Below are 72,089 nucleotides of genomic sequence, written 5' to 3' on the forward strand. Positions count from 1 at the left end.
CAACCTACCTTGATTCAAGTATCAATGACTGATTCCACTGCTCGAAAACCGTGACATATAGGTCATACGAAGACAACTTTATTGTTGCTTCAAGGTCCCCTTCTAGAGGTGGCAATGTAAAAAGAAGGATGTACATTATATATACTAACGGAGTAAATCTATTTTTACACAATCAGTGTAATTTAACCTATTATACCACCTAGTAAATATTTTTATCAGGTCTATTATTAATGTTTATAATAGAGACTTACCTTTAGCTACCTTATAAGTATGTTGATTGTATAATATATTTTGCGTTGTCAGTGCATAGCATTTAAACTTTGAACTTAAAACTAATATAATCATTTATGCATTGTATTTGATGGACAAGCAGGTTTTGGAGACCCATTGAAGTTCTGCTGTGGATGGTACAACAATGGTTATGAAGTTGCATGTGGGGGGACAGCTGTAGCGAATGGCACAGATTACGGGAAGGCATGTAGTGATCCCACAAAGTACATTAGCTGGGATGGGGCACACTACACAGATGCTGCAAATGTCTGGTTAGCCAAGGCCATTCTTAATGGCTCTTTCTCAGATCCTCCAGTTCCCATTGAACAATCTTGCAGTCACTTATCCACCAGTGTTTGACAACATGTGCTTCGGACGTGTCCTGGAATTTCCAAGATTATTACTGTGATATATATATGTAGCTGCATATATTATATTTGTTTACCACTGAGAAACCATTAAGAACTTTTCAATCTTATATAATGTATGGTCGCTTTAATATATCATCTGCCACTCCATTGTCTCATTTGTCATACGGTTGTGAAAAGACAACTATTACGCCTCCATCTCAAACGAGTACACCCCTAATTGCTACTTGTTTAACCAACCCAACCACACCCTATGTTGGGATAATTTGGCATGGTGAGTAGACCATAAAGCTAAAAATGACCAACGTTGGTGCTCCATAAGATTCAGACAACATTTTCAAGTCTTCTCCATAGTGGTGATGCATGTATGCTTGAAGGGAGAGGCACACCCTTGTGATTGAGTGAGGAGATGTGCAAGAATTATTAGGACTTGCACGTGATTTTTTATTTTCTGAGCATAATTTGAATGGAGGTCCTGAGAGCTGAGAAACAGCAGTTTTTTTTATCAACTAAGAGTGTTAAACTCCTCTTCTTCCGTCCCTGTCCAAACAAAATGGAAAACCATCATCATTTTTGCTCACTTACGGTGCAGGCCAGCACCTCGACTAATATTACAGGGTACCTGCTGCCTACCACCAGCACAAGTACCAGGTAACTTTGTCCTTCAAGGCTTGGACAGCTTAGTCATTTCTAGCAAGATTATGAAAGAAATTTGTAAACAAAAGCTGATTTACTAAGTGACAAGAAGTCCACAGCTTTCTGCTTCAACTGATAAAACTGGGATGCATGATTCTATAAGGTTAATTTCAGTAACAAGTTCATCGTCATTCGTTCAAGGTTAAGGAGAAAGGACATGTTCCCTTTCCTCCAGAACAACACATCAGTATACACTCAAGACTTTAAGCTATTCATAATTTAAGAGAATCGGTTCCAGGTAAAGAAAAAAGGAAATTTTGAACTTCATGTAAACTCCCTGTCTGCACAATATATATGCTAAACTACTCTACCTCAACCAATTTTCGAATCTATACACATCCTAAACCTTTCAGCTCTTTTAACCACTTGGAAGTTGAAGGGCTACTGGAGCATGCTTCACATATGAAAGGTGAGACTTGTGAGCCTTATGCAATCAAACTCATTTTCTTGTTTTGGTTTCTATTGTAGGTGAGACTTGTGAGCCACCGCCACCACCACCACCAAGAGCTGCTGCAGCAGACTCCACATGAGTGAGAAGATATTCATAGATCTTCTTTCTTATCCTATCGATGGTCTCAGAAGCGATTTGGGGACTTTCATCATCCTTGTTAGAGGAAATCTCATCTAACCAGTCGTTCACACTCTTCAGCTGGGATAACATGCCTGCTATTTGACCATTATCTGATAAAGCCGAGGCATCCACGTCAGCATCCAAGAACCTTTCTACAAATCCTAAGAACCAGTCTTGGGACGCTACTCGTAACATCTCGGCTAAGTCAACAGCTTCTTCAAGACCATCTCCTCTGACCCAATCCGCTGGAGGGGGAGATTTTGGCTTCTGATTAGCAGCTAACCCATCAGTTAAGCGCCGTTGAGATCCTGATGATTGAATCTTAGAACTCACTATCGGGCGGGGTTTGGATTGAGTTTTTGCAGGTGCATTTTTGGTTGAGTTGTCAAGGACTAGCATAGGTTGATTTATAGCAATAGTCTTTGGGCTTGGCAAGGGAGCTGAAGGGGCAATTGGACTTGAAGTTGCCTTTTTGCTATACACTGAGAACGATGACAGATTGGTAGCCAACGCAGCGTTGACCCATAGAGTTGCTTGTTTCCGTTTTTCGGATACAGCCTTAAGTGCTTCTTCAGATGGGTTTTCTTCATGATCTGATTCGGAACCAGTAGCTGCTATGGTCTTGGATAAAGCATCACCAACAAGGTGAACATTCTTCAAACTTGCATGCAGCGCCAAGAATTGCTCAACAGCAGGCTGTGCATTATCTTCCTTTGCCGAGGAGCTCAACTCAGAATATGTGCTGAACAATTGAAATTAAACAATCAGCAATTGTTAGTTTGCATAATAAAAGAATAACTTCAGTTGATGCTCTGATGAATTAACAAACTGTACAGATACCACTGTTCGAAAGTTTAAAATAAACCCTAAACAGAACCATGCTCCGGCGATTATGAAAGATGAAAATCCAAGTTTATTTTTTACTAGCCAGCAACAGAAACTCCAATATTGCACATACTAGCAAGATAATTCATGGGTATGGGATGGAAAAGTTATTTACATAGAGGATGGCAAAGTAATCCTTTTAACCAAACAATTTGATTAAACTTGCTAATCACTCTACCATGAACAGTTAGAAACATAACTAGAATATTCTCCAGAAGTGGCCGGCTACCACAACTATCAAAAAAAAAAAAAAAGGAAGAAGCAGAGCAACCAGAACCATTCCTTCCTCCAACATGATTCCCCACATCCAGCTGAAAACCATCCCTTCCTGGCACTACTGTTGGAAAACCAACATTATTGGCTGGAAGGGTCCATTGGTTGCTAGTAGGGAGTATTCATTTCTTTTCGTTGAAGAGTAATATCTTAAAAAGGTATGGTCTGTAATTTATAGGTGGAAAATTGGGGCCAGGTGGATTGCATTCTTCCCTCCCTTCTTTTACCTCTTTTCGGTAATTCTGGTCGGAAATGATATCTTCTCAACATGGTTATCACAAAAAGACCAAGATGATTCAGTCATCCGTCAAGAAACCCACAACAATATTAAGTAATAGTGAATTCCTTATAATTTTGGAAATCAGACATCTACTCTAATGATAAAAAGCATTCAAGGGAATGAAAAAAAAATCATATTCATCCCATATTGTCTTCCTTAAAAATCTATTTATGTCAGATTTCAAGCACACAGATTGAGAAAATGCAATTGCTAGCATGAAACAAGAATTTATAGATAACAACTCCAGTTTTTACTAAAATGTAAGTTAGAAATTGAAGCCACAAAGATCAAACCAGAAAACATTACTGAAAATTGCATGCAAAAGATCTTTTGGGTGGTCGCTTTTCTCATTCAACAAGAAAACTTTGTTATCCGTACAAGTTAGTAAATAATTTGGCTTCATCATATGAGAGTGTAAAGTGCTTAAAAGCTATTTTAGCTTTAAAGCACTTAAAATAAGTCAATCCAAACAGGTCAGTGAGACACATCTCAACGGGCTGTCACATGATGGAAGATAACATGCTAACTAAAAGGAAAACAATTCGCCCCTTCTGCATGCAAGTTATTGATCAGAAATCAAGTCCTTGTTTCAACAAGGTATCCATACATATCCAGCCTCCTGTCCCCACCCCTGGGCCATTTCACCAGAGGTGAGGAGTGAAAGGAGATTCTCCATTTTGGAAATTGCCACCAAATTCAAGAAAATTCAACTCCTAAGCATCAGAGTACACCAATGAGGTACATATCCAACTATTTGAAGTAAGGGAAAATGAAATTCTATTTGAACCGACTCTGAAATATATAGGCAAGGTCAGAAAAGTTTTATCTCACAGGAATTCATCTTTGACACTTTTGAAGGAAGAATTAACTGATCAATATGATCAAACCATGTCTCACAGATGAGCCATTAGAAAACTTTACTGCTTTCATCAAAATTTACCACATCCAGGGGCATCATGAAACAGTATGGATATTGATGTCATGTTAAGGCGATTTTTCTGCTATTTTCTTGATCGGGAAATTTTGTTTCCTTATTCTTAAGCAGAAGAACTGAAGAGCGAAGGAAACATTGGAACATTGACTTTTCTTTTTCGGTAGATAACAGTAAAACTGAGACCAAAACAGAAGTAAGAAAGAATCAGTTCTTAGGCAGAATTTATTTCGCCTAACCTAATCAATCCTCCTAAAATTTTCAATAGGTACATGGAGTGTCTTATCTGCAAATGTATTCTGGCTCATCCAGTTGCATGCCAATTGTTCTGCTAGAGTCAATATCCTAAACTGGAGGACCAAAATCATGCATATGAACAGAAGCTATGACCTATTCCAAAGGAGTAAGGTTGCCGAATAAATGAAAATGAGCTAATTAGGAATTTGCAATTGTAGTCGTCTAACCATAAACAGACACCCAACAGTCCCTTTTGGCAACTAGCCCCGCACCTATATGGTATGTGACAAAATTGTTCATTTTTTGTATTCTAAGAAAGAAATGGAGAATGAGAATTTGACAGTGAACAACTCTTATGGTTTTGCCCAAAAGAGGGCATCAGGTAACCAAAGCTGCTATCTAAACAATTTTGATGTCCAGCTTACCACCCACAAACACTACCCAAAACAAGCAACTAAAAACAACATCATCCTAATAAGATGATCAATATTTTAAAGCACATAGTCCCACTCAACTCAACTCCTGGAGCAAATGCCAAATCAGAATTCCATATCCATATCATATGATATGACAGTGTCAGGTTCAAGATTCTTTCAGTTACTCGTTGTATAGCTATTCAGAAAGTATGATGTACAAAATTGCAAACTTATTAAACATCATGGAAGTAACCTCCGGTCACTTTTTTTCCGTTCAGTTGCCCCAGAGAGATTTGCCCCTTTCTATAACCTCTCGTGGGTCATTCAAGACAATGTTGAGTTGATGAGAAAAGAAATGTTGAATATAGTGGTACTTTTCACCCATGCTAAGCTCATCCAAAGAGAGATTAAAAGAGTTTGAAGTGACCCGCCAAACAATTACATACGCAATAAATTGTTGGCAACTGATTACACCGAATATAGCCACATGTGCAGACATATATGATATAACCTGAGCTTTCCACAGTTGGCTCGAACATAACAAAAAGTAGGAGTACTAGTATACAGCCTAACTCTTTTGATTAGTTTTGGGTGCACCCACGAGGTCCCTTCTTGAGTACATTGCCTTTTAAAGAGAACCATTTTTAGGTTTTATACAACTTCTTTACGGGGTTTTCTCCACAACATCAACAAATATTACCTTATTAATACACACACATGCAGCCTAACTCAAGTGTGTCAACTTGAAGCAAAAACATTTCAGCACTTAAAATTCACCTTTTACTATGCAACTCAAAAAGAATAAGTACCTTAAATTCCTACTTGCCAGAAAAAAAAAGGAAAAAAGAAGCCAGACTACCTTAGACACCTGAGTAAGCTTTCAGTCGCCGAAGCAACCTGCATAGCCTCAATGGCTGCTATCTGTGCGGCATCTCTGTGCTTCATGACTTCCTATAACACAAAATGGTAATTTCAGGCATCAAACAAATAGCCCAACCTCCGATAATAACTTTAAAAAATTGAGAGTGGTAACAGTTTGAAAATGCACTTCAATGATCCAATAAGAAAAGATTTCATAAACAAATACATGGGCTGAATATGCCTACTTAAAATTAAAAAAAAAAAAACTTTAAACTACAGGACCATCAGGTGAGTAGAAAAAATGGTAAAATAGAAAATGCTTTTCAGAAACTAAAGAGTAAAGATACTAGGCGAACTCAACTCAGAGACCATAGCATATAAAAACTTGAAAAAAACTGTATTAACATGGTTAGAACTTAAGTTGCTCGGCAGGTGGCCCACACGGGTACGAATCTAGAGGTCGGATCCTTCTTGATCTACTTCCTCCGTCTCATTTCATGTGGCACCCTTTCCTTTTCAATTTGTCTCAAAAAGAATGTCACCTTACTATAATTAGAAAAATTTAGCTGTAAAATTCCCTTTTACCCTTAATGAAATGATTTATAGCCACACAAATATCTAAGGATTGTTTTCGACCACAAATTTCAAAAGTCATCCTTTTTTCTTAAACAACATACCAAGTCAAGGGGGTCACATAAAATGGGACAAAGGGAGTAAATTTTAAGATTTGGGGGTCCAGATCTAGGTAGGGTTTCTAAATACACGGTATTTCGAGGAGAAAATATTGATCAAGAGGAGAATTCCGTAAGGAGATAAAAGGAAAAGGACTGGCATAGAAATTTTTATAAACAAGATTGACATAGAATTTTTTTATTTTATTTTTGAGAAACTTGAAAAATAAGAAAAAAAAATTCAATTTTTATATACAAGTTATTCTATTTTCTTCAATTTCACCTTAGCTTTTTTTTTTATATATTACAGAAATCATTATATCTATCCCGAATTTCTCCGTCAATATTGATTGGTTACTCTGACCAAAATCAGTTGACCAAATCCGGTACGGAACCCACAACCATGTCGTGTAGACATCGGTGTAGCGCCGAAAGTGAATAGTCCGAGCAACTTAGGTCAGAACCGTCTTTAATGCAACAGGAACCTCTGGTTGAGAAATGGTTGTAGATGTAATATACACGAATAACGCTTAAGGAGCGAATGGAGAAACCATCAAGCTGTAACGAATGCAAGCACTTCAGAATGGCATACCTTTCCAATCTTTGTGAGAGAAGATGGGAGGGAAGACCAGGCAACATTTCCATCTGCTAAAATTCTATTACTGACAGCAACTTTGACCAAGTCTTGCAAGCCATTATTAACCTCCCCAGGTAGCTTTTTTCCTTTGGATGTTTTCTGCTTACTTGATTTATCAGCGTCAACAGGCTCTCCATTTGTGGAAGTCTTTTTTAAGGATGTATGAGCCTTATTTTCCTCTTTGGATGATTTTGCAAGTACTCCCCGGTTATCTTCTTTACTTGTCAATTTTTCACTAGTTGACTTTCTTGGAACCTAACCATCAAACCATTCAGATAAAAGAGTATCAAAATCTATTACATGCAACAAGAGTCAAATGGTTAAATGACAATTTAAAGGTAGCGTGCTCCTTGCAGAAAACTACCCTGCAAGAATATTGACCAAATTTCACTTCAACAACAACAACATACCCAGTGTATTCCCAAACATACACTGAAGCATAAAAGGAATAGAGGATATACATTTTAATCAGTTTAAACCAATACCCAAATCATCAAAAACTTCATATGACAAAGTAGGGGGAAAACAGAATACTTACAGAAGTGCTCCTCGGTTCAGGCTTCAAATCGTGCTTGTTGACCCTCAATCTGGGACTCTCTCTACTCTTCAAATCCATATTCCCTTCCCAACTCTTCCTCAAGGCCTTAGGCTCCAACTCAAGCCCTTGAAGATAATTCTTCAATGGATTCCCTCCCAGCACTCTCTTCGGTGTTGGACTCGCCCCACGAGCAGAACTTGACTTCTCCAATCCAGGTTTACCTGTTGCTTTCTCCAATCGTTCCAATCCCTTAACCTTTGCTTGTTGCTTAACCCCATTTGAAAACTTCTCAAAAGAAGTTGGTAATGAATAACAACTTGTAGGAGATGTAGGTATTGATCTTGAGCTAGAAGACTTTACTCTCATAAGAGAATCCTTCTTCTCTACAACATTTAATGCTAATTTCGACAAGTGAGACTTGGACCAAGTCAAAGTAGGCTTCTTCTTTTCCACTTTTTCCTCTTTGGTACCACTATTCGATCTAGAAACTGCAGATTTATTGTCCTTCAGCCCCACATGATTATTCGCTTTCGATGGAGACTTAGTTTTATCTCGCGATTTTGAACCAGGAGACACATTACCATTGTTATTAAGGAATCCTAAAGAATGAGTTGCTACTATATCTTCAGGAGTTCCAACACAAGGATGTCGTCCAGGGACCGGCCTAACCCCCCTAAGTATAGGCACAGGTGAGGCAGCTTCAAGCCTCTCAACATGAATAAACTGACCCAGTTGAATCTTATCACTAAGAATAAGATCATCATGTTCATCAGGCAAAGATACATAAGTGGCATGAGAAGAATCTGATACCTTTAAGTAGAACCCTTGGTTAGGAAAAAGCTCCCCACCTGCTAATGCTGGCACAATGCTAACCACTTGCAACAAAGATGACCTGTGCTCACCAGCAACTTTCACATCTGTGTTCATATGCTGAAGTAGCTTCAATAGAACACCAGGTACCAAAGTAGCCATTACCCAAATCTTCAATTAGCATTACCAGAACAAAGATACCAAATTCAACAACTTTCAAGATTTCACAAATAAAAAAAGGAATCTTTCTCCCAATTTCCAAATCAAGAATGAAAAATTACAGCTAGCAACTTTCAAACCAACACGGGAGAAGTTGGTTCTCCAAGAAAGGCTCAATCATACAAGTATAACAGAAACAAAAATTCCCACAAAACCACTCAAACAGATCAAAAAAAAAAAAAAAAAATCTTTATTACCAAAACTAGTTAATTAATCCAAGAAAAGCTTCCCAACTTTAAGTGATTCAAGAACTTGGTGCTACTACTAATGGTTAAGAGAAAGAGAAAGCAAGAAAACCCAAAAATGAATCAAGAAGAGGAAGGAGAAAAATGGGGGTTTGGCATTTATACATTTATGAGCAAAATGTAAGTAAAGAAAAAAAAACAAATTGAAAAATGATATATGGTGTATTCTTGTATAGAAAGAGTACAATACAAGTGAGGAAAAGGGTGAAGGGTTAAGGCATTTATTGCTCAGTACAAAGTATAGTCATATCATATGAGTAAAAAGGCAACTTTTTGAAGGGCATTTTCTTGATTAGTTAAGTGTGAAAGCGAATGGAGAAAACTTGAGAAGTGTCCAAATTCAAAGTGGGCTTCTGAATTCTGAACTCGAGGTACTCAACATGGGGTCTTTTCTTTTACTCTCTGTTTATTTTTACTTATTCATTTTATTAAAAATAAATATTTAAAAAGTAATATAATAAAATTATCTTATTATATATTTTATGTTAATATATGTCAATAATGAATAAATAAACATGGCGAAGGAATATGAGATAATAATATAAGGGGGAAACAGAACAAAATTGATGCCAGAGCTGAAGAAATCATATCATTCATCACATGATTGATTCATTCCAACTATTGAAATTGGTCTTGCTGACACCAAAATTCATAAAATAATAATAGTAGATAAAAAGAGTACAAAATTAGAAGCATTTTCTAAGTTTATATCCAATGATAATGCTTTATTTTTTTACTTCTAAAGAATAATGTTTTCTGTTGGGATAGGTTTGTTTTTACAGGGAATATGAAACAGCCCAAAAATTTGGAGCTAATGGGAATCTAACAAGAATAACTTTTTAAATAGTTTATTTCATTAAATTTTACTGCTTTTTCTTGATTAAGGGTGTGTTTGGTATCATTATGTTATTTCCTCATATATTTTCTGATATTTAATAGATAAAAAAATATTTATATACTATTTAGATTAATAATATGAAAGATATGATATATAATAACTGATAATGGTGTTAAGTCTGTTAACGGTGGCGATGAAGGCTATGGGGACGGCATGTGGAGGTGGGGAGAAAGCAATTAGTGAGGAATGTAACTAGTGAAATTAATTTTTATATTTTTATCGGTCAAACATAAAAATATTTAAGAATGTTTTCATTCATATCAAACACAATAACTAATTAAGGAGCCTCAATAGTTTTAAATGATTAATATCTATAACTAAATTTTATAAATAGGATTAATATGCTATTCATTCAAAGATTTTTGTTACATGGATATAATGAAATCAATTCTTATTCTGTATTTTCTCTCATCGATTTGAAACATGTATAAATCATGAATTCTTCAGAACGGATCGACAGATCAAACGTGCGGTGGATTGTTGAAGAAGTGCCTCAATGTGCCCACCGTTGTGTCAATTAGTTTCATCGATCAGTTATCGTGATCGTCCATCATTATCAATCACCGACACTATCTACTATATACCCACAATCCTTGATTGTTCACTATTACTAATTATCATAATCAGTTATCATAACCAGTAACTAATCACATTTAGATTATCATTATCGATCACAATTACTACGATAACCATAAATCATTAATGAAAATCATTAGCACACTAGTCATCACCATAGTACATTCCCACTTATATACTGCTAGCAAACATCGCCATTACCATGAATTATCTATTAAAATTATCAACCATCTTAACCAACTATCTCTAACCCACCACCACCGTTAAAATACAGTACTTATAAAATAGTCAAAATAATAGGCAGTAGATATCACTTTCATTGAAGAAAATAATTACAAGCAGATGTTTCATGCAATATTTTTTCTTATATATAAATATAAAATACTATATAATAGGGTAGGTCATATTGGGTGATTGTATGGCAAATGGGTGCATGTGCTAAGGTTATGGCATTGTCGGTTTATAGAACTGTTTTCAGTAGTTGGAGATTCCTTCCATGCACTCACTCCCCCTAATTAGTTGGCTTCTCAACTGGACCCTATCTCTTCTATATATATTTTTTTCCCTTGAATTATTATCTTTCTCTAATTAATCTATTCTTTTTTTTATTTCTCATATTGAAATTCTGATTAATTCAAATCGCGTACTGCAGTATTTATTCCGGGGATGATGTTGGCAACAAGATTTTCTCCATACTCAAAGTTCAAGCTCAGACCTCTGATTAAGGATGGAACAGTCTAACTATTACTGCACCCCAACCAATGTTGGTAATTAATTTATTCTTCTTACGTGCCAGTAGAATTAAAAACTTTCAAAAATAGCATACTCTCCTAGTATTAAATTGATGTTTCATTGTCTTTAAATGTTCACGGTAAAATATAGATATATTTAAGATTTTCTGGAAACTAATATGGAGTATTTGGTAAGTAAATTGAAAATTACAAGAAGTCACTCGTATTAAATTAAAATTACTAGTTAATATTTTTAAAATTTTGGGTTGCGTATACAGCCTGCAAATTGTGGGGGAGAGGAAAATGGAAACGGAAAGATATTTTAAGACTCTTTAGTAGTAGGACTTAATTTTGGTTCCCACGTGGTGCTAGGTAGAAAAAGGAGTTTTAAGTTTTGTGTGGGACAGTGTGATACAATTTTATACCGTCCTACCAAGAATAATATACTCAATGTATTCGCATAAAGTAAAATATGAATGTATGTAGTTTACATCACTATCTCAAAAGAAAACAGGTAGAGAGGTTAGTTGCTTCTCCTGTTCGAGATAAAAATACTCTAGAAAGAATGTAATATAAGAGTAAGCAACAATAAATAGTAACAAAATGACAAATAGTAATTGAAACAAGACTACTCTAAAATAATACTCCAATCAATCTACCCGAAGCAACAAATAACACTAAAAATCCAAGAACAACAAACTACAAACATAGCACTATGACTACTATTGTCAAAGATTTCAAATTTTATATTCTAAAAAATATTATCTTTGCTTGACATAGGAAGTTATTTTCCTTCGTACAAAACACACCCTTAAAAAGGGGCCTCCATCTATCTCTTGGTTGGGCTACATAAATGAAATGTTAAAGTTAGTATATTTTGTACTTCTTGACTGGCATAGGCATCATGCCTCTACAAATCTACGTACCCTAATTCTTTAGCCATGCATTAGTTAGCTATTTTTCAATAAGTCAACATGAAAAAAAATGAATTGTACTGCTACTATTTAATTTCCTGCCTGTGGCCATGGAGAGAATGTAAAGAAACCAAAATTAGTTAGTCTTGAAACATTAGTTGTCTTGAAAGAAACTAAAATGAAACTAATGACACTTGATAGTAACTTACTCACGATTTTATTATGTCTAAGCATGACATTAGTCTCCAATAATTTTTCATCCACTTTATCGACGGACTAACGGTTAAACCATGCTATTAAAATGTCTTGTAGATACATATAGCATTTAATACATGTGGCTAGTAAAGAAATGGGCCAAGGACCACACCATTGAAGGGTTTGGAGTAAACCATGCCTCTGTTCACACTAGGATATGCAAACAAGTTTTAACTACTTTTTCAAACCAAAAATCACCTAATAATGAATTTAAGTGTATATATAATAATATACACTACATTCTTTATTTCTAGCTAAAGTAGCTAATTTTCTAGGAGGAGCTTGAAATACAAAGATATGGATGATTGGTGAGCTCTAAGGGTGTATTTGGTATAGGGGATAATATTAGTCATAGTTTAGTGACATTTTATAATATTTGGATAAATTGAAGTTCATTAACTTTTATATAGTAAAAAATAATTTCACGATTTCAATATATAAAACAAAATTTAAGGTACCCGTAAAATTGATCTAGCTGATTGATCAATTAATCTCTTAGATTTAAGATTTCAGGTTCGAAATCTCTTACATGTTTTCTCCGTGAACATGTACTACCCTATATGCAACACTTACCTAGTGCATAAACATCTAAAAAATAGTGGAATTACCTTGTCAACCAAAAAAGAAAATATAAAATTGATAAAGAAAGACGTTTGCAATCTGACTTAATTACATGAATTAATAATGATCACATGCACTTTTTTGACTTTTTTCAATATTGCCGCCTGCTTAATTAAAGGTTGGAAATTAGAATGTCATATAGGTTGACGTGTGGCGGAAGTTCTAATTAATAGAAGTCTTTTACTCCTTGTATACTATGGGACCATATGTTATGTTATGTATTTAAAACTTACTCTATATTAAATTTTTTATACAAAATGATGTAAAAAGTAGACATTTACTACTTAAGTGTTTATGATAAGCACATTGCATGCTATGGATGGATCCTAAAGCTGACAATATTTTATCAGTCCTCAATTCTACACCAAACTAAAAAATCTATGCTTTGAAAAATTAAATGATAGCATTGACTTGACACTTTTGTTAAAAATTAGTATTTATCTGTGATTTATAATCTCTTTAATTACTCTTTGAAAATTTTGGATTTAACAACTACATACCTTATGTAATTATTTAATAGTAAGGGTATTGAAGAAAAATAATAAATTTTTATTAATTTGTTAAAATGGACAAGTAAGAAATTAATAGTATTTAATTTAAGGAATAAGTGAAATAAAATGGAGGAAGTAATCAAGATATAGTTGTAATAAAAGTAGAAAATTTCTATATTACTCTCTTTTACGTCAAATATAGTAGTCGATGAATGTTGGATTTGATCTTTAATTTATTCCTAGATAAATCAAACTTAAACTCCAACATGCATGAATAAGCGTAGAACCTTATAGAAACTTTGTGTTTTATTTTGGGTCAAATCAGAACGTTGTTAATCTGTTACTGTCAAAGGAAATTGACCAAGTTGTACATTAATTAACTATGGCAATATTATATACATTTATATATATATCGTTGCGTAAGCATATATTTTGTCTTTAACAAAAAAAAATGAATATATTTTGTGTCTCGTGCATATATCTCCAAAAATGGAGCTCTTGATTACATTCAAGAAAAGCAGTTACGTACTAATTTTAAACATTTAGGTTAGGTGGATGATTAGTGCCTATCTATTATACTGTGATTGTAATTATTAATTAGAGTATCGTTTATTGACTAGAAAAAGTGACATGATAATCATGTGATTCAGAAATTAATCGTTTTATAAAATCGGATCCAAATTGATTTAATTGGATCGAGCAGCATGGACAATAATGACTCATATATATAGCCGATCTCAATTTATTTAAAATTAATAAATTTTTCTTAATTTACCAATTTTCCAAAATCAAAAGAATCGGACTAATAACTTTTGTGTAATCTCACATTATCTTCTTCATGCTTATTGATAAAAAAAAAAAAAATGGTTGAAATATCTCGTTGTGCGTTAAATATAGATAAGGTACTAAATTTAAGTCCCTTTATAATTAATAAGTGTTCTAAAAATATTTTTTATTTCACCTAATTTTGGTGGACCTAAGGATTAGAATTTAGAAACCATTTAGCTTAATGCCGACAGGTGGAGTTGATAGCTAGTAACCTAATGATATTTTACCTGCTTTAAAAGATGTCTTAACCCATAATTATATTTGTTAGGCAAAATAAAGAATAAAGTGCTTATATTAGTGAAATAAATAATTATATCTGAGAAGTGGTTGTACCAATGATTAACGTAAAAGTTAGTTAAGATTAAGAATGAAGTTTCTTCTTTTTCTTGCCTTTATATACTAATTATCATTACTATTAGCATAGGATCTCTAAAGTTAAAAGGCTAATTAGTTAGGTCAATATATTCGGTTAGAAATTAAATAAAGCAAGAATCTTATTTCATGTTATAAGCGACGTGGTTTCATTAAAAAAATACAAGAATTACTTTAGTAGTTTAAACTACAACTAATAAAATAAAAGAAGTTAATTTTTGTATATATAGAAATAGTTCCATCCCTAACTACCAAATATTGCCATAGTTTGTGTTTTTACGAAATATAGCAAGAATTTGTATTCGTGTGCAAACGAAATATATTGTATTCATACGTATAATAACAATAATGAAATATAATGTATAATTCATGCACATAATAAGTATATCTGCACGTGTGTATTATATAGATATCCGCACGTATTCAATGTCTCTAGTGTAAAATACATTATATCTACACACGTAATAATAATGAAATACATTAGTATTTATGCGCTTAATCATTGTATCCACATGTATAATATCGTGGTCTAGCTATATCCACACGGACAATAAGTGTAATCACACGTAAAACTTTTAAACTCACCTCTACTTTGGGTGCAAGCTTACTTATTACATCATAAAAATAAATAGCAAGTCCTACCTATGTTAAACTCATTAACCCTAAGGGTGTGTGTGGCAGGAATAAAAGTAATTTTTTCACTTTTTTATGTTCTTTAAATTTAGAAAAATGGCTCGCCTTGAATAGAAAAGACAAGCTCTCTATACATGTTGATTGTCTCCACTCACAAACCACCCGACCCATGCCCTACTCTCTCATCCCACTCCTGTCCTTACGCCCAAAGGCCGACCTACGTGTTGAGGTGGGGATGCACGTGCACTCGTAAAGTTCGGAAAAAGTTCTACGTATGCACATGTATATACCTAAAGATACTTATATATAACCATAAGTGCACCCTGTTGAACACCAGTGAACTTTGGGTGCCTTGGTTCTAGTTGCACTTTCCCACAAAAGTGGCCCAGGTTTGATTCCCAGGATCACGTTTACCTTTTGCAAATTTTTTGTTTTATTATTTTTAGCAATGAAAATGGCAACAAGGATTCGAACCTACGACCTCCTACTTACTGAAGGTTTCCTTTTTCATTAGGCTACTACACTCATTTGCTTTTTTTGAGTTAAAGGTTTATTTATTATCCTAAAACACATATTTAGCCTATGGATTTGTATTTTCGTCATTTATTAAGCCTCTATTGACCAGTCGGTCCGTCACAACACTATTCCTCATTCGTCATTGAAAGATTCTCAAGGCTTATGTAAAGAAAATGGTGCACCCGCGTTCTTCGAATCCTGAGTTCGCCCCTGCTTACGCCCCCCTCTCTCCCTTGAGCCCCAACCCTCGACACCTCCTTCCAACCACTCGACCTCTCTCCATCCCATCATTGTAATATTTGTCTAGATTAGATATAAATATATTTGAATACTATTTTTTATTTATTTATCAAATATTAAGAGATAATAAATTAAAAAAATATTTATCGTAAAAGATATCTTTGTTCATTCCAAATATGCCCTAAATCTTAATACAGCTCAGAGTGCATTGTGTGCGCACTTTATTTCTAGATGACATTATGGTCAAAAGACGTAAAATATTCCATTCTAATTTCACTTTGAGAAACATGGATTATTCTAAATTTTTCAACGCTAACTAGAAAACACGTGACCATGAAATACAAGAAAAGAAATTCTAGAGTGGAGAGGAGAATTGGACTCAAAAATATAACTTCTTGAACAGATTGTTTTTTTAAAATAAAATCCAAGTTGATTGTCCATTAAGTGACTATTTTCGAAAAGATTATAATGGTTTATTTTATAGAGACTAAACTAGAAACGTAAATGTTGGTCCTCATGTAACCTCAACAAATAACAATTTAGGTTGGCTAATTGATAATGACATGTAAGAAAAGAAACTTGGACCCTCATATCATAAATGTTAACACTAACCAAAAGGGGTGAAATATAATAGGATGCACCGACTGTTGTGCTTCCTATTTCTTTTTTGTCACTATTTCCCTTTTGAGCCTCCATAAAAATCTTCCGCCCTTAATCAAATGTATGAGTTCATAGTCTTGGGAATTATTAAAAAAAAAAAAAAAAACGTGATAAGAAATGTTTTTTTCATTTAAATTAATTGAGACTTCAAAATATATAGAGAGAGAACATCATGTGAGAAACAGAAAAAAGGGGATAAAAAATAAGGTGATTGCCTTTATGAATCCCCAAAAGTAGTCTCATGACTCTATATACTTTATCAAGCTTTACGATATTAACTAGGTAGTTCTCTATAGTACGGGAGCTAGATCAATGTGGATTACAGATCTCAAGTTCGAGTCTATTGAATGAAAAAAATCTATTAGAAGCGTCTCATCGTCAGAAATAAGCAGACGAAAACAAAAAATGATAGCTACACTCATTTTCACTATTGTATATTTGAACGTGTATTTTTTTTTACCCTGTATATATACAAATGGAATTGAGAAAACAACTCAAATACAAAGAGAGTTCCTTTACAAACGCATTCGAAATAAAATTAAAACGAGGGCAAAAGAGTTGGCTTGGGGAAATCAATCCAAATTGTCAGCAAAAAAATCTAGGCAGTAAATTCATAGGGCCCCAAAAAAATGACTTTGCTTTATGTTGTAAGTATCAATAGATAAAGTTGGAAAGCAGCCAATCATACCTTCATTTATTGGAACAATCGATGAAACACTCTTTTTTTTAATCCACATTTTATTAGAGCCTCACAAATCACTTTTATTTTTTTGTAAAATAGATAATAATACTATTAACACCAAGTCGTAGTAAATTTTTTGTCCATAATATACAATGTATATCAAAATAGATGGAGGCTAAAAAGTAATAAGTACTAAAAGAAAATTATAACTGAAAAATGTAAACAGAATTGACAAGCACAAAATTAAAAAGTAGGCTTGGTTATTAATTTACACTCATTGATAAGAAAAGATACATAAATATAAATTCTTTGATGAACGAGAGTATATGAATATTTTTGTTAGATGATTTTTCCTATGAAGATGTGATACGAGCTTACATAACAAAATAAGATCACATATAATCGACTCCCAATTTATTCGGGACTGATGCGTGGCTTTTGTTGTGTTTTTCCTTACAGTCTTTTTTGTTAAAATGAATGTGGAAAGAGACAATCAGGAAGCTAACTTTGGGTCAGGTTCGAAGCAGAAGGTAGCGTAAAATCTCTTGTTGATTCTATTTTGGTCTAAGAAAGTAACAAATGGAGCACTGAGCGAAAATGCATTGAATCACCATGGCTAACTATAGTATTATATATGGGACACAATTTAGTGAATGCCAAACAGGAATGATCATTTGAAGAAGGATTTGGTTCATGGTCCTTGTCTTGATGTTGATGGTACATTTTTTAGGTTCATCTTTTTAAGTTTGTATTTCTAATATGATTTGACATTGATGGCCACTATTGGACAAAGACTTGTATGAATGAGAATGAAGTTTTAGCTTGTGGGATTTCCTAAGTGCACGTATTGTCCACCAAATAATTGTTTTTTTTTCTCTTTTCAGCAGTATCATTATCTCAAATCTCAATATACCAAAATGTTTTCTTTTCCTATGGTCGAAACCATAGTAAATTTCTACAAGAATATATAATAGTTTTTCTGTAGCTTTTTCTCGACTGTAAAAATATTTTATTTAGTCATCACAATTTGCTGGAGAAAATTTGCATTCCCCCTTTGGATACAAATTATCACCTTTGATAATGATTGTCCAACGAGGGGAATGGAATTTCAGAAGCTAATATAGGTCGGTGTGATTTAATAAAGGGTTAAAGTTATATATATTTATCGTCTAAGGTATTTGTTTACTTTCAATATAGTTCAACTTTGGTTATCAAAGACCGGCCACTTAACTCTTTAATGAAAAGGTAAGTTCAATTAAGATGCATTATTCACTTGATACCCCCATCCAAAACCCACACTTAGCCATCTTAACTAGTTAGTATTGGATAAAGGCCCAGTCCAATTGTGTAATAATGCAAGCATGCAATAGTGGACCGTCAAATTAATGAGCCCAACCCAAGATCAATAGTAACTTTCATCCCTGACTGCATACTGAGAGAAAATGACAATGAGTCCGTCCTTCTAGCTGTGCAACAAAGGGAACTAGACACTGTTGATACAAAGACCTCTACTAATTCCACAGGATACGCGCTACCCTCCTGCCAACACGGTTAAATCTCCAAACTTGGACACATACTAAAAGAGATCACAGAGTAATTTTCCTTCGGCTGAATTTTAAACCCGAAACCTCGTGATTCTCGGCACACTACACGTCTAATGGATTTCCACACTAAGAAGAAATGGATATACCTCAACTAATAATGGACAAACTAAAAGAAAAAGTAGCCATTCAACAATGGTAGTATTTTTTTCCCTTTTTTGCATTTTGAAAGGAATCACAAAAGACAAACCCTTTAAAGTTTCCTTGTTTCATCAAAAACTAAACATCATAGAACTATTCAGCAAAACTAAAGGCAAAATGAGTCAAATGCTGGACTATTCGATTGTATTCTTGCTGGAGAATATCATAATTTAAATCTCTCTGTCTAAGCTCTGGATACACCAAGTATAATCAGCTGAACTATAACAAGAACTAAAGTAAACAAGCTCTACATCTTGAATTACAGGGCCCATGGTCAATCCCTACAAAGCAAGCTCTACAAATTTGTGAGGAAAAAACCGGTCAAACAAATTTGCTCTAGCATACAAACCTGTTATTTTACTAGTTTTCTTGCTCACCAGGACGCCGATATGGCAAGAATCTATGGTCTTTCGCAGCATTCTTGCGCCTTTTCTTCTCAATATATGCTTCCAGTTTACCAGATGCTTTGAGTTCCTTGTATTTCTCAATAAGTTTGCGCTTCTTAATTTCAGATTTTTTGAGGTAATAAGGTTGTTTTCCTTGCTTAGCAGCTTCCCTCTCTTTCTTCTTGTGCTCTGCCAGAATCTCTCTCTCTGTGTGCTTCGTTCCTGACGAATTCAATTGTTTGTTAATCCAAGAAATGCGACTTTTCAGTTCATTTTGCTCTTCTGGATCATTTGACTTCCTCAGCTGTTTCTTCAGGTCTTCTTTTTCTGCTGGAAGATTATCCTCGTAAAGAAAATTGTATCTCTTTTTGAACCGTTCTACGTCAAGCTGGCCAGTTAAAGTCTCAAAGCGAGGGTCACGCGTGGCCTTTTTAGGAACTTGGATAATTTCCCTAAATCTGCTCACTGGCTTCTTGCTACTCACCTCCATTGGCCTGTTCTTGTTTGCTCGGCCAGTTTTTCCTTCCGAATTAAATTTCCTATACACTGTATCAGACCCATCAGCCCATGCTCTCTGCAACTCCTCAAAGGTCACGTCAGCAAGCTCCTCTTCTATCTCCTTTTCCTCATCTTCAGACGAAGATTCATGATCATCAAATTTGATTTTACTTGAACTTGCAACAGCTGTTTTGTCTTTTCTCATCTCAACAACTTGATTCCGCTAAAGAAAAAGATGAGAACTTTTCTGTACAGAGATTGAAAGGAGTAAGGAAAACCCCCCACTTTAGTAGCATATATCACAAATGACAAACCAATAGTTAAAACAAAAGAATCTGTACTCTGTCGGCAAACAAATAAGCCAATGCCAACTTAGAAAGACTATTAGCCCATTTGGATTGTGGCTTATTTTAAGTGCTTTTAAGCCAAAATAGACTTTAAGCACTTTTGAAGTGTTTGGGTATATTTAAAAAGTGTTTATAAGCACTTAATTTTTATGCTAAAATGTTAAAAATAAGCCAAAAGTCATAAGTTAGAAATCTTAACTTCTGGATTTTGGTTTAAAATGCTAAAACTAAGCCAAAAGCATAAGTTAGAATTTCTAGCTTATGGCTTATAAGTCAAAAGCTAATCCAAACTGACACTATAAATGCAAGTAAACACTCAATTAAAGTCAAATGGTTTCTTTTTTGATGAAAATGATCCTAGGTCACACCTTGACGGCTCGACTAATCCATCAAGCCGCCCACTACCTCCGCTAAGCACAAATGCCAAGTCTAAGCCTACCCCGAGTGTTGTCACTAGTAACTAGCATAGGATGTGCACCTGACATCCCCATGTTTCACTATGCAATCATCCCCTCCAACAGCTAGTACTCATTTTAAAGGGGCAAACTTTCAAAATAAATATAGAAAAGCCAACAGAATTTCTTCCCGAACATTCGACACTCTATTCAATTAATAGATACATTATCCCAAAGGGTAATTAGAAGTTACAAATACGTAGCACAAAAGGTCTAGCACTCATCTTGCTAACTTTACTAAAAAAAAAAAAACTTAAAGAAAAAGGCAATAAAGAGGAGTCTTTTTGACAAATTTATCGTTATTCTTACTTTACCCATACAATATAATCAAAGATTTAACATACATACACAACAACAACGCAAAATAAAACTGACGTTCTTCTACTCTTGAGATATGCAAGTAGTAGTTTTTAACAAACAAAATAAACATTATTAAAAAAAAAAAAGAATCAAGCATAGGTAGTTGAATTTCATACATGTCTAATTCCAATAATTACCCAAGTAACTACACAAATATATCAACAAAAACGATTGAGGATACAAGTGTAAATACGATTAAAGAGTTGAAAATTGATTTTGGTACCTTCAACAGTGAAGAGCCGCAGAGGATCAGGAGAGAGAGAAAAAATTAGTACTATGAATAGTAAAACCCTAGTGACGGGTTATCTCGGCCCAAATCCGAAAAATCAAAAGAAAAAAAAAAGAATCATATTCTACTTCAACTAATTTCGTCAAACTTATTTATCTACTAGCTGTACAAAAGTAAAAATAAGAGATAATACATAAATATGACTCTAAACTTGACACCAAATTATAACTTTGTCCTTAAACTTTGATAGTGCCCACTGAATGCAGGATTCTGCATGGTGGCGTTCATCTTGCCTTATGTCACAACTCGATTTGTAAGTATCTAATTAGTTGGTTCTGCAATTGCCGTGGCTTTAAAAGTTTTTTATGAGATATGAACCAATTTCACATTCGATTTGGTTCAACATTTTAAATGAATTTAATTACAACGGTCAAAATGAGTTGAAATAAATGAGCAGATCACTATTACTTTAGACGGATTTAACGGATCATATTTTCATGGGTCATTCCTTAATTTCCTATAAGTGTCTCTGTCACTCAAACACATGCTTACTATAATTATATAAATTTTAATTATATTAATTCATATAAATATAGTCGATTAATATAATTAAATTAATTATTTAGATTCAACTAAATATGAATTTTTATTACAGTTCAATTTTATTGCGCTAGTCCATTAATTTAGGCTACAAATAATGAGTTTACTTTACTAAGCACATGCCCAATTTGATATTACTTGTTGAATGACCTGGCATGTCAAGTTAATTGAAAAGGTCAATAGGACCATGCCACGTGCAGCATGCCGAGTATATTGAAAAATTAAGTAACTAATCTCGTAAATTAACAAAGACTATTAAGTAACTAATCACGTGCATTAACAAAGACTTGTGGAATAATATTATAAAACAACGAAAGAATATTACTATTATACATAGGGCTGGGCATAAAATGCCAAAAATTGAATTACCGAGTCGAACCAAAAAATGTGGTAATTGGTATCCGGTAATTCGGTATTTGGTATAGTATTTGGGAGTAAAATTTTAATATTTTTGTATTTGGGATTGGGATTGGTACAAGATATTAATACTGTTTAGTATTCGGTATTTACCGAATATTGAATATAATATAGATATATATATGTGTGTGTGTGTGTAGAATACTAAATAGGGTTTTTATTAAATACTCTTTGAAGTTAAAACGTACATTTGTACATCTCCAACTTCAATATGGTATTACCAAATACCGTACCGAATCGGAGTTGAATTTATCGATTACCGAACTATCGAACCGGTGTTTATAAGTATGGTATGTGATATCTATGTTCAAATACCGAATTACCGAACTCGAACTTTAAAAATACCGAATTGAATACCGAATGTCCACCCTTAATTATACATAAAAAGAAAATTATCGGTGGTTTAATTTTAGAGATAATACATAAATATGACCCTAAACTTGACACCAAATTATAACTTTGACCTTAAACTTTGACAGTGCACAAATATGACCTTTAACTATTCAAAACTGCACAAATATGACGTCCGATCCTACCTGGCAAAACACGTGTTCAACACGCAAAACTAGGCTCGTCCAGCTTAAAATCGAAGGGTATAATACATAAATATGACCCTAAACTTTGACAGAGCCCAAATATAACCTTTAACTATTCAAAACTGCACAAATATGACCTTTAAAGGACTTTTCACTATTATTTTTTCATTATTTTCGGCCCAAAGATGAAAATGGCATCTAATTTCTTGTCATTGCGAAAAAAAGAGAAATATTGAAGATTTATTAATTAGGTGGGTCAGCCCAATTCGAAAAAATCGCGCAGGTATGTATATATATTATAAAGCCGGGGGCGAATTTAAGTTATAAAATATATCTAAATATTATTTATTTAAATATTAAATTAAAGATGAAACTATACTAATAATAAAAAATTATAGTTTTAATAAAACGTTATAAAATTAATGTTATTAAGGATAGTAGTAATAGTATATTAAATTAATGTTACCAAATTAACGTAATTAAAATGTTATTAAATTAACGTTATTACAAAGCAGGGGCGGACCTGGGGTTGCCATGGGATTCACCCGAACCCCCTCGATAAAAAAATTACATTGTGTATATATAAGGTAGAAAATGTATATTTATGTACGTATATTAATGTTGAACCACATGAAACAAGGCACTTAGATAGCCCAGTGGTGTTATTTGTTCTTCTTGGGCGCTTCCCTCAGCCTACTGCGCGCTTCGATCCCTGCTAGTGGCTGTTTTTTTTTAATTAAAAAAAAGCTAGGTGCTGCTGCTATAGAAATAAATAAAAAAATTATAATAATAATAACAATAATAATAATAATAATAATAAAAACGACGCCGTTTTAACACAAAAAGTAAAACTTTGGCAGTGCACAAATATGACCTTTAACTATTCAAAACTGCACAAATATGACCTCCCCCAAGTCAGCCCTTTTAACGACGTGGCACCGTGTGATTGGATTACCTTTCCACATAGGCGCGAGTGAGACTCACACATGGGGTTGCAAAATCGGAGGTCATATTTATTCAGGTTTTGAATAGTTAAAGGCCCTACTTGTGCACTATCAAAGTTTAAGGTCAAAGTTATAATTTGGTGTCAAGTTTAGGGTCATATTTATGTATTATCTCTTATTTTTACTTTGTAAAGCTAGTAGATAAATAAGTTTGACGAAATTAGTTGAAGTAGAATATGATTCTTTTTTTTTTTTCTTTTGATTTTTCAGATTTGGGCCGAGATAACCCGTTACTAGGGTTTTGCTATTCAGAGTACTAATTTTTTCTCTCTCTCCTGATCCTCTGCGGCTCTTCACTGATGAAGGTACCAAAATTAATTTTCAACTCTTTAATCGCATTTGCACTTGTATCCTCAATCCTTTTTGCTGATATATTTGTGTAGTTACTTAGGGTTTTGTTGTTAATATGGATAATTATTGGAATTAGACACGTATGAAATTCAAGTACCCATGCTTGATTCTTTTTTTTTTTTAATAATGTTTATTTTGTTTGTTAAAAACTACTACTTGTATATCTCAAGAGTAGAAGAACGTCAATTTTATTTTGCGTTGTTGTTGTGTATGTATGTTAAATCTTTGATTATATTGTATGGGCAAAGTAAGAATAACGATAAATTAGTCAAAAAGACTCACTTTTTATTGCCCTTTTCTTTAATGAGTGCTAGACCTTTATGTGCTACGTATTTGTAACTTCAAATTACCCTTTGGGATAATGTATCTATTAGTTGAATAGTGTCGAATGTTCGGGAAGAAATTCTGCTGGCTTTTCTATATTTATTTTGAAAGTTTGCCCCTTTAAAATGAGTACTAGCTGTCGGAGGGGATGATTGCATAGTGAAACATGGAGATGTCAAGTGCACATCCTATACTAGTTACTAGTGACAACACTCGGGGTAGGCTTAGACTTGGCATTTGTGCTTAGCGGAGGTAGTGGGCAGCTTGATGGATTAGTCGAGCCGTCAAGGTGTTATGCGAGCTTGACCTAGGATCATTTTCATCAAAAAAGAAACCATTTGACTTTAAAATTGAGTGTTTACTTGCATTTATAGTGCCAGTTTGGATTAGCTTTTAGCTTTTGACTTATAAGTCATAAGCTAAAAATTCTAACTTATAGCTTTTGGTTTATTTTTAGCATTTTAAACCAAAATCCATAAGTTAAGATTTCTAACTTATGACTTTTGGCTTATTTTTAACATTTTAGCATAAAAATTAAGTGCTTATAAACACTTTTTAAATATACCCAAACACTTCAAAAGTGCTTAAAGTCTATTTTGGCTTAAAAGCACTTAAAAAAAGCCAATCCAAATGAGCTAATAGTCTTTCTAAGTTGTCATTGGCTTATTTATTTGCCGACATTCCAAAACAAAAATCTTTTAAAGTCCCGAAACCTAACACTTTTTAACCAAGTGTCAAAACAAAAATCCCTTTTAAAGTCCCTAAACTTAACCATTTTCAACCAACCAAGTCACTTGACAAATCCACATTCCAAAACAAAAATCTCTTTTAAAGTCCCTAAACTTAACCATTTTCGAACATCTAAGTGTCAAAATAAAACCACATTCCAAAACAAAAATCTCTTTTAAAGTCCCGAAACCTAACACTTTTTAACCAAGTGTCAAAACAAAACCACATTCCAAAACAAAAATCCCTTTTAAAGTCTCTAAACTTAACCATTTTCGAGCATCTAAGTGTCAAAACAAAACAACATTCCAATACAAAAATCCCTTTTCAAGTCCCTAAAGTTAACCATTTTCAAACAACCAAGTCACCTAACAAAACCACATTCCAAAACAAAAATCTCTTTTAAAATCCCTAAAATTAACCATTTTCGAGCATCTAAGTGTCAAAACAAAACCACATTCCAAAACAAAAATCCCTTTTAAAATCCCTAAAACTATTTTCAACCAACTAAGTCACCTAACAAAACCACATTCCAAAACTAAAATCTCTTTTAAAGTCCCAAAACTTAACCATTTTCGAGCATCTAAGTGTCAAAACAAAACAACATTCCAAAACAAAAATCCCTTTTAAAGTCCCTAAACTTAACCATTTTCAACCAACCAAGTCACCTAACAAAACCACATTCCGAAACAAAAATCACTTTTAAAGTCCCGAAACCTAACACTTTTTAACCAAGTGTCAAAACAAAACCACATTCCAAAACAAAAATCCCTTCTAAAGTCCCTAAACTTAACCATTTTCAACCAACCAAGTCACCTAACAAAACCACATTCCAAAAAAAATATCCCTTCTAAAGTCACATTCTAAGCAAATAAATCACCGGAAGTCACTAAACTTAACCATTTACGAGTAACTAATCCGCCAAACAAGTCACATTCCACAAAAAAGAATCACCTATAAATCCCTAGACTAAACCATGTTCAAATGACAAAGTCGCCAAACAAACCACATTCTAAACAAAAATATCACCTATAAAGTCCCTACACTCAAGCATGTTCAACTAACTAATCCACCAAACAAGTAACATTCCAAACAAATAAATCACCGGTTAAGTCACTAAACCATTTACGAGTAACTAATCCGCCAAACAAGTCACATTCCAAACAAAACAATCACTTATAAAGTCCCTAGACTTAACCATGTTCAAGTAACTAATCCACCAAATAAGTAACATTCTAAGCAAATAAATCGCCGGTTAAATCACTAGACTTAACCATTTACGAGTAACTAATCCGTCAAACAAGTCACATTCTAAGCAAAAAGAACAATGCTAGTGAATCGCACAAGGCCACACATGGCTTCACTAGACTTTAATATGAACAATGAAGAAGAGATAACAACAATAGTGAATCGCACAAGGCCCCACACGGCTTCACTATGTCTACATACCTTCGATATTTTCCTTAATTTCTTGATATTTCAAAATAGCAGCTTCAATCTGCTTATAGATTCCCACCCTTTTAGCTGCAATATCGAATGATCACATTAATCTTCCAATGGCTATATATTGAATAGTCATAATAATGAATCAAAATCTTAATGCCCCAATTGAATCCAAAAATAATGGTTATAATGAAGATAACTAATGGATCCAATAGTATATAAATTTTGAGATACAAAATATTTTTATAACAACTCGTTAATCTAGAATTTCTGCTAGATTACAGATTCTGCAACCACTTCTGGAAAATGTCAGTGAAAAATGTAAAGTAGGTAGATTACAGATTTCAACATGGATACTCTAGAAATCCATGTTGCTCGAACTCTCCAATAATGTTGTGACGCCCGTGTCTAATCCTCCAAAAATGTACGGCTTTTGAAGGATAAGACATGCGACCAACAACATCTTTGAAGAGTCTGAGCGACATAGCCAGTAGCAACATAAACCAGAAAAATCAACATTGGTACATACTAGTGTTCACCAAGCCAAAGAAAAAAAGAGTGTCCAAAGTTCAACATTCAAGAATCAATCTCCAAAAACAAGCAAAATACTTGTTTGCTGTACTATAACATCCACCATTGGTACTACCTTTCTAATTTTGAGATATCGACGATGACACCAAGTACAATGAGAATACTACGATACGAGGAAATGGAAAAAGAAAACGAAAAAGACTGGAATAATCCTTCATTCGTGGGGCTTCAGTTTTACACCATTTACAAGAAACTAAAGAATCAAAGGGTGTGTGTACGCGAGGAATATGAACTAAAACAGACACGTTCATACAGTAAATTCTTTCGTTCTTCTTTTGCTGCTCGAAAACCAAACAAGGCACCTGTTCCGTGTTAAATATAACATTGTCCATCAAAAGAATAAATTAGTGAAGGAAGTGAACACTCACCGGATGGCTAGTGGACGCTACCGGCGTTGGTGGTGCTGCTGGACGGCGTTGGCTTCTTCACCGGCTGCTTCACCGGATTCCGTCGACGACTTGGCTTCTTCACCGGACGCTGGGTTCCGTCTTTGATAGAGAGAGAGGAAGAGGTGCGGCTTTGTTTTAAGAATTAGGGTTTGAGTTATTTTATTTAAAAGTGTGATGCATGGTGAATTTAATCTCAGCCATTGATCGTATGAGATCAATGACTATGATTAAAATTGAGAGGAGTTAAATGAAATTGAAATTGAGAATTTTAATTTGAAGTCAAATTAGAAATGAATTTAGGCTAAAATTGACATAGACATATATAAAATGTGGCTAGAAAGTAAATGAATTGGAAAAATTGAATTGAATTAGGGTTGCTATTTTAGGGAATGTAATAAAAACTCCGATATTAAAATAGATTACATATATAAAAAATATTTTTTTAATAAATTTTATAATATTCATAACAATATCCAATTAATTTAATACAATGCATATATAAATATATATATATAAATCAGTTCCTCAATCGTATGATAATATCAATAAATTTTGTAAATTACGATAAATTTTTTGTAATTAGATTTTAATTACGATATTATACCTCGTAATATAACATGTTAATCAGATAAATTATCGATTTTAATTAGATATATATATACCCCGTAATACAACGTGTTGATCAGATAAATTATCGATTACTTGTCTTACGTTGTTACAACTTCAACAATATACGCGTATCTACATTCACACAAAATAGTATATTTATTTCCTCAATAGTATGATATCAATGCATTATTCAAAATATTTTGAGCTATTGGTTCAATTATCAAGCTTTCGATTACTGCATATGTCACTATACAAGATATATGTATATATACCTCGTAATACTTGTCTTATATTATTACAACTTCAACAAAATACGTGTCTCAATTTGTATTAACACAAAATAGTATATCTATTTCATCATTACACGATATATATATATATATATATATATATATATACACATTCAATTGGCTATCACCATTCAAATACATACAATATACATTACATACCCGATTTTGCTACCCAATAATAATATACAACGTAACGTAATTCACAAATACTCAGTTAAATTCTCAGTTGGTTTATCTTATGTCGTTAATATACGTTCACTATATTATATGTATATACTATATATATATATATATACCTATACATACAGACACATATATGACATGTCTGTTTCAACTGTTTCAATCTTAATTTTACTAAATATCATTCTAATTAATTATTATAAGTATCTAAATGTTATAAAAATATATATTTAATAATATAATAAAATAAATATAAAGTGATAAGCTAACTTCTGATGTTTTAAATTAACTTCATGTCTTATACGAGGCCCATTTAGAAAAAAAAGAATTACATGTACTTTTTGTAGTCATTTTGTTATATCACTTTCTTATTAGTTATTTTGAATATTTTAAGACATATGTTTGTTTCTTTACTTCATTTGTAATTTTACTATATCACCTCTAATTAATTATTATAGTCTAAGCATTGTGCCACTTAAATTGGAATATAAGGAAAAGTTTTATAAACTATAACTAAAACCTTAGATTATTTAAAATATGCAATTGACTATCAATGCCACAAAATTCTGGACAAGGTGAGTAACATATATTATTTGAAAATTACATAAAAAGTATTATAAATTACAATAGTTAACAAATTAAAATATCTAAAAGTAAAAATAATGTGTTATATATTTCAAAAAGTACGTAAAAATATTATAAATCAAATAATTAACAACTTGAAAATTTTAAAAAGGTATGAAATATTTGATTGACTCTCAAAATTATATCAATAACATTTAAATTGGAATAGAAGAATAGTATTATAAATCACAATAATTAAAAACATAAATTATTTTTTAAAAATAATTGATTATCAACGCCACAAAAGTTTGGACAAGGAGAGTAACATATAGTATTTCAAAACAAAAAAAATATTATAAACTACAATAGTTAACAACTTAAAATATCTAAAAACATATTGAAAGTATGATTGGTTATCTAAATTCTATTTGGATCACATTATTTGAGGTCAAAAAATAACATATACTGAGCCCGTGTTATCTGAAAAACAGTAATATAGGCCCATAGAATTTGATTTTTCAGGCTCATTATTAATTTATACATTTGTAGAGTTTAATTTTGATCGTGAATTAAATTTTTGAAATAAAATTATATATTTGAATAATAAATCATAATAATTGATATTTTAATATATTTTAAGAATATATGCAAAAATTACTTAACAAAATAAATTTATTTAAATTTTTAAAATTAAAAAAATGTCACATTAATTGATATAATTATTTTTATAATATTAATTTAGAATAGAAGTTGGGCCCGTGCTTTGCACGGACTTCTTCTCACTATTTTAAAATATAAAATTGACCATTTGTAGTCGCTTTTTAAAAACAAAAAAAAAATATTTAAAAAACCGACCACAGTGGTCGGTTTTTGTATTATTTTTTTAATTTTTATTAGAAAAATAAATAATAATTAATAATAAAATTATTTAATTAATTATTATAATTTTTTAAAATCTAAAAAAAATAAAAAATAACAAAAAAATCTACCACAAGTAGTCGGTTTTAAAAAATAAATTAAAAAAAATTAAAAAAACCGACCACTAGTGGTTGGTTTTTTTTTAATATTTTTTAATTATTTTTTTCAAAAAAAACGACCACTCGTGGTCCTTTTTTTGAAAAATAAATAATTAAAAAATAATCAAAAAACCGATCACTTGTAGTCGTTTTTTTTATATATTTTTTAATTTTTTTTTTCAAAAAAATCCGACCACAAGTGGTCGATTTTTTTTGTTTTTTTATTTTTTTATTTGCAAAATAAATAATAATTAATATTAAAACTATTTCAATAATTATTTAGATTTTTTAAAATAAAAAAGCTATGACTTGTTGTAGCTTTTTTTTATTTTTTAAATAAAAAAAATTTAAAAATTAAATTCCAACCACTTGTGGTCGGTTTTTTCCAACCACAATTTGTGATCGGTTTTTTGTGGTTGGTTTTTGTTTTTTCTTAGTAGTGCACAGCCTATAAAATTAGGATTTTTCTTCCCTCGCTATCGCGAAATCCTACTCAATTCAGGCCAATTCATATTCCGATAAATAAATTAACACATTTGACAATTCATTTTAGAGCAACTAAAACATTAAATCTGGATTAAAATATGAGAAAAGACAAAAAATTATATTCTATACTTAAGAAAGAAGGTCGAGTACCTCTAATATTTTGCAAAAAGCTCGCGAAAGAAGTAATAAGATGTCTTTTAGTTTTTATAAGTTGGACTACTCAAAAAAAAAAAATACATTTTTTCACATATGTTTTTGTTGAATATTTGCATTTTTAGTAATGTTGGATTATAATCAGTTAGTAAAAATATTTATATGCTGCTGTTGATTTTCTATAATGTTTCTTTTGAGTCATTAATAAGTGGAGTCATGGGCGGACATATTATATTAGGTGGGATAAATTGTAGGAAAAGAATTTGATCGGGTTTTTATTTCACCCAAGTAAAAGGTGGATGGAGGATATTTTTAAATTTTTTATGTAGTTGATGAGTATTTTTTTTTGCCCTTTTCGTCGTATTTATTATAAAGAAAAACCTAAAATATCTCAACAATTCAACAAAATCTAAAAATAAAATTAAATTCAAATCATTCAAAAACTTGCAACTTATTTTGCTATGCAGAAAATTACCTCATTAACTGAAAGCAATTTTCCTCAAAATATAATGGAAACCATTACCTCAAAACGCCGACTAACTCTTCACCTCCCCAATCTGAGGTGATGGATACTACTACTTGTTCAGACAATGCATTGAATGCGACTGGTTTGTCTGAGGGTGAACCTCTTCATCTTCCCAACCTTCTTAATATTTCTACTCCTCCTTCCAACATGGAAAAACATACTTCTACTCAAAATGGACTCTCAACCAACGCATCTCATGACCATATTGGTAATAGCGCCTCTACCTCCACAACACATTCCTTCATCTTGGTTGGAGATGTCTCTCTCAATCCACTCCATTCAACTCCAGGTGCTATAGGTAGGGAGGTTTTTGACCTTACAAATTCAAAACCCCAACTACCTAGCCAAGGTAACTCTGGACTGTCTCAATCGGGGTCTTCAGACGTACGGACAGAACGTATGGATGGCAGCCCTTCTCTTTGTACTAAATCCATCTTTCCAGGAAGAGATCACCCCTCAGAGCCTATCACAGATAATGGCTTAGGTGAGCTCAACCCTACCATTATTTCCACTTCCAAATCCCTCACTCCTGACTTTGGGTCCATATCTTGTCAATCCTTATGGGGAAAACCAGCACATACAAGCCCCACTCTTTCCTCCACCCCCTCTCACAACCTCTCTACCACTGACAACTTCTCAAAGGAACATAACTCCACTGTCACTGAGAAAAACCAACATGAAATTAGGAGAGACTATGAGTCTGCTGAGAATACCCAAGATGGATGTGGTCACTTTGGGAAATCCGGTGACTCTAGAATTTATAGAGCTCGTACAAGAAAGAGTGATTGCACTAATACCTATAGAGCTGAAAAAACTAGAATTCGTAATCTCTCTTCAAAGCTCTATTCTAGGGGGGAAACTTGAGGTAGAACTAAAACCTCTATCCAAGAAAAGGAAAACTAGAGAGATGAGGAAACCCCCCCCCCCCCCCTCCTGAGATAGAGAAAAGATAGCTATGCAAATACTATTATCCACTCCTTCTCCAATGATGAAAAATTGCATAGTATGGAATATTGGGGAGCAAATAATTTTGAATTCAGAAAGCATTGCAAGGCTATGATAAGTATTCACCAACCTACTATCCTCGCCCTTCTGGAAACAAGAATTGTTGACTATTCTAACCTTATGGAAGATCTGGGCTTCCAATGCCTTATCCAATCTAGCTCTATTGGTAATTCTGGTAGCATTGCTCTTATGTGGAAGGAGGATGTTGTTTCCATCAGTACTATCTCTATTACTACCCAGGCCATCCATGTAACTGTTAAGGTTAGTACCATTCCCAATGTTTGGATCCTTAGTATTGTCTATGCTAGTACTGTTTTCCAGGTTAGAAAATAATTATGGGAACAACTTAATTCCATTTCTGATACTCTCTCCAACTTGAATAACTATGCTTGGCTTATTGGGGGGATTTTAATGAACTTCTTCGTTCTGGAGAAAAATTTGGGGGCAATCCAGTAAGTCTTTCCAGGTCTGCCCTTTTTGGGGATTGCATCAATCACTGTAAGCTCTTAGATTTGGGTTATAAAGGTAGCAAATACACTTGGTCTAACATGCATTTTAGAAATAGAAATGGTCTGATCCTGGAAAGATTAGATAGATTTCTTGTTAATGATCTCTGGCTCCACCTCTACCCCCAATCCTCCATCATTCACTTGCCCAGAACTCATTTCGATCACTGCCCACTACTTCTTTGCTTATCCAGAGATCGCCCGACCCTTCAGGGTCGAATCTATATGGTGTAATCATTCGGATTTTCAAAATCTTGTCAATTCTTCCTTCCAAAGTAATGCTAACCTTACCTTAGCTACTAAGGAGTTTGAAAACATTGTCAAGACCTGGAATAAGGAAGTATTTAGCAACATTTTTCATAAAAAAAAAATTTTACTTGCAAGACGGGGTATTCAGAAATCTCAGAGTTACCCCACTAGTGCTTTCTTACAAAACCTTGAAAAAACCCTTCTAAAAGAGTTCAACTATATTATTGATCAGGAAAATGAGTTTTGGAAACTCAAATCAAGAATTAATAGGACTCTTGAGGGTGATAGGAATACTAAGTTCTTCCATACTTCTACCATTTCTAGAAGAATGAGGAACTGTATTAGCTCACTCCTGGTTGATGGATCCTGGATATATCAACTAGAGGACTTCAAGCATACCATCATTTACTATTACTCAGATCTATACTCCACTGAGCATCTGAGTTCCAGGCTAGTTTGCCAGCTAAACCCTTCTATTTATGGTTCTATTCCCTCCAATTCCCATGCTCTTCTTGATTCTCAACCCAGTCTAGAGGAAATCAAAAGGGCCACTTTTTTCTTTAAGTCTCAAAAAGCTCCTGGCCTTGATGGGATGCATTACTGGGACACCATGGCACATCTTCTTCTTGATTTCTGTTCCTCTTCATTCACTATTTCCCATATGGATGAAGAGGCAAATAAGACTTACATTTGTCTCATTCCTAAATGTAAGCATGCTTCAACACTGAAAAACTTCAGATCAATTGGTTTGTGCAATAACCAGTATAAGATTGTCACTAAGATTATTGTTAATAGGATTAAACCTTACCTTCGCCAGATCATTGGTCATTCCCAGGCTAGTTTCATGTCTTCCAGAAGGGCTGCTGACCATGCTATTATTGTTCAAGAATACCTTAATCACTTCAGGAAAAAGACTGGGGTTAAAAGTGATATGCTTCTTAAGATTAATCTTGAGAAAACTTTTGACATATTAGAGTGGTCTTTCATTAGACAAGCTTTGACCTTCTTCAATTTCTCTCCTAATATTTTCAGGCTTATCATGTCCTACATATCCACTTCCTCTATTTTGTATTTTGATCAATGGTAGTCTCACTAACAGCTTTAAACCCACTAGGGGGATCAGACAGGGGGACCCTCTGTCTCCTTATTTGTTTATACTTTGTATGGAATTACTGTCAAGAAGAATCAATCATGAGGTTGACACTCTTCAATGGACATTTATTTCTATCAACAGAAAAGGTCCTCACATTTCCCACATTTTCTTTGCCAATGATCTCACCCTATTTGCTAAAGTATATCAAGCTAACTATCAAACTATCCTTAACACCCTCCATAGTCTCTGTACCCATTCTGGCCATAGGGTTAATCTCTAAAAATCTAAGGTTATTTTCTCCAATAACTACACTTCTTCTACTAAGCAAGAGCTGTCCAATATTCTTGGTATTAAAGCTAGCTCTACCTTTGGGAAATATCTGGGATTTCCCATGTTCCATTCCTCTCTGAAGAGTTCTGACTTTAAATCTTGCTTGACAACATGAATAACAAGCTCGCAGGTTGGAAAACTAACCTTTTGAACATGACTGGGAGGACTACTTTGGCCAAAGCTTCTCTAGCTGGGATCCCAAACCATGTTATGCAAATAAATCTTCTTCCAAGTAACATCCACAAAAGCCTTGACAGAATCCAGAGGAATTTATTTGGGGGACCACTCGCTCTAGGAAAAAGGTGCATATGGTTAAGTGGGATACCTTAACTAAGTCTAAAAGAGAGGGTGTATTAGGTATGCAGAAGGCTAGCATTAAAAACACAACCTTTCTTTGTAGTCTTGCATAGAGAATGCACTCCTCTCCTTCCTCCCTTTGGGCTAAGGTTCTTACTAACAAATATAACAATTCCAATCCCAAATCTTATCAGTACTTTTCCAGGATTTGGAAGTCCATTTCCAGAAGTTAGAACCTTTGCAGGAATGCTATTAAAAGGGTTGTTTACGATGGGACTAAGGTTGATGTTTGGGCTGATAGATGGATTCCTAATTTTCCTCCCTTAGCTCAGCTTATCCAAGGTCCTCTTCTTAAATCTCTCCCTATAACCCTTTTACAAGTTTGGCACCAGGGAATCTAGAACCTCTTCTTAAGCATTCCATACACCATACCTTTAAGCCTAACTTGAGAATTGGGACTGACTCCCTCTTATGGATTCAGAATGGGAAAGAGACCTTCTGTTTCAAGACTGTTTACCACTTCCCGTCTAGAAGAAATTTTGTTGCTATTTCTACTTCTAACAACTGGAAATGCATTTGGGACTCCAAAACTCCTCCAAAAATTCAATTCTTTCTTTGGTTGATGTAACACAACAGCCTTCCAACCAAAGTAACTTTGACTAATAGGGGCATTGATACCAACATTAACTGTGGTTCTTATAGCCACTCTAATGAAAACATTCAATATATTTTCTTTGATTGTGATCGTGTTGTCGATTTATGGAATGACCTGATCCAAGTCTACAAAGGCGACCTCACAATTAACGCCAACCTCTCCTCTCCTAATAATTAGACTAATACTTGGAACCTTCTCCACAACAACTACTTTGACAATCTAGTCCCTTGGACTACTCTTCTACCTTTTGGCCTTTGGTATATTTGGAAGTCTCGTAATAATAACCTCTTTAACCATACACATAGAAGGCCTAGATTTTCAAATACCTATATTGAGGCGGTCGAGTACTACCATTTATCCAATCAAAAATCCTAACACAATATGTAGTCGATTTCCTTATGCTGGACCTCTCATCCTCTTTCTTATTTTAAGCTTAACACTGACGAGGCTTGTAAGAATAATCCTGGAAAAGGAGGTATAGGGGGTGCCATTCGCGACTCTACGGGAAATTGGGTAGGAGGCTTCTACCAAAGTTTTCATTATGCTACGAACACCCAAATGGAACTTCTGGCTTTACTGAGAGTCCTTACCTTAGCCCATGATAAACACTGGTTCCCTATCAAAATTACTACTGATTCAATGCAAGTTATCTTCATGTTGCAGTAAGGGCATTTACTTTATAACCCCATTCTGGATAATTGCAGATCCCTGATTCGTTAGATGGGTGCTCCACTTGTTCGACCCAGCTACAGGGAACAAAATAGAGTGGCGGATGCTTTAGCCAAAGAAGAACTCAAGTGCAATAGTTTGTTGACTATGTTTTTTTTGACGCACCTCCAACTTTTGTAGCCCGTGAAATTTAGGTGGATAAAATAGGCACTTGTTATCATAGGAATGTTTTGGTACCACTGGCTTCTAATGGCCACGACACAACTCTTTTTGTGCTTGAGCCAGACTAGGCTATAAATATTTGTAATTACCTTTCCGTTATTAATGTATATCTTTTTCTTTACCAAAAAAAATATTTTTATGGGACTTCTAACAGAGTACCTATCAGAAGACTATGTTATGAATCCATGGGGATGTCCTATTAGAGTTGAAGCTTTAACAGTTACATTATATAACAATTTCTCATTCAACGTTGAGAACTTCAAGATGGTCGGATTAACAGTCACCTCAACACCGTCAAGTCCAAAAACTTTAACTGTGTATGTTGAATTAACTTCTCCGACATTTGTCACAGTCCTTGTAAAAGTTTGAGGAGCTGATTTCATAGTAACGAAAAATAAAGGATAGTTCAACTCCGATTCAGGTGTGCTCAATGTACAATGTACCTTTCTTTTAACGATGTTACTGACTTGTTGATCCGTGTACTTCAAGCCACATAAGTAGGACACATAATCTTCGGGATGAATATCATAAATGAGTCTAGGATCAGTTGCTCTTGACGAGTTCACATGCCCTGATCCCATTGAAAATGGAGCAGCAAGATTAAGTGTTTCATCCTGAATAAGATTGTTATCAAGGTTGACTAAGTCAGCAGTGGTAATAATAGCAGACTTGATTGCAACTGGAGACTAATCGAGATGTGCACTCTTTAACAAGGCTGCAACTCCTACAAAGTCCAAGCCATCGACGTGCCAGAAAGGATGTTAAATGTCGATGTAGCAGATGTACTCTTACTTGCAGAGGTCGGTGTCCACACTGCAAGGATATTCACTCCAGGGGCACTAATGTCAGGCTTTAGTATGCCTCGACTTATCCTAAATGGTCCTCTAGCAGAGAAATAAGCAATTGTTGGCGTATGCTTGTCTTCAATTCTCATTTCCTTTAATGATATTGTTGCAACTGGGGCTGAAGTTAAGTTTATATATTTTAAGATCTTTTGCCCATCACCATAAGTAACATGTGTTGCAGGAAGGACATGAACATCTGAAAATATTGTATAGCCACAAAACTTTTACGTTCATGACAATCATGGAGGCACCACCGGCATCTTTCACTCGTTGTCCTATTTCAACTGTAGAGGAACCAAAATATCTGTTATCGTACAACACTATTTTACCCTTGACATCAGTAGACAAAGATAGACAAGAATCACCATTTACGAGCGGCAGTAAATTTTGTAAAAAGTTTGTCGGTTGAAAGGCTGATTCGCCCTCATATTCTACTCCATTGCCCTACATGGCTATTGCGCTTATCTTTCGGTCTGTTGTGCTAGCAGCAACATTGAGAATCCATGGGGCTCCATTTATTACTGTACAATTATTTGGTCCTAGATTTCCTGTCGAGGCAATTACAAATATCCCCTTGGCAATCGCACTGTAAGAGCCAATTGCTAAAACATCACTATATAAAAGTAAAGCGACTGTTATTCCAAGAGATATAGAGATCACATCCACACCATCTTTAATGGCTGCATCAAGACTAGCTAAGATATCAAAATCTTTACAAACTGAATCACAAACTCTATACATGGCCACATGAGCACGGGTTGCAATTCCAATAGCAGTGCCGTTAGCATTACCAAGCAAATTAGAACCTTCCACAAAGTTCCCAGCAGTTGTGCTTGAAGTAGGTGTCCCATGTCCTTCTCCATCTAAAGGTGATGTAGCCTATTGCATAAAATTTCTTACTTTAATAAGCTTGTTGTTTTAAGCTGTGAAATTGAAGTCACATTTGCCTTTCCATTTGGCCAGAGGAGGAGACATTCCATTATCATTGAATGAAGGATGTTGTGGAGTTATTCCACTGTCTAATACACCAATAATAATACTGTTACCAGAATTTGAAGCATTCCACAAGCCAACATTCTGGTGCAACCCGAGAAAACTTGGAGTGTGTGTGGTATGCAGTTTCAGTACCATTTGACGACGCGTAGATACAAAACTTGGTTTATTTTTCATTTTTTTTAGTTCATCTGATAACAATATGGCAACAAATCCATTAAGTACATGACAATAAGAATGTATAATGTGTGGCGAGTGATCTGAACCTGCTGATGTTATAGGCAAAAATGATTAGTGCCAGAGGTATAAATCATTTGAATCAGAGAAAAATACATCATCAGGTAACTCAAGTATTGTAACTCTTTGGTGATTTATAGTAGAGGTTTTGGTCCCGTGGTTTTTTACTCTTCACACTGAAGGGTATTTCACGGAAATCTTGTGTCTCGTGTGATTGCCTTTATTCTTGTCTTGTTTCATTTGGTTGAGTTATTTGTTGTATATTACTCTATTTTTGCTTGAGTTTATTTGTCTCCCCTTGGTTCAAGTTAAAAGGAAAAGTTTAGTCTTGGTTATTTCCGTTGCTACCCTGTCGGGCTCTTTAATTGTGTGTCCATCTTTCCTAACAAGTGGTATCAGAGCATTGGTTGTTGTTGATTATCGATTTGAATGATGAAGGCAAATACGAGCAAGATGGTGTGTTTGAATGGTAGTAACTATCATACTTGGAAAGGCAAGATGAAAGATCTTCTATTTGTCAAGAAAATGCATCTACCTGTATTTATATCTACTAAACCTGGATCCATGACAGATGAGGATTGAGAATTTGAGCACTTACAGGTTTGTGGCTATATCAGACAATGGGTTGAAGATAATGTTAGAAATTATATTGTGAATGAGACACCAGTTAGAAGTTTATGGGACAAGCTCAAGACACTTTATGCTTCGAAGACTGGTAATAACAAGTTGTTCCTGCTTAAGCAATTGATGAATATCAGGTACAAAGAGGGTAGTCCTACTTTTGATCATATAAATAATTTTCAGGGTGTCTTTGACCAGCTGTCCGGAATGGTTGTAAAGTTCGATGAAGAAATTCAGGAACTTTGGCTTTTTAATACTCTGCCTGACTCTTGGGAAACTCTTCGAGTTTCTTTGACTAATTCTGCTCCCGGTGGTATTGTAACTATGAAATATGTTAAGAGTGATGTATTGAATGAAGAGATGAGAAGAAGGCCTCATCTTCTTCATCTTCACACTCTGATGTTTTGATTTCTGAAGAGAGGGGGAAAAACAAGTTCAGAGATTCAAATGATAGAGATAAAAGCAGAAGCAAGTTAAGGTCCAAATTTAAGAATGTTACATGTGACTATTGCAACAAAAAGGGGTATATCATGAAATATTATTACAAGCATAAGAGAGATATAAGACGACAAAAGAAAAAAGGCGATAATGAAAATCGTGTTGCTGTTGTTGCTAATGATGATCTTCTTGTTGCTTGTGGTGAGAATGCCATTAATCTTGTTTGTGATGAGTCTAACTGGTTTGTGAATTCTGGTGCTACTTCTCATGTTACGCCAAAGAAGAAATTATTTTCTTCTTATACTCCAGGTAATTTTGGGATGTTGAAAATGGGCAATAATGATGAAGTTAAAGTACTTGACATTGGCACGATTTTCTTGAAAAGTAACAATGGTTCCAAACTAGTTCTCAATAATGTCAAGCATGCTCCAGGTGTTCGCCTGAATTTGATTTTTGTAGGAAGTCTTGATGATGAGGGTTATGTTAATACCCTTGGTGCTGACCAGTGGAAGCTTACTAGAGGTTCGATGATTGTGGATCGAGGTAACAAGTTGTATAACTTATACGTATTTCAGGGCTCTACTTCTAGAGGCTTGATAAACTTGGTGGAGAATAATACTTCATCAGAGTTGTGGCATAGAAGGTTGAGTCATATGAGTGAGACGAGGATTAATAGTTTGGCTAAGAAAAATTTGCTTTCTGGAGTAAAACAAGCAAAGTTGAAGAAACGTGTTCATTGCTTAGTCGGTAAACAGAAAATAGTTTTTTTTAGAGTCATCCGCCTTCAAGAAAGCTCGATTTGCTGGAGTTGGTACATTCTGATTTGTGCGGTCCTTTTAAAGTAAGGTCTCATGGTGGTACACTTTACTTTGTGACTTTTATTGATGATCATTCTCGGAAACTCTGGGTATTTTCTTTGAAGTCCAAGGATCAAGTACTTGATGTGTTCAAGAATTTTCAAGCCTTGGTTGAAAGACAGACAGGGAAGAAATTGAAATGCATCCGTTCAGATAATGGTGGTGAGTATATTGGTCCTTTTGATAGATATTGTAGAAATCAGGGTATTCGGCATCAAAAAACTCCTCCAAAAAATCCTCAGTTGAATGGTTTAATAGAGAGGATGAACAAAACTCTAGTTAAGAGGGTTAGATGTATGCTTTCAGATGCTAAGCTGCCAGATTTTTTTTGGGCAGAAGCACTTAATACTGCTGCTTATGTTATCAATTTATCTCCTACTGTTTCTTTGGATGGTGATGTCCCTGACAGAGTTTGGTCTGGTAAGAATGTTTCTTATGATCATCTTAAAGTCTTTGGGTGTAAAGCTTTTGTGCATGTTCCTAAGGATAGAAGGTCAAAGTTGGATGTTAAAACTAGGCAGTGTATCTTCATTGGTTATGGTCAAGATGAATTTGGCTATCGTTTCTATGATCCAGTTGAGAAGAAACTTGTTAGAAGCCGTGATGTTATGTTTTTTGAAGACCAAGCAATTGAAGATTTTGACAAAGCTGAGAAGGTTGATTCTCAGAGCAGTTAAAGTCTAGTTGATGTTGATCCAGTTCCTTTGACTACTGCTCCCGAAGAAAATCTTCATAATGATGAAAATCAAGTTGATAATGAAGATGATGATCATGTTCAGAATAACCAGCAAGAAGTTATTGATGCTCCAGTGTAAGTTGATATGGTTGATCAGCAACCAGTTGTTGATGCTCCAGAGAGTTCTCTCGGGCGATCTACAAGAGAGAGAATACCTTCATATCACTTTTCTCCCAGTGAGTATGTACTCTTAACTGACGGGGGAGAACCTGAGAGTCTTGATGAGGCCATTGAAAGTGAAAAAAAAGAAAAGTGGTTTAATGCTATGGAAGATAAAATTAAATCTTTGCAAGATAATCATACCTTTGATTTGGTTAAGCTGCATAAAGACAGAAAAGCTTTGAAAAATAGGTGGGTTTTTCGGATGAAGCATGAAGATGGTAATCCAATTCCACGGTACAAAGCTAGATTGGTTGTGAAGGGATTTAACCAGAAAAAGGGAGTTGATTTTGATGAGATATTTTCTCCGATTGTAAGGATGTCATCCATTCGTATGGTTCTAGGATTAGCTGCAAGTCTAGATTTAGAGGTTGAGCAAATGGATGCTAAAACTGCTTTTCTCCATAGTGACTTAGATGAAGAAATTTATATGGAGCAACCCAAAGGTTTTGAAGTAAAGGGAAAAGAGAATTATGTTTGCAAATTGAAGAAGAGCTTGTATGGTTTGAAACAAGCTCCTAGGCAGTGGTACAAGAAGTTTGGTTTCTTTATGAGTTAGCAGGGCTTCAAGAAGACTACTTCAAACCATTGTGTTTTTGTGCAAAAATTCTCTGATGGTGACTTTATTATTGAGTTGCTTTATGTTGATGACATGCTTGTTGTTGGTCATAATGCTTGCAGGATTCAAAATTTGAAGCAAAAGTTGAGTAAGTCTTTTTCTATGAAAGACTTAGGACCAGCAGATTCTTGGCATGCAGATTATCCGTGACAGAAAGGCCAAGAAGTTGTGGTTATCACAAGAGAAGTACATTCAGAAAGTACTTCGAAGGTTTAACATGGACAAGGCTAAGGTTGTCAGTACACCTTTAGCTATGCACTTCAAGTTGAGCATGAAGCAATGTCCTTCCAGTGATGATGAGAAGGAAGATATGAAGAAAGTTCCTTATGCTTCAGCTGTTGGTAGTTTGATGTATGCAATGGTTTGCACACGATCGGATATTGCTCATGTTGTTGGTGTTGCTAGTCGTTTTCTTTCTAATCCGGGAAGAGAACATTGGAATGCTGTGAAGTGGATTATGAGATATCTTTGTGGCACTTCTAGTCTGAGTTTGTGTTTTGGTACAGGGAAGCCTAGTCTTTGTGGTTATACTGATTCAGATATGGCCGGTGATGTTGATACTCGCAAGTCTACTTCAGGGTATTTGGTTACTTTTGCAGAGGGAGTTGTGTCTTGGTAATCTAGGTTGCAAAAATGTGTTGCTCTATCTACTACAGAAGCTGAGCTTATTGCTGCCGTTGAAGCTTGTAAAGAATTACTTTGGATGAAGAGATTTTTTGGGGAACTTGGTTGTGCTCAAGAGAGGTATGTGCTTCATTGCGACAGTCAAAATGCCATACATCTTGGCAAGAATTCTACATTTCATGGTCGGTCTAAACACATTGATGTGAGATACCATTGGATTCGGGATGTGTTGGATTCTAAGTTGCTTGAACTTGAGAAGATTCATACGGATGATAATGGTTCCGATATGATGACTAAAGCTTTGCCAAGAGGGAAGTTTGAAGATTGTTGCATGATCGTCAGGATGGCGGTCTCCTCCACATAGTTGGGAGGGGGAGAATTGTTGGGTTATTGGGTCTTTTTTCCTTCCTATGTGGATAAATGAAGCCCAATTTGGATCAACCCACTCTTGCCCATAGGCCTATTACTATTAGGCATATATATTGATTTTTTTATGTCTTATTCACCATCACAAAAAGAGAGTTTTCAGCCGCCAAAGAGGGAAAAAAAAATTGATTTTCGCACCTAAATTTCAGCCACATTTGTTAACTTCAAATTGCGATTCCCGTTTCGTTTCTTGTCCGATTGAGCTGATTTTTGGACTGCTTGTTCCTCTCATCTTAATATTTGATTAGGAACTGACAGAGCTTGATTTGGTGGCCTGTAGCTCTTGTTCTTCATTCCCAAACAGTAGCTGTGTTTTTGTGCTTTCACTCCTTTATTTCTCTAGTGTTTGGTGTTGTGGTTTATTTATTGTTTCTTGATGTTTGACACTTGTTTGGTGGCCATTTTGGAGGACAATATTGTAACTCTTTGATAATTATAGTGGGGGTTTTGGTCCCGTGGTTTTTTATTCTTCACACTGAAAGATTTTCCACGTAAATCTTGTGTCTCGTGTGATTGCCTTTATTCTTGTCTTGTTTCATTTGGTTGAATTGTTTGCTGTATATTACTCTATTTTGCTTGGGTTTATTTGTCTCCTCTTGGTTCAAGTTGAAAGGAAAAGTTTAGTCTTGAATAATTTTCGCTGCTATCCTGTCGGGTTCTTTGATTGTGTGCCCGTCTTTCCTATCAAGTTGTACTAGGTAAGTATCTCGATTGCTTCGATTAGTAAGATGGTCACCAGATGTTTCTGATGAATGAAACAGGACAAGGACAACACAAAAGAAGATTGTGAATTTCAGGTCCATGTTTTTTAGGTGACTATCACAGTTAGCAAGATGTGCATATATATATATATAGTGCTTTTCTGATGAAGCTCAGTTCAATATGTGATGCGTAATCCAATGTTCCAAACTTGGATCAAATTACATTACCAGCTTACCAACTTATTTCTCACTAAATTTTTTCCCTCATATGTTGTAACAAGATTGGATCATATTTTCTCTTATGGTCTGTAATTTAATTTTCTGCCAAATATCCCTATCAGCCTTTTAATGGATGTAAATTTGGATCAGTAATATAATTATAAACTTACTATAGTATAAACACACTGAATTTTCTTCCGATATGTGATGTGTAATCGGGTCAGATCATATTCCTTATGGTTAGCAATTCCATTTTCTGTCAAATCTCTTTAATTATATATGCAAATGTAATTTTTTTAATGGGCTATGTTAATGCAATTAGAGTTTCGGTGCACTGTTACTGTATAAAATATTCTATATTATCGGATAAACTTGACCTTCTATTTCAGGTTAATTAATTTTTTACATAAAAATTGAAAAAGAAAAATTAGGTAACTGCAATAGCAGGTCAAATTTACGTGTAAAATATTTTTTACACTGATAATACACAAAATTCAAATTCGTCTAATTATTTTTAGTCAACTGTATATTTTTGAAAATATCGCTATACTTATTGGACTTTGATTTGTAAAAGAATTACTCCAACTGTAATCCATGATTAATAAGTTAACTAAACAGACAGAGAAAGAATAGCATAGAAATTATTACAAAGAAAGGAGATCTATGGTTATGAAAACTAATTGCTCAGTATTAGCTAGATGTTGTGAATTGTTTCTTCACCTAATAATTGCTTATTACAACTTTTACTAACATAATATCATTAATGTATTTGTCCGTGCTTTGTGCGATCATAAAAAATGAATCAAAACATGTATGGATGATGTTAACATTATAATATTATAATATACAACTATTTAGGATTTCCTAAATACTTGTAAAAAGAAATATTGAGCAAGAAAAACTCCAAAGAAAAGTTAGTAATATATGAATTAAAATGTATTTTACTCATATACTTGATAATTAATAACCATATATTTTTTTATTTTTAATTTTAATGATAATTATTGGATCACTCCTCTTGATTTTCAATCCCTCTATTTTTTCCAAGATCTAGCTTGGATGGAATATACATGTCATAATTTATAATTAGTGATTGAGATTTAATTAACTAAAATAAAATACTAACCATGAATAATTAATTATTTTTATATAGTTGTTTTGAAAATAGTTTTACAATTCCACAATTCTAAATCTACATTATATCTTTCAAAATATATTTTAAATTTTCTTCTTACTTTGAATAGATTTTAGTTGTTCGTAAAATATTGTTTGTTACAAAATAATATGTTTATTATAGATGTCCATTATTTTTAGGAATGAAGTTACTCTCACCTATCTTTTCTATGATGTGTAGTTAATCATTCATTACTCCATACACCATTATGGAGTGTAACTTTTACACTCTTTAACCTCTCCCATAACTTTCATCGTTAATATCATATTTATGACAATCTTTCATATATTTATGTCTATGTGTAATATTATAAATAGAGGCATAAGAGATTGTATTTGATATACTTGAAACACTTATACATTTGATATTTGAAAGAATGAAAATTAAGTTCTCATTTCTTGTCTTGTCTTCTTATTTTCTTGTCTACTTTTTCTTTCATATTGCTACTCTTTTATATTAATTTTAACATTTTCTTTTCTTTTCTTTTCATAATATAGACTAAAAACTTAATATTTTCAATTGAATATTCGATCCAAACTTTGAACCTCCAACTTTCAACTTTCGTGATATAATAGGTCCACTCCGAGGAGTAACAAAATTGGATCCATTTGGCTACGTAAATTTCTTTTTTCTTTGAATTTTTTTTTTCACTTTATTTAAAAATTAGTGTTTGACTAAGAAAAAATTAAATAAAATTTGAAACATATTTAAAAATAATATAGTAATATTCCTATTATTTATTACTTATTCCATTCGTTTTATTTTAATTTATTATCTTATTAAAAATAAATGTCTCTTATTAATTCATTATTTATTAAATTAAGATAAAATTAATTATTTTTTATTTGTTTTATCTTTACAAATAATAATAATAATAATAATATATATTAAATATGAATAACGATAATTTTAATTTTTATTCTTATGTTCAATATATATATATATAGGAGAAACATAGAGGAGGTGATGTGACACCTCTCTATGATCTCCATAGCTATTTATTTTTTTGTGTGGATTTTTTGATAATTTTCTTATTTTTTAATTACACAAAAATGAATATTACAATTACTACTCATCCATTTATTCCTATACTTCAATGTTTTAAATGTCTTAAATTTTCTTTAAAACTCCATTACTCTATAATTAATTTTTAAACTTTTTTTTATCTTTGGTTTTTCATTTTCCAATATGCTTTTAAATGAATATGCATGTAATGTAACTTTCATCTTATAAATAGAGTGCATTCATGATCTTTTGATATCATTTGTCCTTTCCATAAACGGTCAAATTTGTAGAGTTGATGTTAAAGATGGTGGAATACAAGAAAGGTATTACAAATTATTTTAGAATTTTGTAGTTTTAGTTTTCTATGTAAAAGTTAAACAACAAATACGTTTTATTCTCTTTTACTATTTGTAAGTGTGATGTATATTGATGTTAAAGATGGTTGAATACAACAAATGTATTACAAATTATTTTAAAATTTTGTAGTCTTAATTTTCTATGTAAAGGTTAAAAACAAATATGTTTATTCTTTTTTACTATTTGTATTATGAAATTGATAATGATTTATTATTCATCACAAGGAAGACATATATTGATCGAATATTTGTATGTATGACTTCTACGTAATGTTAATTTTATAATTTAATTGTTATCTATATAATTTATGTTGTCTTGTGCATTATATAACAATGGTTGAAGTTGTCTTATAAAACAAAAATAAGTTGAAAAATAGAAAAAAAAGATCAAAAGAATAGAAGCTATAAATAAAAATAAGATTCTTATATCTTTACTTCAAAAGACGAGATAATTTAATATAGCAACATAGTATTTCCTAAATTACGAATCACAATTCCTAATACTCAAAACTTTTCTACTTTAAATTATAACTTAAAAGAAATTGAATGGAGAAATGAAATCAAGGAAATTAAAAGACATCACAGGTTATTCAAGTCCAAAAGTTCACGTTAGATTAATCTCTCTCTCTCTCCCTTTCTCTCTCTTTATATATATATATATATATTGGGAGCGAACTCTGGGCGAATATGAAGCACATGGATACAAGTTATGCCTTGAAATGAAAGATAATTTCAAATTCGCTTTGTATACGAACAAGAAAGCTATAAGTAATGCAATTATGAATCTCATGGAGAGTTTGATTCTGACTCAAGATGAACGCAGTGGCCGAGTCAGAAATTTGATGAGGGTGTGTAAATTTTATTTTCAGCTATATTAAGTGTGTTCAAATTAAATGTACACTCATTATGGTTAACATTTAACTTCTTTTCACCACATAATTTGCTGGCAAAGGGTGTGCATCTGACCACTCTTCGCTAAAGGTGGCTCCGCCCCTTGATGAACGCTGATGAGGTTTTTAAGGAACTTCGTCCTGATCAACCAAAATTCAATTAAGAAAATAAATTAAGAATGATCAAGAAAGTCATTTATCTTCTTTTTTTTTCATTTATTTTTCATTTATCTTTTTTCATGTTAAATAATTTTTTTCCTCATATCGAAAAATAGTCTCAGGCATAATGGTTCCCTTCATAAAGAGAAATAGTACTAGGTGTAACGATTATGTTTTGGTGAAGGGACCAAACTTTTTTTTTTCATTAACTCATTATAAATGAATGACAATAAGTATAAAAATCATGCATCATGAAATAGAATTATCCAAGAAACTTGACTGCCTCCACAAGCATCTTGACATTTCGTTCTCTCTCAGAATATTTTTTGATGGGTAAATCTTTTGTCTATATTGCATTGCTTTGTTTTTCTAAATTTTCAGTTGTTCTTTTGCAGTATTATTTACGAAGAGACTTTGTTTAATTTATATCTACAAATATGACGGAAGTTGTTTAGTATTACAACCTAACCTTTTATATTTTTTGTTTGATCATTTTATATGTTGTCTAATTATTCTTTACTAAGGCCATGAAGATTATAAAGAGGAACGGGAGTTGAACTTTGAGGTATTGATTTGGTTATAAATACAAGCAGATATGTCAAGGAGCAAGACCGACTATTTTCTGACACAAACTCTATAGGTTTTGCGTGTAAATTATCTCAAAAAATAAAACATAATGAGTATTTTGGAATGAGGTGAATATTTTTTATTTTAGATAAACTCAAAAGTTTTATGAGAAATGTGTAGTTTGTTTATAAATAGTGTAATTATGTTAGTTTCGTTCTTTTATTTTTTTAATATTATTTTTAATTTTATTCATGTTACAAAAAGATGACACATTCTCTCGCCTGAATTTAAAATAGTCTTTTCAAATAATATTTTGACATATATTTTAACGACATATTTCTTAATGCATACAACATATTGAGGAATATTTTGGAGATATTTTTATTCAATTAGTTTAATCTGTTGAATTTTGTAGCAATGCAAACATTATGAAAATTTAAAAGCTAATTTATTCCTTTGTATTATAAGAAGGTTTTGTCACTTATTTCTAGGTAAGGAAATTCATTTTGTCTTTTATCACTTTGCTTTTAATTTTTCTATCATTTCTTTCTTTACCTCCTATGGTAATTGATGCGCTAGCCACCTTAATACTCATACTATTTATCTATTAAGTATTTTTTTTTAATATTAATTTACATGTTTTCTTAAATTTCTCTTAATAGTTCTTGATGGACTCCATAAATGATATTTTGAATTTATAGATGAGGGTTTAATATCCATATATTATTTATCTGTTAAGTATTTTTTTAAAATAAATTTACGCGTTTCCTTAAACTCTCTTAATAGTACTTGATGGACTCCATAAGTGATATTTTGAATTGTAGATGAGTTATGCATGTACTATATAATTGTATGGTTCAATATTTCAGGTTGCAATTCATGCTTACCAGTGTCCCAAAGGGATGGCATACAACTGAGGCAAGCAAACCACAGAGACGTATGGAAGAAGGAAAAAAATAGAAAAAGCAACAGCAACCAACAACAACAACATACCCAGTGAAAAAAGCAACAGCAACCAACAAACGAAAAGTCTGGTTAGTTCAACTTTAAAACTTTTATCAGAATTGAACTTAACTTTCAGCGAATATATATCTAACCCTCATAATTCAGATACACAATGAGAAACCTAGCCAAATAGATCTTAAAAGCAGTACATTCCAACAAAAATGCTCTGGAAATATTATTCGTTTCCCTGTTCATAGGAAGCACAAGATACAAGAGAAAAGAATAAGGAGAAGAATGATAGACCTCGTGGAGAATATGGAGCAGGTTAAAATTGATAATGACTTAAATCTGTTTCTCTAATACCTAAGACCTTTGGCAACCTCAAAGAAATGAGCAACATTCTCTTCAGGTGTACCTACTTTGATGCCATGTCCAAGGTTCAAAATATGTTTCCCTTTACCAGCTTTCTTAACAGTATCGTTTATACGGTTGGTAATAAATTCCTTCGAGCCAAATAGTACTCCAGGATCCACATTACCTTGTATTGCCACATCAGGACCCAGTCGTCTCCTACCATCAGCCATATCAACTGTCCAGTCCAAACTGACTACATCTACTCCTGTCAAGGGTAGTCTCTCAAGCAAGCCACCTGATCCACTTGCATAAAGAATCAGCGGGAGGTCAGGATGTGTTAGTTTCACTGCATCAACTATCTGTTTTAAGTATGGCAGACTGAACTCTTCAAAATCTACTGGGCTTAACTCTGTGGCCCATGAATCAAAGATCTGAACTGCTTGAGCTCCATTGTCAGCTTGGTAACGGATATACTTAGCCATTGAGGTCGCAAATATTTGAAGCAGAGAATGAAGGACCTGTGCGGCAACAAATTTGAAAGCATTAAAACATAAATTGGCAGATCATAAGCTAGTGACAAAATGTTTAAAAACTCAACTGACACAAGTTGTTAGACGGAGTATGCCTCCTAATGTTTTTTATTTTGGGTTCAACTTTCAAGTAGCTATTTAGTACTCTCTGACAAGAGAATGGTTTAAGAAACGAAAGTCTCTTTTAATTTTCTGAACATTCTTTTTTCCTTTTGGTGAACAGAAAGTGTCTTTTAATTTTCTGAACATTCTTTTTTCCTTTTGGTGAATTTCCTAATGCATTTACTTGGTTACAAGCTTGACGAATGGGGTCTGCATTCTTCACATTGTGAGTATGCATAGGGGAGCAGGATACATATTATTAGTTGCTTTAGGACTGCAGGATTTATTTATTTTATTTCCTGTATTTCTTTTTTAAGTTATTAGGAGGTAGTTAGCATGGTTAGCACCATGACTTTAAAGTAGGGCCATTATCCATTTCAGTTTTTTTAAGAACATTTTTATGTAACTTCTTTTTTACAGAAAGAACATCTCTCTGCACGAGTTTTTCTCTCTTAGTTATCTTCTTTCATTCTCCTGTTTCTTTTCTGTAGCAATCTAGACATCGTTTGCATAGTGTTATGTGTGATTTGTCTACTTAACACTAACAATGCATTAACTGTCCTTAGACAATGAATTTCCACTTCTCAAACTGAAAGGAGCTGAGTGGCAGCTAACCAAACCATAGAAAAGTGAGGTGAAGACTACAGAAAGGGAAAGAACACAACAATATATTACCTATCTTTAGAAACCAACCTCAGGTGAACTTTTCGGTGGTAATAGGCCAACCGCTCACCCTACCTTTTGCATTAAAAAGAAAAGAAAGAAAAAAAGGCAACGGAATGATGCTCCGCTGGCGTATTGAGTCCATCAGTTATCAAATCACCAGCGGAAGCATTCAAATATCTACGCCCTCCCTGCTCTAGTCCCTAAGAAGAAAGGAGTTGTAGAACTTAGAGACTTCAGGCCTATAAGTATCATTGACAGTGTTTACAAAATAGCAGCCAAGCTCCTAGCGGAAAGGATTTAATTTGTAATTGGAAAGTTGGTCTCGGGGGAGCAAAATGCTTTCCTCAAAGATAGGCAAATAACAGATGCAGCATTGGTGGCCAATGAATTGCTTGACGAGAGGCTAAAAAGTGGTATTCCTGGTATAATTTGCAAACTTGGGGGCCAGGAAACTCCAAATGCAATATCTTAACCTCACATTGCTCCTCTTTGAAGCAATCACAGGTCTGCATATCAATATGTCAAAAAGTGTCATCTTCCCTGTTAATGAGGTGGCGAACGTTGATGAATTGGCTGGAATAATGGGTTGTGGTATAGGCTCCTTCCATACAACCTATTTAGGTTTACCTCTGGGAGCAAAATACAAGGTTGCTGAAGTATGGAATCGAGTGATAGAAAAGATGGAGAAGGAATTAGCTTTCTGGCAAATGCAGTACCTCTCCACGAGTGGCAGGTTGATTTTAATCAACAGTGTTCTTGACAGTATACCTACCTACATCATGTCCCTCTTTCCTATGCCATCTAAGGTCCTGAAGCGTCTTGATAAAGTAACGAGAACATTCCTATGGAAAGGCAAAGTGAAGGACACAAATTTCATTTGGTGGACTGATCAAAGGTTATCAAACCGAAAAACCTAGGGGATTTAGGAATCAAAGACTTATCCAAACACAATAGTAGCTTGCTTATGAAATGGTGCTCGAGATATTAGTCTTTGGAAAAGGGTGGCGACTGCCAAGTATGAGAAACAAAATCATTGGAGCACCACGCAAGCATAGCTCCCCGTGAGTCCGTGTTGGACCCTGGAAACACACAAGCAAGCTCAGAGACGATTTCTTCCTTGATGTCTTGAAACAAAATCATTGGAGCACCACGCAAGCATGCTCCCTGTGAGTCCGTGTTGGACCCTGGAAACACACAAGCAAGCTCAGAGACGATTTCTTCCTTGATGTCTTGTTTTCAGTTGGAAATGCAAATTTAGTGAGTTTCTGGAAGGGACAAATGGCTTCCCGACCAACCCCTGAAGATCTCTCACCAAACTTCTATCGACTAACCATGAACCCCAACTCCACAGTAGCACAAAATAGAGCCAGAACCTCATGGAACCTCTCCGTGGAAGGAATTTGCAAGATTGGGAACAAAAGGAGATCTTTGATCTTTACAGAATTTCAGAAGATTGCGCAATAAATCCCCGAGCCAGTGACAAGCAAAGATGGTGTAGTTCAAGGAAGGGGTCTTACACAGTCAAGGCAGGTTATAGTAAATTGTGTGCTCAAAATGAAGTGACTGAACACTGGCCTTGGAAGCTGATTTGGAGAACTAAACTCCCCAATTTCATGTGCTTTACATGGACAGCCATCAGGGAGGCAATCCTAACTCAAGCAACCGTTGCAGAAGAAAGTTTCAACTAGTAAATAGGTGCTTTATGTGCCAACATAACTCAGAAACAGTCAACCATTTAATTTTGCATTGCTCAGTTGCCTCTGATTTGTGGAACATGTTCTTATCAGTTTCTGGGGTTAGTTGGGTAGTGCCACGGAATGTTAAGGAAACTATGGAAAGCTGGAGCCTCTGGGTAGTTGACAGAACTATCAAGAGGATCTGGCAGATGATACCAGCATGCATATTTTGGAGTATCTGGATGGAAAGAAATATTAGATGTTTTGATGGGATTTCAACTCCAAACTCTTTTCTGAAATTTAAGTGTTTGATGTTTCGTTTCGGCTGGAGCAAGTTAACCCCTGTAAATGATGTTACTCCTCTTGTAGATTTCATTAGCTCCTTGTCTTTGGCTTAACAGCCATACTTTTTGCTCATTTAGGGAAATGGCTCAATGTTCTATCTGTAGGTTTTTGTATCTAGGGCTTTCCCTAATTTTCTTTGTACAGTTTTCAGCATCTTGATTCCAGTCAATATAACAATTACTTCATAAAAGATTTAAAAAAAAAAAAATCTACGCCTTCCCTGTTCCTCAACAGAAAAAAGTGTAACAGCAAATTGGATCAGGCTCAACAAATCTGGGAGTCCTCAATCCAAAAATGAAACTACTTTTCAGACGAACTCCAAGCAATAGATGGTCGACTTAAATTGTGCACTAAATCAAAATCTAAAAGAATGTGAAGTATAAATCAATATTCTTAACCTTTCCTAATACTGGAAGCAGGACAAGGGAAAACAAGATTCAACAACAAGATCAGGATCGGAAACAAAATATTATCCAACAATTTTTTTTGGATAACTGTGGTGTCAGGGCCAGATTTCGCACTTCGACTAAAATCCATGGGATACCTGCAACCTCCCACCGGTCACAAATATCACGTAACTCTGTCCACAAAGGCTAGGACAGATGGGAAGAATCACCTGGTATTTTTTTTGTCTCTGCTGGGATTTGAACCTGAGACATCATGTTCTCAAACCACTTAATTGATCACTAGGTCACACCATTGGGTGCATGATCCAACTATATCAATAAACTATGATTGTAACTGCAGTGCCTAGATTGTAACTGCAGTGCCTAGAAGCATAGAGTAGCATCAGTAAATTACCTTGGGCTCTGCAAAAGCTAATCTCTTAATTTTTGTGAAGTTCTTAGAGGAACCACCTTCAACCACATATGATGCCAAGGTAAATGGTGCCCCAACAAAACCCAGAACTGCTGCTTGATTACTGACCTAGCATAGCAAAGATAAACTCTAATACAATTATAACATGATAGCACAACAGGTGATAGTAAGTTAGTAACAACAATAAGAGGGTTGGTTAACATTGTGGAATTTAAGCAAAGCCCTGAAGTTTCTTACTAATCTATTTTAGTTTTATGGCATTTTTCCAGTTCAGGGTGTCCCAGAAGGGTTGACACTATTCAATTTATATACAACTTTCAGGAATTCAAATAAATTTGATATGACGTGTTCTCTATCAAATTAATGTTTCAACCAATTATTAATACCTTATTCCACTATTACTAATCAATATTATTTTTTAATCAGTACCATCACTAATCAATAAGCCACTGCATCTTAAACTCCATATCAAGTGTATCAATGGACGAAATAAACTTTTAGAAATCTATTGCAAGGATTTCATCGCAGAAGGAGATAGCAAAGATGTTGATTCTTTCCGTCCAGAGACTCTAAACTAATCACAGTTTGTATGTGCAGTACAGGTGTCTATAATACCATAAAATATAAAGAAAATTTGGGCATGGTGCAGTCTAAGTTTCTGTACTTTGAAGATCTTAGACTACAAACATAAGCAGTTTTTACATTTTCCGAACATCACATACACGAATTTTCTGAAGGAAGCAATAAGCTTTTCCTTGTTTGAGGATAACAAAGTCTCCATTTAAGGTTTATTTCCACCTCTGGTAATTTCAATCAAAAAAAAGAGGGAAAATGTTTCTTAACATATAACCTCCAGAGTAACAAAACAGACAAGAAACCACACCTCTTTCCGCAAAATTGTTAATGCTTCTCCAACATATGGAACTGATTCTTCAGGAATGAATTCTCTAACTTTCTCAACATCAGAAAGTGTTGTCGGTGGATCAAATATGATAGGACCCTTCCCCTTTATAATGTCAAAAGGGATGTTCATTCCAGAGAGAGGAGTAAGAATATCTGAAAACAAAATGACCTGCAAACATGAGAAAAAACATTAAGAGTGAACCAATAATCGGCAGAGCTAAGAACACTAGCTTGTAAAAAAACATCAAAAGAGGGATTCTGCTAATGTAAAAAATAAAAAGAATGAACACCAAATGATATACACCACACCAAACACATGCTAAGATAGGACTGCAGAATTTCTTACCCCATCAGGCTGGAATACTTTCCATGGCTGCAGAGAAATTTCTACCACAAGATCTACATTTTCTGATCTCTCACGAAAGGATGGGTGCTTCTCACATAAGATTTGATAACTCTACACAAATGAAATGCTGAAAAATAAGATGCAAAATACGAAGATCTGAAAAACCAAACACGAGTGAAAATAAATCCATCTAATCAAAGCCATAAAACTCTTAACATAGAATCAGAAAACCAATGCAGCAGAACTAGAGGATTGAAACTTCTCGAGCTTTCTGATCCCTGAAAAGCCATGCATTCCTAGTTGAAATGCATTGAAACATCCCAACAGATAGGATTTACAAGTTCCAAACTTTTCTTTTCACAGGCCTTTTTTCTCGTAATTTCAACAAAGCAGAAAGAATTAGTCAGTCCATCCTCGTGCAACCAGCTGATCAGTAATGGAAATGCATCTCAGGTACATGAATTGGAAGGCATAAGAGCATTAATGCCTTTCCATACAGACAATGTTTGAGTTGTTTATTAGACATTTATGCAAAGCATTCTCTCTAAGAAAACACATCATCTCTCGCAGTTCCAACAACACAAATATGTCAAATTTGTAACACAAATGAAATTAATATTTTGCAGATTAGAAGTTCAGGATATACTCAAAGTAAACTTGAACTATAAACCTGCCTTCATGTACCTCCCTGCTTGTCTCATAAGCCAAACAGGAGGCCTTTCTACTTCTTTACCCCGAACAGCATCAAGCAACAGAGGTTCAGCTGCATTTACAGCTTTCGGTTCAGCAACAGTTCCTGAATTAAAAGCACATCAATCACATGATCATGTAGAAAATAAAATAGAAATCTATTTTTTTTTTAAATGGGAAAATCGAAAAGGCTTCAAGTCATGACAGATAAGAACAATAAACCTAACTTGCGCTAAAAGAACACAAGTACACAAGAGACACTAGCCACAAATTCAAGGACAATCTATGTCGTCGATAGCTCAATGTTCACGAATAGGATAAAGCTCATTCATTTAGTTCATTATAGAAAAATTGCAAAAATATATTAGGTGATGAATATGCGTGTTATTGAACAAAGTATTGAAGTAAATTCATGTCTTCTATTCCACAATAGGACAGATACATATACATTTACTGCAATGCTAAATAAGGTTATAATCAAAAAGATCCCTGAAGATCTGCAAGTATCCTTAAAGATAAGCTATCTAATCTCTAAAGATATACTATTCTATGTACATTTTACATAAGAGTGTGTACATTCTTTAGTACTGCCCCTCAAGCTGGAGAATAGATATTGATCATGCCTAGCTTGTTACAAAGGTAACCAACTCGAGGTCCATTCAATGCCTTAGTGAACAAATCAGCTAATTGCTCCCCCGTCATCACGTAGCCTGTTGAAATCAAATTCTCTCGAATCTCCTCAGGAATACTATGACAATCAACCTCAATATGTCTAGTTCTTTCATGATAAACTGAATTTGAGGCAACACAAAGAGCGGCTTAATTATCACACCAAAGTTTCGATGGGATAGTATGATGCTTCAAATAAATTGCAGTTAAAAGATGATGTTTCCATATAATCTAACATAAGGATTGTGTCATAGCTCTATATTCGGATTCTGCACTGGAACGAGATACAACATTTTGTTTCTTGCTTCTCCGTGATACCAAGTTTCCACCAACAAAGACACAGTAACCAGTAGTAGACCTTCTATCAATCTTGGACCCAACCCGACCTGCATCTGCAAAGCACTCAATCCAAGAATGTTCATTATTGTTATATAATATGACAAGTCCAGGTGCTCCATTTAGATGCCACCTTTTGATTAGGGGTTCATCCGAACCCCCTTTGACGAAAAATTATACTAGTTATATATGGTCAAACCGTTAAAATTATTTTTTATGTATATATAATTGATGTTGAACTCCCTTCAGCTAGTTCGTGTGCGTACTTTTTTCGATTTTGAACCCCCTTGGTGAAAATTCTGGTTCTGCCACTGTTTAGATAACATAGGATTTGCTCCACAGCCTCCCAATGTTTGACCATACGAGTGGACATGAATTGGTTAAAGACACTTACTGCAAAAGCAATATCCGGACGAGTCACAGTGAAATAGTTTAGTTTTCCGACTAACCTCCTATATCTCTCGGGATTATCAAAGGGATCACCTACTTTCACAAGATGCACATTGGGAACCATTGGAGTATTACAAGGCTTAGCTGCTAGCTTTTCCGTTTCTGCAAGTAGGTCGAGAACATAATTCTCTGAGACAGAAAAATTCTTTTCTTGCTCCTAGAGACTTCTACTCCCAAGTAATATTTCAGCTGGCCCACGTCTTTTGTGTGAAACTTAGTACGCAAGAAAGACTTGAGTAAGGAGATCCCTGTCGAATCACTTCTTATAATGAAAATGTCATACGCAAGAAAGACTTGAGTAAGGAGATCCCTGTCGAATCACTTCTTATAATGAAAATGTCATCGACATATAAAACAAAGAGGATAATACCAACTATTGATTTCCTATAGAACACCGAGTGATCACATTTGCTCTTCTTTAGCCCAAATTCATGAACGACCTCACTAAACTTGCCAAACCAAGCCTGAGGAATCCAAGAGAGGACTACAGAATTCACTCTTTCCCAGTGATTACCCATTTCAGGGAGATTTATCTTTAGAACATGTACGATCAACCAAACCTAACTTGTTCCTTCCTAACAAGGATAATCTCATGGATCTAAACCACATAGAGAAGTTTTCGATACCAGTAACTGAAAAGAAAAAATCCGCAAACCACTTACATCCGAAGGGTGCAAGAACAATGGATGGTTATAGTCCATTCTTATAGAATTTTGGGCTCCATTTGCACCATTTGCTGAACTCACACATTCCTCAGCATTGTTAGAAGGCAACACCATTGTTATGAACTGATATCTTGAGATTCTTGAAACAAAATCTATCTTTTCAGAAGTTGTAAACGCGGAAGCAAAAACTCAATATTTGTTCTTTGATACCATGAACAGAATCAGAGTTCTTGCATTATGAACTTTGAAAACATGAAAATCAAGGAAGAAAGACCGGAGAAAAACAGAGGAGTAAGTTGAAAGATTTCTCATTTATTAATCTTGTGATCTCTTGAATTACATAGAATGAATAGCATGTATATATTGTGGTGTATAGTGGTGTACGGAAGAATCTAGAAACTATCCTTCACAGAGTGAGTTATTTAACTAACTTCCGGAAACAGTAAACACTGTTCCATCCGAATTTTTCTATGATAAGTGAGCGGAGCCTCCTTCTTTTAACACATAAGACTGGGCTTACGTTTTGTTGGTTAACTAAAATTCACAAAAAAAACTATCAAATACACCTCTATCCCATATCAAAAATGACTTTGCTATAGGAGTCCTCAAGTTACATTTGCATGTTTATTCCAATGCTAAATAGTTTGTCTTGATGGCAAATCAGAAATTCTTTGAAAAACACTAAGAGTGTGTTTGGTATGGAAGAGAACATTTTTTCTACGAAAACAAGCTCACAAGTTTCATTAGTGATATTCCAAGTTCATTGTCTCCTCTCCACCCACCCAACATCTCAATCCTCAACTCTGGACCATCACACCCCGCACCAACTCTACTCCATCCTACCCACACACCCCGAACCCCCACTCCCTACCCATCCTAACACACAGTGTACTCCCTACCCATCCTAACACACAGTGTGTTGCTAGATTGCATATAGCTCTTGGAAAAAGAATTTGTTGGAAAGAAACTTATTTATTTTATATTTTAAGTGTCAACATTTTAGGTTTAAGAGTTTCAACATCTTTGGTAGTTAGTTTTCACATATGAATGAGATAGTATGGTGAGAAAATAATAAGGTAATAAAGCATAGCATAGTCATAAGAGGTTGGGTTACTCAGACTTCACCCAACCTGATCCTCTCTCTTCTCTTTCTCTTACTGCTGGGCGTTCTGGTTAGCCTCTCTGGCTGCCTTCTGGTTAGCCTCTCTGCCCTGGCGGCAGTTATGTGTATGTGTACAACATTGTAAGATAAAATTTCTAACTAACTAAAGTGTTTTCTTCCGTACTCAAGACAGCAATGTCCTACATATCATAAAACAAAAGCCCTAAATTAGCAAAAAAGATGACCAAGTACCTCCAACGGAACAAAAGATTTTAGGCTTGAAATTAGAGTGAGAAGCAGAAGCAAATTGCTTTGCATTTGAAATTGAGATTGCAGATAAAGAGCAGAGTGAGCTGTAAGTACAAGACATGATCTCAAATTGAAATTTAGAAGAAATTGATTTGCATTTGAAAGAGTTGATAGAATGGATTTTGAAAAAAAGGAAATGGGAATATAGGAATATATAAGAGTAGGTGACAAAGGAGATAATTTGTAAAGATAAGATGTCAGAAAGTCTTAAACTTTGTTCCACTCCGCTTTATTTCTATATCTTTCCGATGAAAATCTTTTGTTTTTTTTTTTGTTTTAAGTAAAAATTGATATAAGTAAAAATTGACAAGTAGCAAATTTAAGCTAATAATTAGTTTCCTTATTTTTAGGTGAAATTTGAGTTTAAAAAAAAAATTAACTTTCTTAAATCACAATTTACCCAATTAATTGAAGATTGTACTTCTAAAAATAATAAAATAATAAGTCTTTTTAAATGAATTTTCAAATTCAAAATAGATTTGCATGATTAAAAAATATTTTTTTATTTTTCTCAGCAAAATGATTCCTTGGACTCTTGTACTTGTTCGAATTTGTAAAGTGAATAGTAATATAAAACTAAAGAATAATTCTAGTTAATAAGATGTTAATGATGTGTTTGTAATACATTACTTTAGATTTTATTATAAAAAATTTATTTATTATATAAAGATTTAAGTTATTTAATTGGAAGTTCTAAAATGTTTATAAATAATTTTATTTTTTTCTTTTATACAAAATTTGAACTTTTTTTTACAAGCTTCAATATTATTTTAGTGAAATAAAATTAATAGTTCATCATTACAAAATTTTGGTGCCTTTATATAAGTCGAAGAAAGAGAAAATGAATTACTCCATACGAAATTATGGGGTTAATTTAGTAATTTCAAATATTTCATTTTTCTGGGGACCTAAAGCACTTTTATCGAGCCGAACAATAAAAAAAAAAAGATAGAACACTTTTTTAATCAACCTAACGTGAGTTGTTGTACCACCTAAATCCCAATAAGGTCCTTTTCTATCGAAAAAACGGCTAAGTACCTGCAAATTCTATAATGATTAGAGTAACAAACTTAGATTAACCACCAACTTGTTCAATTTGCAATCGAATTAATAACTCAAATGGTCACTCAACTTTAGATTTTTATCTTAGAAAGTTACTCAACTTTGATCTTTACTTTAAAAGTCACTCAAATTTCATATTTTTACTCAGAAAGTCATTCAAACTATTTAATCATTTTTTTAAATAAATTTGCTTATATGGAATGATTATTCAAATGCAAAATTCAAAAAAATAAAAAAATATCTCTTAATAACCCTTTTATCCTTATTTTCATAAATTAACTTTTCTTTCTCAATTTTCTTCTCCTTCCCACATATTGTAATTAATTCAATATTAAATATGCCTAATAAAATATTAAAAGATCAAATTAAATTTAACAATAATAGAAGGATAAAAAATTGTTAATATAAACTATATTAATACAATGAAATATAACTAAATAATACGTAATTTAGCTCATTTATTACTAAAAGTCACGTGTACGTAGTTATTACTTACATATATTGAATCCCTATAACATAGTTATAGGCCAAAGTCATTGATAGACACTCAAACTTGTTTCGAAAATTCACTTAGATCCCTCAACTATGACCTGTACCTATCAGCCCCCCCCCCCCCCCCGAATTTTGATAATTGGGCATTTTTTACCTACATGACACTGCGCGTGCAATGCACTTCCTGTAGGCGCGTGAGATTTTTTTTTTTACTAAATTACGAATTGAAATGTGACAAGTGGCATTGAGGGGCCCAAAAAATATTAATTAAAAAATTTATATTTAAATTATTTATTAATATAATTTTTAATTATTATAATTTCTTCATTCTTTTTTAAAAAAAGCACCCCACCCCCTATGCCATCTTCTTCACAGCACCCCACCCCACCCCCTGCGTCTTCAACCCCACCCAACGTCTTTATCGTTTCAACCCTACCCCACCCCTGCGTCTTCATATGAACAAATTCTTTTCAATCCACCATAATTATTTTCATTTCTTGAAAATTTCCAACAAAATTCACTTTTTTTTCCTCCACTAGTATCACCATTTCTTGAAAAATTACAATAAACGTCACTTTTTTTTCATTCTTTGAAAATTTTTACAATAAAAAATACTTTTTTGTTGAAAAATTACAAGAAAGATTACTTTTTTCTCCATTAATATCACCATTTTATGAAAAATTTCAATAAAGATGGCTTTATTCTAGACCTCCTTTTGAATTCTTGAAATAGATTTAAACAAAAATTTTGTGTGTGTGTGTTTTTGAGGTTCACAGAAAAGTTTAATGGAGAAGAGGAACGTCGGGGGTGGGGGTGGGGGGTAGGGGAAGAAGATGAACGCTGGGGGAGGGGGATGGTGGGGGAGTTTTTTACTTTCATTTTTTAAAAAAAATTATAATTTCTTTTTAATAATCAGTTTTTTATTTTTATTTTTAAATAAGTTTATAATTTTTTTTTAATAATTTGGATCCTCAATGCAATTTTTTATTTTTATTTTTTAAAAAATTATAATTTCTTTTTAATGATCAGTTTTTTATTTTATAAATAATTTCATAATTATTTTTTAATAATTTGGATCTTCATTGCCATTTTTTATTTCCTTTTTTGAAAAAAATTATAATTTCTTTTTAATAATTAGTTTTTTATTTTTATTTTTTAAATAATTTTAGAATTATTTTTTAATAATTTCCTCAATGCCATTTTTATATATTTTTTTTAAATTATAATTAATTTTTAATAATTATTGGACCCACAATTCCACGTGTCAGCTTTCAATTAGCTCGTTTTGCCACATCATCGCGTGTGTGCAACACACACTTTGAGCTTTTAGCTGATAGGAAAAAAAAAGCTCAATTGGATCAAAATTCGGGGGCTTTAGGGGTCTGATAGGTACAGATCATAGTTGAGGGGTCTGACTGAATTTTCGAAACAAGTTTGAGTGTCTGTCTTGACCCATAGGTATATTACTCATAACATTTAGTTATGGATATAAAATCCCTAATTCATCATACATATACATATAGTAAAATATTTTTTTCATACATATAGTACAAATATTTATAAAAAAGGCATCTTTAGAGTGAAAACAAAAAGGCGGGAGGGGGGTATCGTTAAGAGCGTCGCATTTATAATAAGCTATATAATGTGCAAATTTAAATTTAATTAGATTTCAATATGAACATCAATATCAGATGGAAAAAAAAGAAGTTGAAACAAGAATTGAAAAGGTAGAGAAAAATAATTATAATTTTAATTCTTTGGTTATTGTTAAATTTTAATGTGATCCTTTGATATTTTATTAAACATATTTAATGTTAAATCAATTACAATATGCGAGAAGAAGAAAAAAAAAATTAGAAAGAGGGGGGGAGATACTAAATTTATGGGAATAGGAATAAAATGATCATTAAGAGATAATTTTTTATTTTTCTCAACTTTGCATTTAAATAATAATTTCACATAAGCAAATGTTATTTAAAAAAAATGATTAAATAGTTTAAGTGACTTTCTGAGTAAAAATGTGAAAGTTGAGTGACTTTTGAAACAAAGATCAAAGTTAAGTAACTTTTTAGAATAAAAGTCACAAATTAAGTGACCATCTGAGTTATTATCTCTTTGGCCTTTGCAATCTGGTCAACAATTTAATTTTCTCGCAAGTTATGAAATTCATTGCTTGGATTGTGGCTTGTGATTATAGAACTAAATAAAAAGATACTAATCAATGAATTAGCTTAATTTTAATAATTTATCCTAATCTATAGTCATAGAAGAAGCTCTTTGGAAAATAATATGCGGACATTGTCAGATTTCTATCTTGAAGTTACAATGTAATAGCAGTTAGTGTATTTGGAAAAGAGAAGGAAGGAAACTATCTTCAATTCATTCTAACTGCCTTGATCTTCACATATATTGCTCAACTTGTTATGCCAGTTGTCAGCTTAAGCTGCAGTTAACCGACTCAACTATAACTTCCTAGTGCCAGCTCACTCTTTCTCTAACTATTTTTTCAATTAATATCTAATCAACTACAAGTATTTTAATATACACGTACAAGCAACTGAAGTCCAATTTTTTCTCAGGCTAACTGATCAGCAAAAGATCGATACTTAAAATGCTAAAGGTATTTTTTATATATCTTGTTTAGATCATCTTTCTTCTTTATATTTTTCTTAACTAAAAATATTATTTGAATTGATTTTCGCAATGTCAAAAAAAGATATCTTGATCTAGAGCTACTCGTTTCGATCTTTATGATAGGGCCCATTATCCATTGTTTCCAACCTACCCCTTTAGTCCATTGCTAAAGTTGCTTATCACCACCCCACCCGTGGCGGCGGTTCTTGATTGAGTTTTCTCGAATTTGGATATCCGACATGGTATTTGGATCCCACCCGAATAATTATTATACCCATAAACCATTTCTGTTTCCTTCAATAATTCAGCACGAGTGATTCCACACTCAAGTTGATTTCCCTAGTTATAAGTTTCAGATTTGTGGTCTTCTATCCTTAGAGAGGAAATGTCTCTAAGTGTTATACAACATTCATATTCAGCAAAGTCTATTAGCAAAGTCTAAGACTAAAACCCTAAGAGGTTCTATCTATAGTGTATTAAAAGATAGAATGTAAAATGTCCAAAATGGCCCTTCAAGAGTGGGCCGCCCTTTAGTGTTTGTAGTGGGTTGTTTTTGGTGTGTATTTGGGCCCTTAATTATGCTTCTCTTGCACACACACTTGGACGACTTCAATACACACCCATAAGAGTCCATCTACGTGATCGCACTCGTATCATCCTCCCTTTCTTGAAAAGGATTCAACCTCGAATTCGTATTTTGCAAAATCAAGAGAAGACAAACAAGCACACATCCTCATGACATGAGGGGTTAGTGTTAGCAAAAATAACACATCAACATGCCATGCCGAGGCGGAAAAAATTTAAAGTACAACCACGGGTCCTTTGTTTTAATCATGAAAATGTTAGTACAAATGCTACAAAGGAAGTGGCTCGGGAAAGCATCAAGATAAAAGGAAAGTAGGCCTGGAGTCATCCTTTCCCACCCTAAGATGGTACCGGGATCAAACGGGCAAAGTAGCCATGGCCATGGTTTTCGGCCATACTTAGTTTCTCCTAAGGTGCCGCCCTAAAAAATAGGCATACCCTCTAGATCACTAGTGGAAATATCATGAGCACAAAGAGGGTAGAGAAAGGTGTCACACAAGCTAACTTCAGCTATGGTTTCCTTATGTTTGTACTCACTAGCTTCAAGTCCATCACCACTAGTATGCTCAACATAGGGAACACATAAAGAAGAAGTAGATAGAATTTCTAAGCATGCACCACCTTTTATTTCAAGAGAATAATCCCCACATAGATATAAATCACCATGGGCAGCAAATGAATCATTCACAAAAACATTTTCACAAGAACAATCACATTTCGAGTTTCCCAAGTAATCAAGCAAATCATGGTCATCTTCACCCGATTGACTATTCCTTTTCAAGACTACACATTCCCTACCCTTAAGAGTACTCTCATCTTCCAAGAAGAGATTTCCATCTTGAGGAGGAATATTATCACACCATAGTGGGTTAGCATATAGGCTATAGCTTCCAAGACAAGCCATGTCGTCAACATCACTTGCACCACTAGGTTCATTAGGAGTAAATAAACTATCTTCAAACAAGACATTGTGCCTAAGGAGTGAATGATCTAACCCGCGGATAGATTTGGAACTTTCACTCTCTAAGGAATCATTATCAAGTTTCAAAGATATGTCAAGCACATGATTAACCCTATGAGCCAAACAAACATTGGCATCTTTACAACAACATAGGCTCATAGGTTCACCCCTTTTTCCTTGGCCAACATCTTTAAATTCTTCACTCACTTGAGATTCATTAATCACATCACACATATCCTCAAGTGGTGGGCAAGTTTTACTCAAGTTGGGCAGCGAATTCCTCCGGGAAGCTCTCAATGCAAGGTGCTTGGACAATTGGATTTTGTGGGTAGAGTTTGGGTAGTAATTGGCGTATAATTTCAGTGTGCCGTTTCATATCTTCAATATTGTCATTGATACGATCACATGTGACATTGAAATTATGGGCAGCCATTGTACCTAACAAAAAGACACAACAAACAAAGAAAACAAACAAACTTGTTAGATCAAAAATGTCTCACCACACTCTCACTCTCGGTTTTACCTCACACTTGGTTTCACAAGTGTTGAAAGTCGGCTTGTACTTCGTGAGTGATTGAGTGTCGAGTCTACTCTTGTCCTGGAATGGATTTTTATTTAAAACTCAAACAAAATCTTGTAGGACTTGAGTCAAGAACTAACAACGAATTCAAAAAAATAAAAGTACACAAAAAACGTAAACACGAACAAACGGACACAAAACTAACTTACAAGCTAGTAAGAGATTACTAGGTTGTCAATTAATGTTTGAACCAACAAACGAACTAAGAGACAATAAAATAAAACTAAGAAATCTAAAATTTAAGCTCGAAAATATTGCGTGAACAGTAGCGGTGATGATGTGGTAGCCACGTATTAGTTCGGTTTTATCAAGTGGTTATTCTCAAAGGTTCAAGTCTTGGTCAAAAATTAATTTAGATTGGTGGAATTTGTTTTGGGAGGGGAAATAAGTCTTGGGGTCTTTTTCAATTTTCAAGACTTGACTCTTTTTTTTCTTGTACTTCTCCTTAAAACATGGGTCCTTAAATCATGAAAAAATGGTTGAGAAGTAATATAAAGTCTTTTGGTGGTTGGGGGTCTTTCAAGACTAACAAGTACATGCATACACCTTTTTCCTTCACCTTTTAGGATCTAACATTCACTTGAGGTTCTAACAATATATGAAGAAAGGTGAAGAACTTCAAGAACAACAACAACCACACCAAGAACAATAATAACAATCTTTAAGAACAACAACAATTCCAACGGCCAACTCCAATCCACAATGACAATATCTCCAACACTTGGCTAAGACAACTAAAACTTCCACAAAATGGTTCTCAAGCCACCAAGTAACAACAATATCACGTGGTCAAGTTTAGAACATCAAGGAGAAACCACACGGCCAAAACAGTCCACCACAACAATCGCCAACAACAATGGGCTAAGCTTATGTTCACAACAACAACTTTCAATAAGTTCAAGCTCAAGTTTAGATCTAGACTCAAAGTGTTAGTGGACAAGAAAACTAACTCTAGAAACAACAAAACAAACAAGAAAACTACTAGATTTAGTCACACAACAAACAAATCTCGGCCAAGACACAATAAGAACACAATTTTGGCCAAGAACAAAAACACGGACAGATTGCTATTTTTCTAGAATTTTCAGTTTTTAACACTTTTTTTTAAAGAATTTTCTAACAAGAAAGCCCAAGATTGATCTTGTAGGAACAATATCAAGCCATGCTTTGATACCAAATGATACGGGAAGACAAGGGAAACACAAAACAACTTCGAAACAGTCCACTAATTTTAAGGATTTGAGGACCCTTTTGAAGACCACTCTCGAATTCGCTATCAACAACACAATAACAAGATAAAGAGGTGTGTTTTCAACACCAAAACAGCCACAATATAAGATGAACAAGATGAACACAATGGTTACAAAATTCGAATTCAACAAGTCACAAAAAAGTTCACTATGAATCTACAAAGTGCAATAACATAAAGATAGGTAGATAGATCAAATGAGGGAATAATATTAACAACCCAAGACTTGTTACACTCTTGGACCTTTAATACTACACACAACACAAACCTATCTCTTACGTTGGTACAAGAGTGACCTCGATCTCCCAAGCATCCAACGTTTCCAAGTTTGAATCCAACACGAGTGATTCCACACTCAAGTTGATTTCCCTAGTTATAAGTTTCAGATTTGTGGTCTTCTATCCTTAGAGAGGAAATGTTTCTAAGTGTTATACAACATCCATATTCAGCAAAGTCTAAGACTAAAACCCTAAGAGGTTCTATTTATAGTGTATTAAAAGAATGTAAAATGTACAAAATGGCCCTTCAAGAATGGGCCGCCCCTTTAGTGTTTGTAGTGGGCTGTTTTTTATGTGTATTTGGGCCCTTAATTACGCTTCTCTTGCACACACACTTGGACGACTTCAATACACACCCACAAGAGTCCATCTACGTGATCACACTCGTATCACATATTAAAATTTTATTGACTCTCATTATTTTAGCAATACCACATAAATTGAGATAAAAGAAAAAGTACTACAAATCATAATAATTAACAACTTAAAATATTTAAAAGATATATAAAAATTTTAGTTGACTCTCAAAATTGTATCGAAACCACATAAATTAGGACACAAGGAGTAAATATATTATTTAATAATTAAGTAAAAATTATTATAAATCACAATAATTAACAAGTTAAAATACTTTTTTAAAAATAGATAAAAGTTCTATTCAACTCTCAAAATTTTATCGGTGTAACATAAATTATGACAAAATAAAAAAGTATCTTAATTAATTACAACTAAACATTTAAAGTAAATCAATTTTATTATTTTAATTAAATTCTATATAAACAATAATCTTTTTATTTATTTATTTATTTTAGTAAATTTAAATTTTAAAATTACTTATTCCTTATATAGAAATACTAATATTTAAACTTAACTTTAAATTTTTAAATTAAAAAATTAATAAATTTAATTTAATAAAATAAATTTCTAATGAATATTTTCTTAGAATTTGTGTTGGGTCAATATGTATCAAGTTAAAAAGAAATAAAAAAAAATATATAGTAAAATTTTATTATTGTGAAAGATAAATATAATGCACTATCCAATAATTTTTAATAATATCATATTTTGCATATGCAAATATAGCATCCCGTATTTAATTAATATACTATTCCGGTGAATTATCGATGATTACTTTTGGATATGATAAAATTATATTAATTTTTATAGTAATAACTTAATTAATCGCTATTAATTAATTATCATGAGTCATCTAGGTATTAAAAAAATAAATAATATTTAATAAAAAATAAAAATAGACATAAAATACGAAATTAACTCTTAATGTTTTAAATTAAATTTTTGTCTTTCGAATGATGATTTTACTATATCACTCCTTATTATAAGTCATTTATGTATTAGAAAAATAAGAATAACAAAATGATATGTCAACATTAAATATTTGATTGACTATCAAAATTATATTAGTGTCACATAAATTGGGACGGGACAGAAGAAGATATAAAACAACATATATTATTTGAAAATGAAATAAAAAGTACTCTAACTAACAATAATTAACAAAAAAAATTGTAAAAATTGACTGATTTCTACTTCAGCTGCTTCAGTCGTGATTTTACTATATCACCCCTAATTAATTATTATGGTCATTTGAGCATTGTGCCACATACGTTGAGATAGAAAAAATATTATAAATCACAATGATAAAAAATTTAAATTATTTAAAAAATATAATTGGCTGCCGTCGACACAAAATTATAGACAAGGAGAGTAGCATATATTATTCAAAAATTACATAAAAAGTATTATAAATTACAATTGTTAACAACTTAAAATATCTAAAAATAATTTAATATGTTATATATTTCAAAAAAATTACATGAAAAAATACTAGAATCTCAATAATTAACAACTTAAAAAATTTAAAAGATATAAAATATTTGGTCGACTCTTGAAATTATATTAGTGTCACTGAAATTGGAATAGAAGAAAAGTAGTATAAATCACAATAATTAAAAACTTAAATTATTTTTAAAATATAATTGACTATCAATGCCACAATAATTTGGACAAGAAAAATAACGTATATTAATTTGAAAATTACATAAAAAATATTATAAATTAAAATAATTAACAACTTAAATTATCTAAATACGTATTAAAATAACATATGTAGAACTCATGCTAGATTCTGGATAAATCCTAGAAAACATATGCAATCCTTTTATTAAAAAAATTATTTAAATATGTCAAGATTGAAAAGACAAATAAATATCTTAAGGTTAAGTCCGTGTTGACACGGGTCATGCTCCTCTCGTATGTATACAGAGAATGCGGTGAATGGTCGGCACATATATAGGATGGAAATGGTCAGAATTTGTTTAAGAAATATAAGTAGCAAGTAAATATCTATATCTATATCTATACATATTAATAAGAGTGAAGAAGCAGACAACTTTTCGTCAACATGCTTGTTTCTTCACCTGCTTTAGTTGCTCCGTGATTTTACTATATTATACCTAATTAATTATTTTAAATCATTTATATATAAGAAAATTAATAATACTTAATTAAAAAAAAGGTAAAATAGACATTTATGACATGTCAGTTTCGGCTGTTTCAGTCGTAGTTTTATTATATCGCCTCAAATTAATTATTATAAGTCATCTAGGTATTAAAAAAATTAATAATATTTAATAAATAATAAAATAGATATAAATGATAAATCAATTGTTGATGTTTTAAATTAACAGGACATCTTATATGAGACTTATTTAAAAAAATTCACAACTATGTTTGCTCCATGATTTTACTATATTACCCCTAATTATTGTAAGACATTTACATATAACAAAATTAATAATATTTAATAAAAAAAGGTAAAATAGACATTTATAACATGTCTACTTCAGTTGCTTCAACCGTAATTTTACTATAACACCCCTAATTAATTATTATAAGTCATTTAGGTATAAAAAATTTAATAATATTTAATAAAAATAAAATTGTCATAAAATGATAAATTAATTCTTAATGTTTTAAATTAATATAACATCTTTTATGAGACTCATTTAAATTTTTTTCACAAATATTTTCTCATAGTAATTTAGCTATATCATTTTTAATTAGGTATTATAAGTCATTTAGGACATATCCACTTCGCTGCTTCAATCATAAAATTTGGTTGACTCTCGAATTTATTTCAGTGCTACTTAAATTGGAATAGAAGAAAAAGTATTTAAATCATAATAATTAAAAACTTAAATTATTTTAAGAATATAATTGAATATCAATGCCACAAAAATTTGGATAAGGAGAGTAACATATATTATTTGAAAATTACATAAAAAATTATTATAAATTATAATATTAATAATTTAAAATATTTAAAAACATATTAAGAATCTGATTGATTATCTAAATTATATTTATGTAACGTAAATTCGGGATAGTTTTGACATTTTATTATTTTCATATTTTATTGTTTTAATTTAGTAATTTGTTGATCCAAATGATGTTTTCGAATTTAACATGTTTTAAAAATTTAGTACTTTATTTATTTTAATTTATTTACTTTATTTTGATAAAATATTATATATTTAAAAATTATGCAAAAAAATAATTATAAGTTATAACTATTAACAAGTTATAATATTTTTAAAACACATAGTCGTAAAAAATATGATTGACTTTTGAAATTCTAATAGTGTCACATAAGTTGTGATAAAGCAAGTAACATAAATTATTTGAAATTACATTAAAAGATACTAAAATCACAAGGATTAACAACTTAAAATGTTTTAAAAAATATATTAGTAAAAAAAATTTGACTGACTCACTAAATTCTAAAATTGGGACAAAGCGAGTAACATAAATTACTAAATTACATAAAAGATACTATAAATCACAATGATTAGCAACTTAAATTATTTAAAAATTTATATTAATAAAAATTTGATTGATACTCCAAATACTATTTGTGCTACATAAATTGAGATAATGTAAATAACATATGTTGAGCCCTTGCTGGCACGGGCTACAGTATCTAGTACTAGTAATAAGAGTGAAGAAGTAGGCAACTCTTCGTCAACATACCTGCTTCTTCACCTGCTTCAACTGCTCTGTGATTTTACTATATTATACCTAATTAATTACTATAAATCATTTATATATAAGAAAATTAATAATACTTAATTAAAAAAAAAGGTAAAATAGACATTTATGACATGTCAGTTTCAGCTGTTTCAGTCGTAGTTTTATTATGTCGCCTCAAATTAATTATTATAAGTCATCTAGGTATTAAAAAAATTAATAATATTTAATAAATAATAAAATAGATATAAATGATGAATCAATTCTTGATGTTTTAAATTAATATGACATCTTATATGAGACTTATTTAAGAACATTAACAAGTATGTTTGCTCCATGATTTTACAATATTACCCTAATTAATTATTGTAAGACATTTACATATAAGAAAATTAACAATATTTAATAAAAAAAGGTAAAATAGACATTTATGACATGTCTATTTCGACTGCTTCAATCGTAATTTTACTATATCACCCCTAATAAATTATTATAAGTCATTTAGGTATTAAAAATTTAACAATATTTAATAAAAATAAAATTGTCATAAAATGATAAATTAATTCTTGATGTTTTAAATTAACATGACATCTTATATGAGACTCATTTAAATTTTTTTTCACAAATATTTTTTTATAGTAATTTTGTTATATCACTTCTAATTAGGTATTATAAGTTATTTAGGACATCTCCACTTCGCTGCTTCAATCATAAAATTTGGTTGACTCTCGGATTTATTTCAGTGCTACTTAAATTGGAATAGAAGAAAAAATATTATAAATCATAATAATTAATTAAAAACTTAAATTATTTTAAGAATATAATTGAATATCAATGCCACAAAAATTTGGATAAGGAGATTAACATATATTATTTGAAAATTACATAAAAAAATATTAATAAATTACAATTGCTAACAATTTAAAATATTTAAAAACATATTAAGAATCTGATTGATTATCTAAATTATATTTGTGTAACGTCAATTCGGGATAGTTTTGCCATTTTATTGTTTTAATTTAGTAATTTTTTGATCCAAATGATGTTTTCAAATTTAACATGTTTTAAAAATTTAGTACTTTGTTTGTTTTA

The 72,089-nt window shown here is 33.0% G+C and overlaps 5 protein-coding genes and 1 long non-coding RNA gene across 6 annotated transcripts in view; 1 reads left to right on the plus strand and 5 right to left on the minus strand.

The window, feature by feature from the left end:
* LOC107874678 (GDSL esterase/lipase At3g27950) overlaps positions 1-775 on the plus strand; it is a 2,849-nt gene extending 2,074 nt beyond the window's left edge. Inside the window, 1 exon segment of the mRNA XM_016721434.2 lies at positions 374-775. Coding sequence (XP_016576920.2) covers positions 374-630 — 257 coding nt within the window. The 3' untranslated portion in view covers positions 631-775.
* Positions 776-1,376: 601 nt separating this feature from the next.
* Positions 1,377-9,157, minus strand: LOC107875772 (nucleolar protein dao-5). Its single transcript, XM_016722607.2, has 4 exons — positions 7,635-9,157; positions 7,052-7,351; positions 5,787-5,878; positions 1,377-2,647 (listed from the first exon to the last, which is right to left on the minus strand). Exons 1-4 carry the CDS (start codon positions 8,604-8,606, stop codon positions 1,774-1,776), a joined length of 2,238 nt encoding a protein of 745 aa, XP_016578093.2. The 5' UTR covers positions 8,607-9,157; the 3' UTR covers positions 1,377-1,773.
* A 10,028-nt stretch (positions 9,158-19,185) lies between these two features.
* LOC107875771 (ribosomal RNA processing protein 36 homolog) lies at positions 19,186-27,948 on the minus strand. The gene is made up of 3 exons (XM_016722606.2): positions 27,703-27,948; positions 26,750-26,824; positions 19,186-20,198 (listed from the first exon to the last, which is right to left on the minus strand). Exon 3 carries the CDS (start codon positions 20,154-20,156, stop codon positions 19,428-19,430), a length of 729 nt encoding a protein of 242 aa, XP_016578092.1. The 5' UTR covers positions 20,157-20,198; positions 26,750-26,824; positions 27,703-27,948; the 3' UTR covers positions 19,186-19,427.
* Positions 27,949-37,862: 9,914 nt separating this feature from the next.
* LOC124899625 (subtilisin-like protease) lies at positions 37,863-38,549 on the minus strand. The gene is made up of 2 exons (XM_047414578.1): positions 38,366-38,549; positions 37,863-38,281 (listed from the first exon to the last, which is right to left on the minus strand). The coding sequence occupies exons 1-2, from the start codon at positions 38,547-38,549 to the stop codon at positions 37,863-37,865; spliced, it is 603 nt and encodes a 200-aa protein (XP_047270534.1).
* A 10,785-nt stretch (positions 38,550-49,334) lies between these two features.
* Positions 49,335-59,315, minus strand: LOC107875768 (uroporphyrinogen decarboxylase, chloroplastic). The gene is made up of 6 exons (XM_016722604.2): positions 59,050-59,315; positions 55,560-55,681; positions 54,886-54,996; positions 54,520-54,708; positions 53,619-53,744; positions 49,335-50,016 (listed from the first exon to the last, which is right to left on the minus strand). The coding sequence occupies exons 1-6, from the start codon at positions 59,165-59,167 to the stop codon at positions 49,501-49,503; spliced, it is 1,182 nt and encodes a 393-aa protein (XP_016578090.2). The 5' UTR covers positions 59,168-59,315; the 3' UTR covers positions 49,335-49,500.
* Positions 55,750-59,043, minus strand: LOC124899352. The gene is made up of 2 exons (XR_007056800.1): positions 57,693-59,043; positions 55,750-56,636 (listed from the first exon to the last, which is right to left on the minus strand). It is a non-coding gene; the product is annotated as an uncharacterized LOC124899352 (long non-coding RNA).
* Positions 59,316-72,089: the final 12,774 nt, after the last annotated feature.

This window comes from Capsicum annuum, chromosome 6, assembly GCF_002878395.1.
Source record: "Capsicum annuum cultivar UCD-10X-F1 chromosome 6, UCD10Xv1.1, whole genome shotgun sequence".
Taxonomy (NCBI): domain Eukaryota; kingdom Viridiplantae; phylum Streptophyta; class Magnoliopsida; order Solanales; family Solanaceae; genus Capsicum; species Capsicum annuum.

Excerpts from the sequence above, each read along its gene's own strand:
- LOC107875772 (XM_016722607.2), bottom strand. The coding sequence starts at position 8,606 with ATGGCTACTTTGGTACCTGGTGTTCTATTGAAGCTACTTCAGCATATG. Across the intron at positions 7,352-7,634 it reads CTGAACCGAGGAGCACTTCT|GTTCCAAGAAAGTCAACTAG; the intron begins GTAAGTATTCTG and ends TTTGATGGTTAG. Across the intron at positions 5,879-7,051 it reads CTCTCACAAAGATTGGAAAG|GAAGTCATGAAGCACAGAGA; the intron begins GTATGCCATTCT and ends TTTGTGTTATAG.
- LOC107875771 (XM_016722606.2), bottom strand. The coding sequence starts at position 20,156 with ATGAGAAAAGACAAAACAGCTGTTGCAAGTTCAAGTAAAATCAAATTT.
- LOC124899625 (XM_047414578.1), bottom strand. The coding sequence starts at position 38,549 with ATGGTACTGAAACTGCATACCACACACACTCCAAGTTTTCTCGGGTTG. Across the intron at positions 38,282-38,365 it reads TCCTCTGGCCAAATGGAAAG|ATGGAGAAGGACATGGGACA; the intron begins GCAAATGTGACT and ends CATCACCTTTAG.
- LOC107875768 (XM_016722604.2), bottom strand. The coding sequence starts at position 59,167 with ATGTCTTGTACTTACAGCTCACTCTGCTCTTTATCTGCAATCTCAATT. Across the intron at positions 55,682-59,049 it reads AATCTTTTGTTCCGTTGGAG|GAACTGTTGCTGAACCGAAA; the intron begins GTACTTGGTCAT and ends CTTTTAATTCAG. Across the intron at positions 53,745-54,519 it reads TAACAATTTTGCGGAAAGAG|GTCAGTAATCAAGCAGCAGT; the intron begins GTGTGGTTTCTT and ends TTGCTATGCTAG.